The sequence below is a fragment of the Electrona antarctica genome, assembly GCF_951216825.1.
Source record: "Electrona antarctica genome assembly, chromosome: 17".
In the NCBI taxonomy this organism is placed as follows: Eukaryota; Metazoa; Chordata; class Actinopteri; order Myctophiformes; family Myctophidae; genus Electrona; species Electrona antarctica.
The window spans coordinates 13,370,241-13,442,329 of record NC_136798.1 but is presented as its reverse complement, the minus strand read 5'-3'; the positions used below and the strand labels follow the sequence as shown (position 1 = coordinate 13,442,329).

Here is a 72,089-nt window from a genome sequence, read left to right as displayed (position 1 = left end):
AGGCAAATTGGTGAAAAACTAAAACGCAACACATTTTCGGACGATATTGGTCCACTCTCCTTCTTTGCGTAAAAGGCGCACGGGACCTGAGATAATGGCTGCGTTGCAACGTCCTACACACATTTCTGCAGGGATCCCGCATGCAGGTAACAGGGGGTTTCCCCAACTTTTTGCGCCATGCACACTTGACGGTGAACCACACCGGACGTCTTCCCTTCTTTAGAACTGTTCATCATGGATGGTATATCATAGAAATCGCATTCGGCAAATTATGCATCGAGATATTAGCTATAAAAAGCGTTTCAGACGTTTCAGACTCCTACCTCGGAATGAAACTTTGGCGATTCTGTCCCCTTTTCCGCGAAGGTTGGCGACAGTCTTTAGATGAACCAACAGAGCCATCACAGAGTCCACTGGAAAGATTCAATATTTCTTTCCACACAATAAAACTTAAATCAGATTAAATGTAGCCTAATCTAACTAGTCTTTGTTTAATGGTCTTTTTCGGAAAGCCCATCAATGCGTCTTAATTCGTTCAAACATAAACGTCCTCCATTCTGCAGACAGTATCTAGGCTCATCTAGGCTACTTTTTCTTCCTGGCAGAAATGTTGAGTTATATTGATTGTGTCCTGTAGTGTTCTTTTATCCCTCTTTGTTCTTCTTAGCTGCTTCCATCGCTCATATCAGAGCCTTACTACTAGTACTAGAGCTAGTGTAGTGTGGCAAACAGCAGGGATTTATTTTGCTGTGATGGAGAAGGGGGGGGGGGGGGGCAGCGGGGGGGGCGGGGGGTTGGATGCGCTCTACAGCTCTGGGGAGGGGGTATGCTTTAACAGTCAGTGTTGGGCAGTGAATGAAAAAATCCCACAAAATATCAACACACTCTCACAAATAGGCATAATAGGCTATACACATGTTACTCAGTAACTGTTACTGTACATACTGTAAGATGGGCACCACTTTTCAACCTATTATATCTTCATATAATTGGTCCTCATTAATGTTCATGATAAAATAGCACTTTTTTTCTTCTCTGTGTCTCATAGGAGGGCTGTGGGCAGTTCAGAAACCCGTTCAGAAACATCATCGTTAGGGAGATGTTTTTTAGAATACAATATTTAGATTTGTGTTATCGCGAGAACGATGGCTTCCATTATAGCATGGTAACGTTTCAGAAATAGAAAGCCTGCAGTTTATATTAGCTGACATATGGAAATGACAGTGATACGGAACAAATGATCCATCTCTTTGCTATTGTGCTTGGCTATTGTAATACTCTGTTTTTGTCTCTTTTCTTTTCCTTTGTTAAGTGTTTTGTAATGATTGTACAGTTGGGACCCTCTCGAAAACGAGATACTATATCTCAATGGGGTATTCCTAAATACAGAATTTCAGATGGGTTTCTGAACAGCCCTCCTCCTGAGTAGAAAATAATTGTGCTATTTTATCATGAACATTTAGTGAGGACCGATTATGAAGATTGGTTGAAAAGTGGTGAAGTCGTCCTTTAATTGTCAAATGTTGGACATTCTCCAAATGCACGCACGCACACACACACACACACACACACACACACACACACACACACACACACACACACACACACACACACACACACACACACACACACACACACACACACACACAAAATAATTAGCCGATTTAACACTGTGCCCACTGTTACTTGGTGCCCCTCCTGTTAGCTGTGTGTGTGTGTGTGTGTGTGTGTGTGTGTGTGTGTGTGTGTGTGTGTGCGTGTGCGTGTGCGTGCGTGCGTGCGTGCGTGAGATTATTTTCATTCATACAAAGTGAAAAGTAAGGCCATATGACAGCCTATATCATTCACTCAGCTCTCTAGGCTATAGGATCAATAGGCTCAGCCAAAACACCCAAAAGTGTTGTCTTCCAGTTGAGCTGCTCGTATAACGGACACTGTTCGGGACAGTTGCCAGGCAACACTTTGTTGCCCCAGGGTGAGTTACATTGTTGGGTCAGTCAGTCCAAGACTCCAAGCTGTTCGTCGGATTCCTGCTGATCACGGCATGGCTCTCAGAGGACACGACAGCCTCAGGATCATAACGCATAATGCAACCTACACACCACCTGCTCTCATACCTGGGTGAGGCCTGGTCCATTATGCCCCATTTATGCAATGTTACACGACGGTGCCTAGCACCAAAGATAGCAGACCTACAAGCGCACCGCGGGTGCGACTTGTTGTGAGCTTGTAGGTCGGCTATTTCCTTTTTTTCGGCTAGTTTTTTACATTTGTTTACTATAGTTGTATCATATCATCTTGACTTAGGCAGTATGACCATGAAATTAGCTAACCTGTGTCCTATAATTTCAGGTACAGCGGCCATGTCCCGCACATCAAATTCCTGTCTGGAGAAACTTTTGGGAATGCAACCAACAGATATTTACAGGATTGCCGCAGGGGAATCGTGTTTGGCAGTAAGAATCTCTCTGGGAACATGGGAAGGTTCCCCTCCGTTAGCCATGACAACATAACCCCGCGGGCACACACTCACAACCTGGCCGTCAGCGGCGCGTACTGGGCCGGCCTCAATGTGGACTATGATCGTCAGATGGCGCTCGAAACATTCAGACAGGTTGGTTCTATACACCGCACAATGGAGAAAGGTTCCCAATATCAACTGGGAGACCCGCAAAGAAGAAATGCAGCAGTGGCGGAAATAAGTAACTAAGTAGCCTACATTTACTCAAGTACTACTTGCAGTGACATTTTGAGGTAGGCTAATAACCCATTTTGACCTGAGATCAGATTCTAAAAATGTCTTCTACATCCTGACAGTTTTCTGAAAAAGCTATGTTTCTATGTCAGTCGGTTTTTTTTCTTCGATTTTTCAAAAATAGCAGACCTACAAGCTCGTAGCGCGCCACTCGGTGGCGCGCTATGAGCTTGTAGATCTGCTATTTTTCAATAGCTAAATAGCTTGTGGATCTGCTATTTTTCAATAGCTAAAGCATAACATAATGCTAACACCAAAAGGGGTTCCCGCCCAAAATGGGATAAAGTTTAAATTTCCACTATCCAATACTTTATACTAGAACCTATACTCCACTACATTTATTTTACTAACTTTACTAACAATAACAAGTGACTTATTATTATAACAAAACAAACATAACCAAATAAGCCCTCTTTTAAACTTGGTGTTCTGGCCCCACAGTGGTGGAATGAACTCCCCACTGATGTTAGGACAGCAGAGTCACTGCCCATATTTCGCCGCAGGTTGAAAACCCACCTCTTCAGGAAACACTACCCTTCCTCTCTGCCTGACCTACTTGTTGTTAACTAGTTGTACGAACGTTTGTTTTCTATTGTTGTATTGTTTATTGGATCTTGTTTAGTCGATACACTTAATTGTTTTAGCTCATGCTCATTTGATTTAGCTATTTTGTCTCATCCGGTTAAGGAAATAGGTAGCTGATATATTGCACTTTTACCTTAGCGCTAGGTATACTCTTGGTTGCTTGTTTTTGCAGAAAATGCACTAAAGACTTCTGGTGATTAGTAGTTTTTGTTCCCTACCTATGTTGAATACACTTATTGTAAGTCGCTTTGGATAAAAGCGTCTGCTAAATGACTGTAATGTAATGTAATGTAATGTAATGTGGTGTCTTGGATCTGTGTACTTCTCCGACCACTGCAGTGCTATCAGAATGTGTACTGGGCAACTTGCTGATACGATAGGTGATCAGCCTCCTGGGCTCCTGGGCTGGAGCAAATGCACATGATGTGCATATTCAGCTTTAGTTAAATAAATGGTTCCAGGACTGATATGGAGGAATATACATTTGATTTGACCTATACCAGCTCAGTGGCCTTGTGGTTAGAGTGTCCGCCCTGAGACTGGGAGGTTGGGTTCAATCCCCGGCCGGGTCATACCAAAGACTCTAAAAATGGGACCCAATGCCTCCCTGCTTGACACTCAGCATCAAGGGTTGGATTGGGGGTAAGTCCCTGCGACATACTAGCGTCATGTCCAGGGGGTGTACTTGTACATCAAGCTGCCTCACGCTACAGAAACAGGAGATAGGCTCCTGCCCTATGGGCCTCATGGCTCGGCAAGGCTACTTACTTATATCAGGTCAAAGAACATCAAAATGTAGCTTCCTTGGAGGAATAACATATTTAGTTAATGCCTCCAAGGCTCATGTAACCACTCTCCAATGCTGACAGGAAAGATTAGAAGGCCAGTGAACAGTAGAAGCTCTAATCTAACCCGCCAAAGCTGATAAAATAACTGCTGTGCGCCAAAGGCAGATAGGAAGTACCGGTAATGATCGATAAGACAGTCCATATCATGCATCTTCTTGAGTCTTAGTAAATTGGAGTCCTCCAATGCTCATGTACTGTACTAGCCCCGGAGGCCGATACAAAATGCTTAGTTAGTAGTTCAAAGGCTGATTAGAAAGCCAGTGTACATTTCTGAACATAGCTCGGGGCATCAGTGTCTCAGGAGGTATAGAGCAGACGTTTTGGGACATTTTCTGCTTAGTTCACCAGTTCCTCCTCTTGGCTTCGTGTCGAAGTGTCCTCGAGCCTAACTGATGTGCAGGGTGGTTCCTTGCATGGTTGCCTTTCCTGTCGGTGTGTGAATTAGGGTTGTACAAGATTTCATTTCAGCATCGACTGTGGCTGGGCGACTGTGGCTCAGGAGGTAGAGCAGGTCGTCCAATGATCCATGGGTCGGCGGTTCGAATCCCGGCTCCTCCTGTCTACATGTCGAAGTGTCCTTGGGCAAGACACTGAACCCCAAATTGCTCCCGATGTGCTGGTTGGTATCTTGCATGGCTTCCGTCGCCATCGGTGTATGAATGTGTGTGTGAATGGGTGAATGTAATGCACAATCTATGTAAAGCGCCTTGGATAAAGGCGCTATATAAATGCACCATTTACCATTTAGCATCGACATTGCCATGTACAGTACAAGCAACAGTTAGCAGCGAGGTCTTGCATAGACATTCTGCACTCACAGAGGTGTTATGAGTATTAAACTGCCATATTTCCCTCTCTAATCGCCCTACTAATTGCTAGTGATAAATTATTTCAAATTGAGATATTGAAGTTCAGACCACACACACACACACACACACACACACACACACACTCACACACACACACACACACACACACACACACACACACGGTAAAATTATGTAATTCCAGATTTTCAATAGACCTATTGCAATAGGCCTCCAACATTCTGCAGCCCTAGTGTGACTGGATGAATGTAATACCATTATAAAGCACTTATAAAGGCTCTATAGAAATGCAGACCATTTTAGCTTGCTTGGAGAGAGTTGGTATTCAATATGAGCATGCCTCAGAGGCCGATAGAGTGCCCACCAAGGCTGTTAGGACGACCCAGGCGGGCGAAATGTGTTGTGGTGGGTTTGCGTTTATGCGATCTGGTTGGCTGGCCCCTTGGTGGGGGGGGGGGAGGGGGTGTACATAATGTTAGAGGCAAGCAAGGTTATGGTGCAAATACCAGACAACTGTACTTTCTTTGCAATTAAACTTTTATATACTGCAGTGATTGTATTTACCAAGATTTTTTACCACACAGAAGAGGGAGTTGTAGCAATTATTTTTTTAACTGAAAAGTCACAAAGGAGCAGATCTCCACGTCTATGTAAAACTGAGAGCAGGCCAACAGTAACACAGATTACTGTAGGTCCCACTGGTCGCTGTCCAAGGTGCTGAAAACATGGTTTTACAAGCTTTTAGCTCGTCCAACTACCTTCAACAGGGCAGATTTCCTGCCAATGTATGGGGAACCTTTCTCCACACGCATTCTAACCAGCATTTCAAAAACATGTACATTGTGAGAGTTTTGCACCATGTTGCTGTTCAGATGCAGTCAGTCACGGAACAACTTAACAAGTCTGTGTCTTTCTCCCCCCCAGCAGTCACAGAAACACAGGGAGAGATACAAGGACAGAACTGGGACCAAAGAGCTGGTCACTCACTTCATTATCCCAGTGAAAGAAAGAGACGAGTACCCACAGGAACAGCATCCACAGATGTAAGAGAGAGAGAGAGAGAGAGAGAGAGAGAGAGAGAGAGAGAGAGAGAGAGAGAGAGAGCATTTAGTTTAATATTTTATGTAGCTGCTGAACTATTTAGCAATGCTATGACATGTGTAATAGTTTCATTGTTGAACAGGCTCAAGAAAGATTGTGGATTAATTTACTGTCTGGTGGATAATATTGATGAAGTATATATGGATATTATATGTATAAATACAGTGACTTAATCAGTTATTTAGCTGCAAACAGATACAAATTGAAACCCAATGCAATAAAATTCCACGCCTAATAGTAGAATTATTACTTTCATTAACATTGCTGAGATACTTATACGCTCTGCTGCACATCCATTCCATCATCAAGATGGAATGGACCCATTGCCCTACTTGACAAGATCCCTCCTCGCTTGCTGACCAGGCAAATTAAAGCATGTCCTGCCACAAATAACCATAGGCATGTGTATAACAAGACATGACATCTTGTGCTGAACGTACTTAACTAGGTGAACCGAAACTTGAGGAGCAATTCAATCTTGTGTGTGAGTGTAGAAGACAATGCTATTTCACACACTTTTAGAGTTGCGACACCGTTTCTGCTGAATCATAATGTATTCACTGAGAAGCTGCTACTGTATGTGGGTAATTCCTTTTTGTTTGTTTTTTGTAAGATATTTGTGGGGCTTTTTTTTGCCTTTGACACCTTCCACCACTCACTCTAGGCCAACATGACAGGCCAAGAGTTTGTTGACAACGTCACGTATCTTGGAAGTAACATCTCAAGCACAGGAGACGTGGAGAAAGACGTCAATAACAGAATTGGCAAAGCTGCAGGATTGTGTTCCAACGGCTCCGCAACATTTGGTCGTCTAAAACCATCACTATACGGCCACCAAGCTACGCCTCTATATGTCAGTGGTCATCCCAACAGCGACCTACGCCTGTGAGACGTGGATGAAGACAGCCAACACCACCAACAAGTTGGATGTCTTCCACCGACGATGCCTCAGATCTATCCTGAGGATCTCATGGAGAGACCATATCACCAACGAGGAGGTGATGAGAAGGGCAGGGGTAGCACCACTGTCTGTCATCGTCGATGAAAGGAGAAGGAGAATGGCTGGGCACGTACTCCGACTGCCAAGAGAGAGACCGGCAAGTGTGGCAATGGACTGGATGCCAGAAGGTGGAAAGAGGAAGAGAGGGAGGCCAAAGAAGACATGGAGACAGACAGCCAAGGAAGACCTAAGCCAGATGGGTGTCAGCTGGCACGGAGCAAGAAGGGTCGCCAGAGACCGGAGTAAATGGAGAGGACTCTTCGCCCAATGTTCCAATAGGAACGGGAGGAACTAAGTCTAAGTAAGTAAGTTTTTTGCCTTTATTGATAGATACAGTAAGTTGACAGGAAATGGGGAGAGAGATGGGGGGAAGACCATAGAGTATATAAAAGGATAGAGACTGAACTGGCGCGAAGCTCCGACGCCCCAAGCTATTCATGTCAGTGGAAGTTGCTCAGTGGCGTTTTGAAGCACCCGGAAGACTGCCGGAAGTACCGTCTCAGAACGTCTACTTCCGCATTTGACCACCAAATTTTGGTGGTCAAATGCGGAAGTGCAACCGAGCGCTCAATGTTCAAGCCCAGCTGCACGGGGTTTCCCGGTCATGAATCCACGGGTCCGCCTGTAGTCCCTCCTCCTACCACTAGGGCCCAGAGCTTCAACGTTGAATAGCCTCACTGGCCCCTTGGGGAAGACACACAAAGTTTGGCGGGATCGGGAGTCGGGACTCGAACCCGCGACACACTGTCAGGCTGGATTACCAGCATAGGTGCCTGGACCGCTAGGCCGGCCCAGGCCGAATACGGGTAATTCTCTTCAGCATGAAAATCTTCAAAAGACTTTTATCAAGATATTTATTTTTTAAGCATTATTAACAAGATCTATATATTTGTAAATTAACATTTTTATATCTCTCATTACTGCTACACCTTTCATAATTTACAACCCGATCTTTTAGATATTTAATTGAAACCTGAAAATGATATGGCAATCCTGAAAGAACATTCTACACATTAATGTATTTAAAAACAAATTTCTATTTTTCTATGTATTAAAATAACATTAAATGAACACCTGTTGCGGTAATGATATGTATGTATATGCATGTATGTTTCGGAAATGAGGTTGCTGATTTTGGTAATGATAATAAGTATACTAAATCTGAGGTATGGTTAAAACATTATAACATGTGAGTTCTGATTTGTCATTATATTACCATGCTAACAAAAAACTGCTCACAATCGAGAATGTGCACACCATTTAAAGTAATAGGGCGACAGAAAAGGACACGCCGCCACGTCCATTAAGTGGCGCTCTGTTATATTGGGATTGGGAAAATAGCAATAGCAGATGTACCAGCACTCAACATATTTACAACCTCACAATGTGTTGAGGAGCTGCTATGTGTGTGCGTTTCTGCGTCACAGGAACAGAGATTGAGATGGCACAGAGTTGATGGAGCGGAGGTTATAAAAGCAGACAATATTAGACTCAATTACACCATTGCCCACTGAGAGCGCCTGAGGACATGGAGACGATAGCTGGCATATATCGATTTTGCGGTAATTACATTTTTACAGCCAAAAGAAAGATATTTATTTTGTAACCTCTTCTGAAAGAGACAATACCCTAAAGACTACTACCAGAATAAATGGTTTCTTGGCATTTCTGCTTTATTTCTGATAGTGACAATGAGAGAGAGACATGAAAGACAAGACAAAGATAGGATGACAAGAGCCTCAGGTCAGATTCAAACCCGGACCAGCTGTGGGCTGGGAAGGATTATAGCCTTATTTACAGTATGTGGTACAGTGTGGCCTCTTACCATGTGATCCACCACAGCCAGAGTACTTTTATATCGGACTATATAGTGAGGCTTTCCTAGCCCAACCTTTCCATTAAATCCAACTGATCCCAGAGGCCTCCATTTGGCCTAATGTACAAAATGTCAGTAGCTTCACAAATAGAGAGTATGCGCGTGACATCATCGTCAAACCAGGAAGTTATGCAGGAACGCCTACTGAGTGGCAAAAAACTACTTTCCTGGCCTTGACAGCCCATACATACAAACAGAAAAGTCATATCTGATTGCATTAAACAACGTTAAACAATGTTAAACTCACTTTGCATGTTGCTTTGCCACTCGATTTGCCACTCGATGTGCCATTCACTTTAAGCATGTGCATACCCTCTATAGTGCATCAGACACAGAGAGCACAACAAATTAGGGTTTCATTCCCAATTGTTGTGTTTATGAAGAATATCTGCGTGCATTGTATATTGCATATTTTGTATACTTTGTATTACCTTTTAGCAATTACTGCTGTATTGCAATTGTTTATTTCTTTATTTTTTTGTATGTATGTCTCATACAGTGATAAATAAAGACCTTATCTAATATCACTTCTTATCTCTATATTTAAGAATTGTAAATAGTTGACATGAAATGTTCCTATTACATTTCAGTATAATGCACCAACCTCACAGAGGCAATGTCCTTGTATGTGTAAACATATCTGCCAATAAATATCGTTTATTGAATCTGTCTCCTACATCCCTTTATTAACTTCACATGGATTTAATAGAAATCAATACAGGACCATAGTGGTCATTTGGTTGTATGCAGTGCATTTAAATGGTAAGAATATAGATGTAGGCTAGCCTCTAACCACTCAACTCACCTCTACAGCTTCCTGTCCCCTCTGAAAGAGAGACACGGCCACGGGGTCTCTGGCATCCGCCGCTTCCAGACACTGCCCTCTGGCATCAGAACCACTTTGGGCGACCGCATGATGAGGGACTTGTTCTTTCCACGCACATGAAGGTCCTGGCCTACAGGGGGAGACGTTGGCCTGTCTTCACTCTAAAGGAGACAAAGAGCAGCAATTTATGTTAGAATTAATCTAAAACTACAGCGAGGACATATCATTTTTTCAAATATTAACCCTGACTTTTTGGAGGGGTTCAGCATTACCCTGAAGAGGTTTGTTTCTCTATGAAGACCTCTCTGTACATGATCCTGCTTATTACACAGCTACCTACAAACAAAATCAACAAATTGACACTAAAATATTGATTTTAAAATGATTTTACAATTAGCTTACAAGCTTCCACTGTAAAAAATAAATAAATTGCCCACTAGATGCTTTGATTAGAACTGCATCCATGGTAACATAATAGTGGATTATAAGTAGATTTCTAAGTAGGCCTACTGTAGAAATCACACTTTAATCAGCATACGGTACTTAGGCTTACTGCATCATTGCTTCACCTATTCAGAATGGTCAGAAAGCAGAAAGAAATAGGAACTGTAAGCATTTGTCTGAAAAGATCAAAGATTTGTGATGCAGTATGCCTGTTGACTGGCTAATGTACTTGTGGAATTTAGTTTCAAGAAATACCCTATTGACACAATCCTATGGTACATCACAGAGCACCACTGAAGACATGTGGAAAAGTGTACAGTTCACCTCTTACATCAACATTTCACAATGCGTACACAGTCAAATCCTCTCAGTGTGTACAAATACAACAAAAAGGACCCAAATGTGGATTTTAATGCGTGGTTTATCTGGGATTGTGATCCCAGGCCCTGACTGCTCCAATGACAGAATAAATCAGATAAATATATACAGTAGTGAGAAGTGAGAGCGTGCTGCTGCCTGCCTGTGAATGCATTATCCACTACTGTTGATAGCATCTGTGTGCAGCAAGTGCAACTATGAATGCTATAGTCTCTGGTGTAAATTTTCAACATGTGCAATAATAATATATATATATTTCTATGCTGCTATTAAAGCTACTATATTATGTGCATTGCATATCGAATATACTTTCTAGCTATTTCTGCTCATCTTTATACTGTCTTAGTCAGTGAATATTTGAAAAATCTACCCTGCTTCCAGTGTAATGTACTGTACCAACCTACTCAAGAGAAATATCTCATGTGACATTAACATGTGTGTTGTGAACCTGGTAAAAAGTAACAAACATTGAGGTACAATAGCTACTTTGCCATACAATGGTCTATTCTGTTCTTGTGTGTGTGTGTGTGTGTGTGTGTGTGTGTGTGTGTGTGTGTGTGTGTGTGTGTGTGTGTGTGTGTGTGTGTGTGTGTGTGTGTGTGTGTGTGTGTGTGTGTGTTATAGCAGATCATCTTGACAGACGAGGAATGTAAGTATAGGCTATTTTGAGACTAGGCCTAGCCTACATTAAATAAATGTACCAGCAATGTAGCCTACTGTAACCACTCACTTTTAATAGAACTTGACTGTGCACTTGTGACCCAATTAAGTAGGAAATCCTAGTATGTTACGCCATCTTGTGGTTAAAATGTCTTAAATGTCTATAGGCTACTTTCTGACTTTTTTCCAGATTGTGACAGGACGTCCATGCACGCACGTGCACACGAGTAGTGACACATGCTATTATGACTGTATGCCATGGGCAATAAATACTAAATAGCCTTTGAGCCATTCTGAGATGCTCATATGCATCTGCTATGCATAGACAGACGGTTTTTATATCCTTTGCTCATTACAGGTGGGTCATTATTATTGCACTGATACGAAAAACGTTTTCTCTATCATGTTTAGCTGGATTATTATAGCCTAGGCCTAAACTCAGCTGTGATTAAATTAGAACATTACGTAGCACTACTAGCAGCCGGGCATCACCGAGGGGAATGCAAGACCTTCGCCAAGGGATCAATAAAATTATTTTAAACTCGGAGTAAAAGTCAAAAAGCAGATGTTACTTCAGACGTGCTTTGAAGTATATTTACGGCCGGCCGGGGTTTCCTCTTTCACCGAAAACAAGCCCGCCGCACGTCCACTGCCGCCAAATATTCAAAATATCCTGAATGTTGTTACAGGAAATCAGGATATGGATACACACCTCAAAATAACCTATTTTCCGCGAAATTGAGACGTAATTTATTTTAACTTGACACGCACACGCACAGGAAGCACGCGGGTGTTTTCACCCTTCAACGCCTTAATTACAGCACCTGCGAATGCGATTCTGCCACGGCGTTCCTTTCGCACCTGTTTTTGAAGCCAGCCTCATTTACCGGTACCTACATGGTTGCATGCTGGTGTGGTGAGTGGTGTTGTAGCCTACTTGTAGGCCTACGTGCAGTAAATATCAGCTCTACAAGCTTGTAGATCTGATATTTACTGAGCATGACACCGGCACCCAACTAAAGTTACTGAACTAACTTAAGTATAAATAAATTAGGCTTTAGTTTAGCGAGGCTGCGATGTTATATTATACGTAGTTCCTTTCTTACCCAGGAGAGGGAGCCACATATGAGGGGAAAGGGGCGCCATGCAACGGTGTGTGTTGTGTATGTGTCCCTAAAGTTCCCAGCCCTCTCCTCTCCTCTCCTCTCCCAGCCCCTCATCAATCCGTCTGGTCTGGTGCGTCGCACCACAGGAGCAGCGCATTATACACACTATGGCACACGCTGCAACGAGGACGCTCTTGGCTTTATTCGTCACCTTTTGCGCATCAGGGCGTGGATTGACGGGTAAGACCCTGTTATCTCATTCACAATTATTGAGCAGGTGCATGCCTCGCACTAATCTGTTGAATCGTGGCAACTGGCGGCAACACTTTCACTGTTTGGAAGAGAAAGGCATCGTTTCTTTCAGGCACAGTTCACCTAATTGGTAAAACTCGCTTACATTTTTTGTGAAAGAAAGAAAGAAAGACATTCTATTGTATTTTCTTTTTAAAAAATCAGCAAACGAGGGTTGTGGTAGTTTGTATATACTGTTATATTCGAATCATGCATACAATTAACTCCACCAAACTCAACTGAATGCATACTCTGTATGTAGACTGTTATACTGAGTGTGTGTTTATGTTGTGAAGAGCCTGTGCCTGCACGAGAAAGAAGAACCAATTTGTGCTGACATTGTGTCTTTTCAGCCGTTACTTTATGGAAGGAAAATATGATGATCATTTCCTCGAAGCAATCATGGAATATGCCGTTACATCATAGAGTAGGCACACCATGAATTAATTCACATTTCAGATATTACAATTACACAATTCGTTGTTTGATTTTGCGTCTGTTATCTTGACAATAATTGTTACCTAGTCTAGCAGTAGCCGCAAGTTGCAAATTGCGGCTAGTCTAGCAGCAGAGGCGGGGTGGTTACTCCCTCTTGTATAGTAGGCTACTGCTGATCGTTGCTTTTTATTGCATCTCAAGTCTTGCGCGCTCCCGTGCGTAATTACGCATGGCAGGTGGCATCAAATAGTTCCATTAAATGGTGTATTGTCCTCGTCCCGTTAACTAAACATTTGATGCTTTGATGTTGATAATTTTGACTTGTAATTGTTTTAAGAATGTAGAAGGCGCCTACATGAGGCTTCCGGTGTGTAATATTAAGTCCCATAAATTAATTTGACAAGAATGCTGGACGTCTGAGTGATAGCCTGCAGGTACTCAGGTTGTAAAGACTGTGACGAGTGTCACATTAAGCCTGCCTAAGCAGACTGATGTGTCAGTCAAATGGAGATAGCATCTTGAGCAGCCAGGCAGGCAGACTGAAACTGCCAGTGCAATCCAAAGTGCAGATGTTTTAACGTTTCTTGAGCGCATAGATTCTTCTGTTAGAGGAGCTCCTGCACTCCAGACAGAAAAGGCATCCAAAGTAAAATAGAGAAATAGAGAAATAAAGAAATACGTCACCTGCAATTATGAGCTCAGTGACCACATTATAATTTCCTTCTCATTTGTCTCCCTGCCTATCTGTTTTAAGCATGCAGTCTGCTTTATTTTCTCTCTCTCTCTCTCTCTCTCTCTCTCTCTCTCTCTCACTCTCTCTCTCTCTCTCTCTCTCTTTCTCTCTCTCTAGATATATAGATATATATATATATATCCACATCTTCCTATCCCCTCATTCTTTAAACCCTTGCCCTTCTCTCTATACTGTATATTGTTAGTCCCTGACTTATGATGTCATGGGGTTTCCTGACTGTATTCAGCAGATGTTTGTTGTGGTTCTCTTGTCTCCTTGGGGCAGCATGAGAACCCATTCACACCTGGAAGCAGCCTGAGACAATTCCATTCCTGTACTGCAAGCCAGTAGGCAGCACCGCTAGTCTGGAGTGGTTGTGACAAGATGATGGAGTGTTAACTGCTTTCTTTTCGTGCCAGTCTAGAGGGACTGCGTGCCACGGACAGTATTAGGGCCATCGTGGGTATCTGGACACTGGTTGGAAGCAGGCTAAATAACAGACAAAAAGCACACTGTCTTTGGATAATAAACAATGCCAACTTCTTCCACTGGACCACAATCCATCACTTGCTGGAATGTGAGACTGGAAAGAGAGAGGGTAACTGGTAGAGAGGAAAGAGGAAATCATGTCCTCGCAGGCCAGGCCAGGAATTTAATTTCTTCGCTCCACTTAATAAAGAGGAACTCTGATGGTGCGTGCGTGCGTGCGTGCGTGCGTGCGTGCGTGCGTGCGTGCGTGCGTGAGAAAATGAGATGAATCAAAGACAAAGAGAAAATGGATAATATTTTCCACCGCACAAGGAATGTCAGGAGTATTTGATTACTTGATTTACGTAGGTTGAACCCAGGCTCGCCTACCTGTCACTCATCTGTCAAGCCAGCAACTGCTGACTTATCTCATGCCATGATGTCATCTAGGCACCATGCCAATCAGATAAACAGGTAGCACCTGGTCCATGAGACCACCTGTCACGATACAGGGGCAGTCACAGCAGCAAGTTTGTTACACAGAGAAAATCGCATGACAATATATGTCCAACCAGGCTCACAGCATAATCCTGTGTTAATTTAACTCCAATTTAAATTAAATTAGCACACATGATTTTACAGTGTTTAGGAAAGGGAGTTTGAATCCCTGGACAAGCAAGTCATTTATAATATGGACAAAAAGTGAATGACACATGCTCGCCCTTCAAACAACACCTCATGTACCTATGAACACACCTAGCCTCGCGTAGCGATGCTAATATCACTGCGGATATTAGTCTCGTCCCTCTCACCATTGAGCAAGGCACTTTATCCCCAACTGTACATAACAGTACTTACTATTTGTGGATTGTGGGTGTCTGTGCACTCCTGTGCCTATGTTATATCTAAAGTTAACCTAGGGTGGATTACAATAACATTAAACTGACAGTCAGGTGATTAATGTGCTGGTGAAACTGACTGCAGTCAAAATACCAGGTGGTCTTGGTCATATTGTAGCTTCAGTCTGGTCTGTTTTCTTCATACTGTATGGTCTAGTAAGTTGAATACTGGTGAGACATTATGTCATGTTAAAGGGTTAGTTCCGCACCATTTTTGGTGTTTGTAGTTCTGGTCTGGTTTTGGACTTTTGGTGAATATTAAGTAGTTCTGGTCAGTGTAAGAAAATGTGGTGGTTGGTGTGTTACCAGGGGCCACTAGAGTTCTAGCTCTCCTGACAATATAATGCAGTATGACAGTGACACTGGGCTGGGCCCTTCAGCCGGAATAGTTAACCCTCAGGTTATTGATGCTTGTTGATGCGGAGGACAGTTATGAGGGGTTAATGGGAATTCAAATGGCGGTGACTGAGGGGTCGGTGTCTGTGATTTTGTGGTAGGTGAGGTGAGAAGATGCACTTGTAAAAGCAGAGTGCAGGTGTACGAACAGAAGCACTTTCTAGAAGCATTTAACAAGAGGCATTCAACCTATATATCATATGCTCCATGTACCGCTTAACACATGCATGTCTGTGCAGTGTGTGGTGCTAAAACATTAGCGCATGTGCACGCTCGCGCACACAGACACATATGCAAACACATAATTCCCTCAGTAAAGACACTGACATAATGACCCCTCATCAGGCCCTACCCTCATTCTTCACATAGTCAATCTTTTCCACTGTCAAATGTATATAGTCTGTCTATATCTCTCTACCGACCTGGACCTACCTACAATGCCTGCTTACCAATACCTACCTACATCAGGGCCCAGGTGCAATAAACCTGTACAAATAAAAACACATAACACATTCAACAGCATATGGTTCAGTATAGAAAATATTCTATTATTACCCTAGTTTCCCATGCCAACCCCTTTGAACTCAAGTCAAAGCCCCTAAATTATTATGTTGCGGCTGCTCAGTCGGTTAACTGCTTCACACAACTGTTTATTCTTGGATGGCGGCATTCTCGCATGTGCTGTGCTTTATAAAGAGCCTTGATTTAATCAGAAACCTCTGCTTTGCACTCGGAATCGTAAATCTCCCAACAGGCCAAATCACAGATTGATGTCTGGACAGGCGAGCGGATCCATTCCTACGTAATACACGGCCTTATTGGAAACAGTGGTTGGAACTGAATGAAGCGCGTCCAGGCTTGCATCAGTGCCGTCCGTCTCGAACAGCTGATGAAAACGACTCCCGCTGTAAGCCTCGATTAATGAGGAAATAATGAGAGAGAGAGAGATAGTGTTTTGTTTTCTGCTTTGATTAGAAAACACTCACACATTCCCATACACTGTACGCGCACACACACGCACACGCACACGCACACGCACACACACACTCACACTCACACTCACACTCACACTCACACTCACACACACACACACACACACACACACACACACACACACACACACACACACACACACACACACACACACACACACGACATGTGTCTCTCTTTCTGGGCTATGTGCCACCATTGTGGTATCTTTCAGTGAGCATGCAGGCACAGTGACGAGAAGAGCTTTCAGCACATACTAAAACTCAAAGCTAAAGAGAGACAACACTGCATGTCTCTAAGGAGCTGTATTCCTAGTGTGTAAACTTGAGGCTCAAATAGTTTGTGAACGTGGAAAGTAAAAGTGGAGATCACAGCTGGGCTCACACCTGCAGACAACAAGAATTTAGAGTGATAAAGTCATTTTGTGGCCATGCTAAACCAAAACTACCGCTGTAAACCCTTGGAGAGCACAGGGATATGGTGTAGAGTAGACTGTTAATGAGTTGGACATACTACAACCCCGCAACAGTAGTAGTTACATGTGACACCAGTGAATGACCAGAATGCCAACTATGTGCATGTTGTTTAATGTCTTATTTAACACCAGGTCTTTTTGTAATTAAGGTGTTTAGTGACATTTGATTAGCAAGGGCTAAGGTGAATTTACTATAGTTTTCAGGAGAAATTGTTTATTCAGACTGAATAAACTAAACTAAGTGCTTCTTTGCATTGAGTGAGTTAAATGACCTCATGCAAGGCAAGTGCACATTTCAACAAGGCAATTCAAAGTGCTTTATATAAAACATTAAGCATTAAGACATTAAGACACAGAGCATTAAGAGAGCACAATAAAAAAAGAATAAAAAGTAAAACACAAATAAGAATAATACAATTACAGTGCAGCAGGAATGAAAGAAAGGAAAAATAAGTTGAGAGTTGTAGCAGACCTGCAGTTTTCTGGGTTTGTTCCAGATAAAATGCAGTGCATAAAGAAACCTGAACGCTCCACGTTTAGTTGTGATTATGGGAGCAGAAAGCAGACCTGTCTCAGATTACCTGAAAGGTCTGGATGGTCCATGATATAGCGCAAGATCGTGAATATACTTTGGCCCATGCATGCATTCTATGCTATACAGGATTCTATTGGAGTGACATTTTAAGTACCAAGACATTTCGAGTACCAATTTTCCCACCATTATCCTGATTTTGGACACATGGCAAACCTTGGCAGAAGATTCAGCCAATATCTGCTGTTTGTATACAGTACCTGATGGTCTACTCTAAACAGACTCATCCTGGGCATCTTAGCTACACTGTAAATTCCTCAGTGTTTATTTTTCACTCTGGAGAGTGTACTATTGTAACCAAATATCAGGTTCATTTGGTTTTGTACACCCGAGTGACTAAATTGATACAATTACAGTAGGCTCATTTAGTGCACTCTGCTCCAATTTTTGTCTAGGGTCTTTCAATGGCTGTCCTCACACACAAGCTATAATGGTACTGTTTAGGGATGGGAATTATCGATTGATTCATTCATTGATAAGTGATACGTTTTGATAACCTTAGCGATCGATTAACCGGTTAGTTGATAAGCGGCGTAAAAAAAAGAGAGAATCCTAATTTCCCTCAACGTCTAATCTACAAAATCTACATTTTGCTGATATACAGAAATAATACAAAAGGCATATTATATTCATTAATCAAATATTTATTGGATGCAGGGCCAGGCAATGGCATCTTTGTATGAGGAATAGAATTAAATGAATAGTGCACTGTCTTGTCAAATCACATACAAAAGCAGAGACATTTCTGTGGCTACCAAGGTGGGGGATAATTTTTTTTTTAACCGGCCCACATGTGCGTTCCTTGGCCACGAGCGCGCAGACAGCATTACAACCGCATCATTTTCGATGAATTGTTAACTGTTAAGTTACGTTTTCTTAACAGAGATTAATCGATTAGCGATTAACTGTTAACATCCCTAGTACTGTTATGTTGATGTTTTAATATGCTAGTAAATGCTTTATTGCGTTAGTTGAGTGTTATCAATGCCAGCCTGCGGGGGAATCTTGTCCTCACCACTACAGTGTGCCATAGTCCCGCACGCAACTCAAAGGAAGATGGAGCGTGTCTGTGTCTGTTAATACTCAGGAGTGTTTGTTGCTGTTTTGTTGCTTTGTTATGGATGAAGAGGGGAAAAGAGGAGTCCTTTTTTCCTGCATTCTTACATGCAGACAGATCCTCATTTGTTTACTATCAAGTTGTTTTGTAGTTTTCCGGGCAGCCTTACATGCAGAATTCCTTTAATTGCCAAGTACAATTACTATAATCTACAGGGAAATGTCTTGATATTGATGCAAACACATGTGAACAGCTTGCAGCTTATAATGCACACTAACACACATGGAACACACACACACACACACACACACACACACACACACACACACACACACACACACACACACACACACACACACACACACACACACACACACACACACACACACACACACACACACACACACACACACACACACACACACACACACACACACACACACAGAGAGAGAGCCCATAGCTGAAGTTCAGGAGCAGGACCACACCTCCCACACAGCTACTGTACCTCCACCTCCTATCAAGCCACCTCCAATCAGGTCACCTCCACCTGTATATAAAAGCCCATCCAACCCACGGTTCTCCCTATGTTCTCGCACCCGTTTTGACTGTTATCAATCGACAAGACTGCAGTGATCACTTCGGATCAGTACGATTGTTTTCGATGAGTATGGCCATGCTCTGCCGATTGATAAAACGAAAACCCGGAAAACGACAGGATTAAGGTTGGCGAACATGCGTTAATATTGGAACCGCGCTGCGACATGCTTGCGGTTATGTTTAGGTGAGGGTATGAGGTGGCTTGGAATTTTCAGATCGGCTAGATAAGATCGGCGTAATAAGTAACCTACTGGGAATTATCGGTTGAATTTCGGTCGAAACGGCTCGTTCTCGCTTTCGTCATCCCTCCCCCCACCCTAATTCGTCATCCTACTCCCTCTAACATCTCCTTTAACAGGAGATGTTAGAGGGGGGTTCGTTGTGCCCGGGAGCACGTCGGCCGATCCCCGAAGCCTCCCCACCTCGGCTTAAATTACCTGATGTCCAGCTGGATGGCCAGATGACCCGTCGTGGGTCATCTTCGTTCAATATTCGTTTCCTTCTTCGTTAATAAAATCTGTTAAACGTCCTCATTTGGTGGTGTGGTCCTTGATAGTGAATAAGTGGTTAAACATTCATGCAGGCTTGTGTGCACAGAGACAGTGTAGGCCCAGTTAACGCCCTTGTCTTTACGTCACACTTGTGACGTAATCCCCTGTTGACTCAGAGCCGGTCAGAGATGTCTTTCATTTGCCTGCCCTGTCCATCTCAAATTTCTAACTCTAAGACATTTTTAGTTCAAATGGATGCAGCCTATTGGTATAATCACCCAAATCCAAATGTGTTTGTGTTGCAGCTGAAAAACCTCTGCGGCCACGCAATGTGAAACTGACCTCCGTGGACAAGGGCCTGGAGGTGAGCTGGGAGCCTCCCGTCCAGCTGGATGGAAGACCTGTGGACGGATACAGCATCGGCTACGGCAAGTCCATGAGGTCACTCCGCATCATTAAAGTGGGCAAGGACAGCCGCTCCCAGCTACTGGAGGATGTAGGTAAGAGACAGGTGGAAGGAAAACATTGTGTGAGAGACACGATTGTGAGAGGGAGGAAGGAGCGTGCGTTAAAAAGAGTGAGTGGCATGTATGCATGTGTGCATGAGAAAAAGGCCCTGAGGAGATGCTGGTACAGTAGCAGGGTTGGACAAGAAAGTCATCCAAGTCAAGAGAAATGGAGGGAAAGGAGGAAAAAAAGAGGTTTGGCTTAAACTTCGGAGTGTGTTTTCAGAGCCGGGAGTTCTGCACTTTCTCAAGATGAGTGCCGAGAACGAGGAGGGGATGAGCAAACCCGTGTACAGAGCAGAGACGCCTGGAGGTGAGGTGTGCGTGTGTGTATGTGGGAGTGGGACTCATTTCTATCTGCAATTGAGTTCGCTGTTGCGGTGCATTTGCCAGAATTGGAGCGTTCTCAAGGCCACCACGGTGTGACTTGTCACTTACAACCTGGTCCAGTGATTTCAGACTAAAGCCTGATTCATTCAAAAGTGCACGTTCGGCATTGCACGCCAAAAACAGCCGACCTACAAGGTCCCAACACGCCCACGGCGTGGCTGCGACACGTTGTGAGCTTGTAGGTCGCTATGTTTGGCGCCATGCCGTCGTGCGACGGAGCATAAATTAGGCTTTAAAATCCGGGGACATTTATTTTGAGCTCTTTACAGCCTTTACTGGCAGTTCTTAATCTCACCTTGTAAAAACACCAGTCAAGGCCTTATGTTTCTATAAATGTACAGTTTGCAGTGTTGGAGGAGCACAGTCTGCATTTGTCATTATTCCATTTTCCTCTGTGCTTGGCATCATGGGGCCATACTTCATCAGCAGCTCTAAAGCCTGCAGCCAACCCTTGTTTTCCACATCCAAACCAAGCCCCGCTCCTTTAACCCCGTCTCTTGTGTTGTGGTCACTCACTCTGTTTGCGCGTGCGTGACTGAGTATTTGTTTGGTGAGTAAGTAGGGGTGTGACTGGTGTTGCAGCCTCTCACTGTCGTCCATTGTCTGTATGTGTGCGTGTGTGTATGCGACTATGCGTGTGTGCGTGCGTGCAAACTGTGCATGTGCAATGTGTGTTTCTTCTCTCATTTTCTTCTCTCGTTGCCTTTATCTTTGTAGACATACGTGTCTGCCTTTATGAGTGTGTGTATGTGTGTATGTATGTATGTATGTATATGTGTGTGTGTGTGTGTGTGTGTCACAGTGTGCGTGTGTGCGTGCGTGCGTGCGTGCGTGCGTGCGTGCGTGCGTGCGTGCGTGCGTGCGTGCGTGCGTGCGTGCACACAGTCGTGTACTGTATGCGTGTGTGTGCGTGCGTGCGTCTGTCTTGTTGTGTGCCTCTGTGCGTGCCGCCGGCGGGCGGCCCTATAGCGGTTGCTCCAGCTCCGTCACAGTGTGCCATAAATCTGCGTAAAGTCAGTGTTCCCGTTTCCCAACATTCCTTGCAGATCGATCTATGTTGTTCCCTCAGCAGCATGCGTCTCCATAAATAACAGCCCGCTGCTTTCCTCCACATCATTACTTTGTCTGGCGAGTCTCTGCTAGAACAACATAGCGATAAGGATGACTTATAGCCCTGGTATACTGTGTTGTGCATGCTGAGCTTGTAGATCAGCTGTTTTCGGCACGCGAGGGTGTTTGATCCAGAGAAAGAGACAAAGGAAAAAGAGTGATGGATATTTAGAGAGAGCTAGTAATAGATAAAGTTATGGAGTCTTTTATCACAGATGATGGGCAACACATTTAAAACTATATATTCAAAATGTTATAGCTGGCCCCTGCAAATAAGATTAGCACAGACAGACGCAACAACTGCTTTTCTTAAATTGATTGTTTTGATGCAAAAACAACTTTTTTTTTGCGAGGGCCTATCTCAACTGTCGATCATTTTGTGCCAGCGGTCTCATTGCGTGTGTCTTCCCCCAGGTGGTCCTGACTGGGGTAAACTGGATGGTTTTGCTGTAGTCGGTGGAGCACCTGTCAACTCCTCATCAGCAGGTAAGACAGACCTCAACACAAACCCTTAACTAATATACCATTACATTCAACAGGTGGGAGTAATGCTTCCCAGCTTATAGCTGTGCTCGTATCATTATCTCATCTGTGCCTGTAGAAATGATTTGCTGTCATCACACGTAAGTGGACTCCCCTCGTCTAATGTGGTGATTAATCTCAATGGTTTGGGGAAGCTTTGAAACAAAATACTTTCTTAATACTTCTTTCTGCACACAAAGTTTCCACTATTGTGTGCCTTCTGTCATAGTAGAATAGTTTGTTTAATATACAATATTTAATTTTCCTAAATAGATACAGCATATGCATAATAGAGGTATAGATATTTGCCACCTATTTTTTTTAAGTGTATGACTTTTGTTAGCCTGATCATGATGTTAGCCAGGTTGATGTTTACAGATTAGGCTATATCCACAATAGTCGCTCTGGATTAAGAGCGTCTGCTAAATGCCTAAAAGACACTAAAAACCTGTTAACTGCCCCCAAAGGGAGCAAATGTTGACAAAAGGTGGGCATCATGAAATCTTCCGATTCAAATTTGACATCTTTTAAGGTAACTTGCGAAGATGACAATTTGGCCTGAGGGTGGGGTGGGGTCACTCAATAGGCAATCTGCCTATTAGATTCTGAGCTAACCTAACAAGCTAAAGAAAATATCACTACTCGGTCACCACATTCAGTAGTTGACATCCTTTGGGAAGCATAAATGTGCTAAAGCACTTTCAGGTCAATCTTCCCTTTTTGAGATATCTTGTGTGCAAGTGGAAATCTTGGTCTAATGGTGTCAATTACAGGATATGACATTAGGTCACCAAAATCAGTATGGGTGATTTTCTGGGAATTCCAAGGCAATCCAGTGGCGATATCCTGTTTTGGAATAAAATGTGTACTAGTGGGAATGTTGGCCTAATGGTGGCTTGACACTAGAGAAAATGTCACAAAGTCTCCAAAATCAATATGTTGTTTGTGACCAAAGTGGTGAACAAGTGGACAGATGGACCGACATCACCACAGAAAATGGGGTAACTTACTCCTCGCCTTTGAGTCTCAGTCAGTCGTTGAGGTAGGTCTCCACCGGAGCAGCTGGTATGTGTCTCTGGCCATCTGCCTCATAGCACCTCGGACCATCGAAGTTCCAGGAAAGACCGCAGTGGTTTGGCAGTCGTAGGACACCGGGAGCCACTGCTTTAGTGGTCCGCGGTGTAAAGACCCTGGGCCAAGCTATGCACATGACACGTTTTCCAGAGAGAAAGAGAAAGGAGAAAATAAGGTGCAAGAGAACCTGGCTGATTTGAACCAAATGGGGAGTACTGTGCATCCATCTTTCATCAGCAGCTTGTTCCTGTGGAGACGGTAGAAAACAGAGAGAACCCATTAAAAAACACACGCACGCACATACACACGCACGCACGCACGCACGCACGCACACACGCACACACGCACACACGCACACACACACACACACACACACACACACACACACACACACACACACACACACACACACACACACTCACACTCTAGAAATCCAATAACCTAAAACTCAAATTTAGAGTCTGCACAATGTGCACATGTTATGAGATTAGTGATTTGTTGTACACGTATCTCTCAGTTCGGCAAGTTGGAATGTCCTTGTCCTTTTCAACCCAAACCGTAATAATCTCTTTGGGACATGCTACTGATCATTCCCATTTCCAACGTCTCCTGAAAATCTGGGTGTCTGTTCTCCAGTTTGCTCACAGACACACAGACAGGGGCGATTACAATGCCATGCCATGCCACACATAGCTGCGGACAGGGTAATACGGCAGGTTTCAGTTATAGAGTACACTGGGTTTGCACCAGACATGCATCGGTGTTAAATATTCATGACACAATTGGTCAAAGATATCCAGCAGCATTATCGTCAAAACAAGCTGGAATTGGATGGATTTTCTTTATAAACACTTTTGTAGTCAGAGCATATTAGGTTTCATCTGGTTTAAATCTTCTATTAAAATCTTATTTTTATTACCTCTGACAACTGAATTGGACAGGGGTTGTTATGTCTTCATGCACCCCATTCTGTTTGTTTGTCTGTTAGCAAAATAACGAAAGAATGGATGGACAGTTTTTCCATGAAACTTGGAGAGAATGATCTGTCCGGGTGGTCCTGAAATGATGACTAACTTTTCGGTTGAAAACTGAAACTGAAAACTGTGACCACAATCAAGGTCACAGTAATTGAGAGACTTTGGAAGATGAAATGTGTTGTGTTGGATTCCTCATGCAAAATTAGATCAATTTATATCTATCTAATAACCTTTTGATGTCCAGGGTTATGCTGTGCCATGTCATTATTCACGTCCCATTATTCAGACATCCCGTTGAAAACTACTACTGTGCTATTATCATAATATAAGTGCTGTTTTACAGTAAAACCTTTGTTGGCACACTGCTAGAACTACCCAGTCTCACAGAAATACCTAAATATGTTCCGTACATACACGCCTAGAAAACCCAAAAATCCCCAACAACACTGAAATCCTCCCCATAGACGGAGGGGCGCCGCAACGCTCGACACGGCAACTCGCGGCCCCTTTAGGGCCGCTCGGTGGTGTCTCCCGTGGCTCAAGTTCGGTAGAGACGACTCAGCCCCGTCTGAGTTGTAACCCGATATGGACAGAATAGTAAATAATGTCAAACCCGAACTCACCCAGCCACGGTGAAATAACACTTACTAGTGAAAGCCATGCCTCCGTCGCGGTCAAAACAGTAGTCGTAATATGTACGGATCTTTGGTTTTGTTTTCTAGGCATGCATTTATGTACCGGTATTTCTGTGAGATTGGGTTGGCTAGAAAGATATGCTACTAGAGAGACAGATGGTGGAGTTAAAAGAAAAGATGTGAACACAGGAGATGCTGAGAGGAAACCTCAGATCTGGAGACGGACAGAGAAGCTGGCACATCACTCAGCAATCATCAATGAAAGTAGCTAACCGTAAGGGAAGCTATCAAACCATTATCTTAAGATCCAGTGGGAAAAATAAACCACCCAGCTGTGCTGGCAGAGAGAGAGAGAGTGTGAGTGAGTGAGTGAGTGAGTGCATGCGTGCGTGCGTGCGTGCGTGCGTGCGTGCGATTTTAGTCAATGCGATTTTAGTCAACTAAATCTACAGTTTATTTTGTCGACAAAAATTTGGTTTTTTTGTTTTGTTTTTGGTACACTTGGTTGCATGCTTAAAATAATTAGCCGATCTACAAGCTCGCATTGTGAGCTTGTACAGTAGATTGCTATTTTCAAAGCACCCGAGTGGCAGTGCAACCATAAAATGACCATAAAAGTCTCATAAAATGATAAATGATGATAAAATGTATTTTAGTTCTACTGGATCTCTTCTCCACTAGTCCCTCCCTAACATTTTGTCTTTTAGTTCTACTGGATCTCTTCTCCACTAATCCCTCCCTAACATTTTAGTCTAGTTTTTATCTGTTGACGATTACATCTCGACACTGGCCTGGGAACACCTCGGGATCCCCCAGGAGGAAGTTGCTAATGTCATGTGCGTGCGTGCGTGCGTGCGTGCGTGCGTGTCGCAAAAACAATATCTGTCTTAATTAGAATGTTCTCCAAATCCCCCTCAAGAAAAACCTGCCTTCCAGCTCCTGGATTGATGAACTATCTCAAATTCCGCCCTCAAGTGTATTCAAAACGTCAGTCTCAGGTTCCTTAATATACTACCATGTAAGCAAACAATCACAGCAGTGTTAATAGTTCTGGCCAGAGTGGAAAGGCTCCCAAAACAACATTTAGACCATGTGCTACTAAAATTCTGACTCTCACTTAACCCATTGATGCCTGATGCAACGTATACGTTGTTCTACCCTTGATGCCGGCGCGCTCTCTGCGTCTCATCAGCTATTGCTATACATGTAGCAACATAACTATTTAAAAAAATTATAATCAGAATTTGAAGGTTTTTAGAAACCTTAGGTCAGGCCCTAGAAGGCGTTCCCAGATTCGGCCTCAGGCATCAATGGGTAAAACTAAGTAAATTGGTTAGGAGGTGTGGCAGCATGATGGGAGACTGTGATTCACAGCATGTTGACCTTTACTGTTTTGAATAAAATTCCAATTAGTTTTATTCATATCTTAGTCATCTGAAATGTTTTAGTTCGAGTTTAGTTTTAGTCGACTAAATATCATGCGATTTTAGTCAACTAAATCTACAGTTTATTTTGTCGACAAAAATATCGTTTTTTTGTTTTGTTTTTGGTACACTTGGTTGCATGCTTAAAATAATTAGCCGATCTACAAGCTCGCATTGTGAGCTTGTACAGTAGATTGCTATTTTCAAAGCACCCGAGTGGCAGTGCAACCATAAAATGACCATAAAAGTCTCATAAAAATGATAAATGATGATAAAATGTATTTTAGTTCTACTGGATCTCTTCTCCACTAGTCCCTCCCTAACATTTGGTCTTTTAGTTCTACTGGATCTCTTCTCCACTACTCCTTCCCTAACAATTTTTGTTTTTACCTCTGGCAGCATCACCTCATTTTAGAAACAGGAACTCGGTTTGGTTCCTCCCCTTTCTTAATCCACTTCCTCCCGGGTGCTTCTGTGTTTATTCCTACGAAAAAGAACATTATTTACATGTTTAGGGCAGTGGTGCCGAGAGAATCGAGAGATTAGGTGAAAATAAACAGCTGCTGGTCTGGGCCGTGGCTCAGCGGTCCAGGCACCTTGGCCGGTGGTCCAGTCTGGCAGTGTGCCACGGGTTCGACTCCCGATCCCGACGGCCTTTTACTGCATGTCACTCCCCCATCTCTCTCCCCCATTTCCTGTCAGCCTACTGTCTGTCCCTCTATTAAAAATAAAAATAAACAGCTGCTGACTCCATGTGTATCAGAGGAGATATGTGGTTGTCTCTACACCCTCCCCATAATTTTAGTCTAGTTTTTATCTGTTGACGATTACATCTCGACACTGGCCTGGGAACACCTCAGGATCCCCCAGGAGGAAGTTGCTAATGTCACGGTTGACATTGGGATGGGATGGATGGACACAATTGTCAATATATTTTATCTTAGTTTAATTTAGTTTTCGTCAGTGAAAAAGGGTAGGTCCGAACCTTTTTCATCATAGTTTTAGTGAACACCGCTTCAGCCACATGCATCCATTTACTTAAGTGAGTCGACTTGCTTAAGCTGTGTGTACAGTGTACAGTCAGCCTGATGGGAATGCAGGCAGACCCCTCTCATCTGACAGTGATTCTGTGTGTACACTGTACAGTCAGCCTGATGGGAAAGCAGGCAGACCCCCCTCATCTGACAGTGATTCTGTGTGTACACTAGAGTCAGCCTGATGGGAATGCAGGCAGACCCCCCTCATCTGACAGTGATTCTGTGTGTACACTGTACAGTCAGCCTGATGGGAAAGCAGGCAGACCCCCCTCATCTGACAGTGATTCTGTGTGTACACTAGAGTCAGCCTGATGGGAATGCAGGCAGACCCCCCTCATCTGACAGTGATTCTGTGTGTACACTAGAGTCAGCCTGATGGGAATGCAGGCAGACCCCTCTCATCTGACAGTGATTCTGTGTCTACACTGTACAGTCAGCAGGCAGACCCCTCTCATCTGACAGTGATTCTGTGTGTACACTGTACAGTCAGCCTGATGGGAAAGCAGGCAGACCCCTCTCATCTGACAGTGATTCTGTGTCTACACTGTACAGTCAGCCTGATTGGAAAGCAGGCAGACCCCTCTCATCTGACAGTGATTATGAGAAAGCAACAGAGAGGAGAGGAAAGAGGAGGAGAGACCGAGGTGTTTTTCTCAAGTTGTCAATGCTATCGCTCAGCACGGCCGCCAGAACGACGACGCATGAGGGCTGAATGTCTGGCTGTCTGTGTCTGCATCCAAGATGGAGTCCCACTGAGGAAACATTAGGCTACAACAGGAAGCAGGGGAATAGCAGAATTAGGAGCGGATGACAGTGGGAAGCCATCCCATCATGTGTCGCGATTGTGACAGGGGGGGGCCATGTTTTCAATTATTACTGGCTGAATGAGAATGAGATGTGGGATCATGTGTTTATCGGTGGATGGCTGCGGTTTTGCACAATGGGGACTGTCACTGATGTATTTGTTTTCCATGGTAATATTCAGTGTCAATGTTAAACTCTCAATAGTGACCCCATCTGCAAGGCGTGATTACAAATCACACAAACGATCTCTCGATGTGTAGCTTCAGTGCTCTCTGTCTCCTCTATCTGCCAGCAGCAGTGTCAACCCGGTCTAGAGCAGCAGCAGCAGCAGCACCCAGAGCCGAGCCTCCCGTGCAGGCTGTGGCCGCCGTGGACAGAAACAGCCAGCCCTCTGCAGGTGTTTCCGTTGCCAGGACACACAGGAGGCCACCGCAGTCTTCATCCGGCCCTCCGCAACCAGAGAGCAGAGCTCTGGCAGGAACTCCGCTAGTGAACAGGAGGCCCCATCGCTACGCCAAGCCTCAGTCTGACCAGAGGAACCGCAACGCAGCCTCTCAACTAGGTGAGAGAGAGGCCCCCGCAACACACTCTGTTTTTAGAGAAATATCATTGACTGCTACAAGTTATAGCAAGTTAAAATATTAGGATGTCAGAGTTAAATTAACATTTTACTGTGTACAATTGTGACTCTGTAAAATTGTGATCAGTATATTCTTGTAATTTAGTTTAATTTACAAAAAGTTAGATAAATAAATGTTTGTGTATCACCAGTGTCAATTGTGTCCATTTCACTAGTGACCACGCTAGTGTCCATTATGTTACTACTAGTGTCCATAGTGTAAACCCGGGCCGTGCCTGGTATCCCTTTCTGTTCATAGCATCTGAGTCCGTTCATGTGGTGTCACTGCAGGCACAGAGAGCACTGGGCCGGAGCGCACCCGTCAACAGAGCCGCCATAACCAAAAAAGCTACACCAGGTACAAATGAGCAGCACCAATGCAATGCAAATTGGGCCAAATAATAACCAAGTGTCATGGTCGATAATAACTTTGATTAATGTTAATCATGTTACGTGTGTGTGTGCGCGTGTGCGCGCGCGTGTGTGTGTGTGTTTCCAGAGCCTGAGGAGTATGAGGCCAAGGACATCAGTGTGCGGGTCATGTCCCCTCAGTCTGTTCTCATCTCTTGGGTTGATCCCGCTGTAGAGATGGGGAAGGTCACCGCAGGAGCATCCAGGTAGGACACTGTGAAGAAAGAAGGACAGAGAGAGAGAGCATACAGTACTACATACCGTATGTAAACTCAAAAGACCTTTATGCCCATTTTCAACCTACAGTATCTTCATGTACAGTAATTGGTCCTAATGCATTATTATGCATTGCAAAAGCAGATTGAAGGCTGGCTACGCAAGGCTATCTCAGGAGGGCTTTGGAATGTTAAGAAACGTGCCTTTCCTACTAGTGACATCATCGGTAGGCAGGTTTGGTCATTTCAAACAAGATCACAGCGCGTCATCATGCAACTAGTTGTGAGATTGTAGATCTGTTATTCTTACAATTTGTGCAATTTCTTCTTTTTTTACAATTTACAATTTAGGCATTTAGCAGACACTCTTAATCCAGAGCGAAGAACAAAAAATCACACCCGTGTGAACTGAGTGGTGTAAGGTCTTATATAGCCTGTCTGACGTAATGAAATCATGTCTGACAAGCATTTATCATGAGGGTCCAACTTTTGGTTACCGTCCACAAACTTCTTAAACGTCTTAAACAAATATTAAATTCCCATTGACAATGAATGGAGAATAGTATCCGAGCAAATAGGCATCGTGTTTATTTTACGTCATGGTGATGTACGATCATAAGAGCGCCCCTCACTTCACACAGGTGTGATTTTGTTCTAAAGTTCAATGCAGAAATGCTTGACCGTGTCAACCTTGTAGTTCCCCCATGGCCATCTTTATCTGTCCTCTTTCTTTATCTTCTGAAGAGATAAAAGGTTCCTGGTCTGAACTACAACTGCCTTATCCCCTCATCCAGATCCTACACAGTGAAGTACAGAGAGAAGGGGGAGTCGGCACGCTGGGAATACAAGGAGAGCACCCAGAGAAGAGTACTTATAGACACTCTGTCAGCAGACGGCATGTACGAATTCTCGCTCAGAATCTCGCAGGGAGACAAGCATGGCAAGTGGACTGCCTCAGTCTTCCAGAGGACCCCTGAAGCAGGTAGGCGTTTGCCTGTACTGACCATGTTTTGTTTTGGCAGTGCAGTGATTATTGTAATAAAGTGACAATAATTCATCTAATACATTATTGCATTAAGTAAGTCAGTGGGGGCCTGGGCCGTGGCTCAGCGGTCCAGGCACCTTGGCTGGTAATCCAGTCTGGCATAAAAAAAAATAAAAAAAGTAAGTCAGTCGGAGAGGCTTATTGTCAGTATCAGCTGAGAACACGGGATTCCGTTACAATGCGCTAGACCCCTGAGATTGCTGAGGTGGAGCACCACACCTACCACCAGCCCCCAGTACTAGACCCCTGAGATTGCTGAGGTGGAGCACCACACCTACCACCAGCTCCCTGAGGTGGAGCACCACACCTACCACCAGCTCCCTGAGGTGGAGCACCACACCTACCACCAGCTCCCTGAGGTGGAGCACCACACCTACCACCAGCTCCCTGAGGTGGAGTACCACACCTACCACCAGCTCCCTGAGGTGGAGTACCACACCTACCACCAGCTCCCTGAGGTGGAGCACCACACCTACCACCAGCTCCCTGAGGTGGAGTACCACACCTACCACCAGCTCCCAGTACTTGCCCCACCCATGCCGTGCTACTTATATGCTGAGTTAGCAGTGCCCGGGATCGAACCCATGACCTTGTGGTCCAAAGACGAGAGCTTTACCAACTGAGTTACCTGGACACAATATTATAGTAGATATTAAACATTATTAAAAAGCGGGTAAACTGTGTTTAGGAAAGATACCCGCAATGGAAACTCCAAGTCCATTGTATAGGAATTTAAAAGCGAAGTTCTATAACTGATTCAAGCCCAGGTCATCTGAAGTTGGGGTTCTGGACAGTATCTTTCCTCATCATTTTTGATTGTCCCATAATTCACCCTGTCTCTGTATTTTTCTGTTTAAATAGTATACGTTTTTACGTATGTACCTCATGTCACACCTTGACACATTTGACATCTAGTCCTCATTCTTGAGACGTGATACCGGCATTTGGCCTGGGTTCTGACATGAATGTAGCATTTCATACTGACTCATGGGACCTCCTGAGCACAGGTTCATTGGGATGTCAGCATTTACTGCCTGGCTCAATGCTCAGATCTCCATCTGCAGTTCCATAGACGATCTCCAGGGAGACTGGAAACGTATAGCATCAGTTTTCCCCTACAGTTTAAGTCTAGGCTATACTGGCAAGGACCTCGTCACTGTGTTACATGCTTAAGTAGCTCTTTTCCTTATTCTGTTCCGTCTCTTTTTGCTGCTTCTTGTTCCTCATGTCCCGCTAGTGCCCCGCCGTCTTTCCATTCATTATTTATCCTCTCCTCCACTTTCTAGCACCAGCCGGTCCGCCAGAGAACTTTGAGGTCAAGCCCCTGAGAGGAAAGGGAACTGCTGTCACGGCAACCTGGGACCCACCCGACGAGCCCAACGGGAGGATACGAGGTCAGACATGGAGTATTAATGGCTGTCCAAACCAAGCACTATAACAATACTATTCACTATTGTTATTGTTATAGTTGTGGTGTGAACTCTTTTTATAATCTAATAAGTAAAATGGAAATACTATATAGGAATCTTTAGGCAGGAGTGGCCTAAAGGTTGTGGCTGAAAGATTGCTGGTTTGATCCGGACTGGCAGGAAGAATCTGGGAAGGAGGTGTATGTGCAACACTCACCTCCCTTGATTCATCATTAAAGTGATCTCGAGCAGGGCAATTATACACTAACTGCTCCAGTAGCGCAGTAACTCAGTGGCCAGCAACATTGTATAAGACTGTGGTTGTACTGGGCAATATGTGTAAAGGTCCCTGCAACTGCTGCGTTTTTCTTTTTTTTTCAATTTACGTTTTATTGAATTTTAATCAAACATACATGAAAACGAAACGACTGACAATTGACAATACATACAACCGAAAACAAAACAAGACACTGCTGCATTTTTCAATTTCTTTGCTGCGTTTTTCTGAAAAAGGCCAGCAGTCTGCACAGACCGTAACTGTATGAGTGTACTGTAAAGCAGGTAATTACTGAAAAAGAACATTTGTGCTCAGTGAACCTACCTGGGATAAATAAAGGTTAAATAATAATCGATTTCTTTGCTTTTCGGCAATGCTCTTTTAATACAGTTGGGCTTGAAGACCCTCAATCATTTTCTCAACCCACAGAAAGCCAGGTTAATTAAAGTAAAGTATCTTCCCACCACCATGGAGACTATATAGGGTTCAAGTCTTCCACAGTATTACTGGCTTGGCCAGATGCTCCAGTGAGCTATGTTCAAGGGGAGGGTGTTTTTGTTGCTACGCTAGTGAGTCCTACTCATGTTGGTCAGAGCACCTGTTCAGCATGCACGACACTGAACTGGGAGGCATAGCGTGATCCTTTGCATACAGTTGGAGGCCATCGATATTGTCCTTTTCTTTTTGCTGAGGTTTGCGTGATCTGCGCAAAAGGACAGTTAACCCATTTTGGGCGGGAACCCCTTTTGGTGTTTTAAACATTATAATTTAGCTATTGAAAAATAGCAGATCTACAAGCTCATAGCGCGCCACCGAGTGGCGCGCTACGAGCTTTGTAGGTCTGCTATTTTTTAAAAATCGTGAAAATATTTATTTCAGAAAACTGGAGGATTTAGAAGGATTTTTTTAAATTTTGAGGTCAGGCCTAAATGGGTCAAATGATAAGGGACAATATCGGTGGCACCCAACTGTACGTTATGCCTTCCAAGTGAAACTCCTGACCGTCAGGTGAAAATCAATCTGGGAACCCATTCTGTATTTTTTCCCCTTTTGTTTTTACCTCTGGCAGCATCACCTCATTTTAGAAACAGGAACTCGGTTTGGTTCCTCCCCTTTCTTAATCCACTTCCTCCCGGGTGCTTCTGTGTTTATTCCTACGAAAAAGAACATTACATGTTTAGGGCAGTGGTGCCGAGAGAATCGAGAGATTAGGTGAAAATAAACAGCTGCTGGCCTGGGTGGTCCAGGCACCTTGGCCGGTAGTCCAGTCTGGCAGTGTGCCGCGGGTTCGACTCCCGATCCCGACGGCCTTGTCACTGCATGTCACCCCCCCATCTCTCTCCCCCATTTCCTGTCAGCCTACTGTCTGTCCCTCTATAAAAAATAAAAATAAAGGTTAAAGCCAAAAAAAAGAAAATAAACAGATGCTGACTCCATGTGTATCAGAGGAGATATGTGGTTGTCTCTACACCCTCCCCAGACCAACAGTAAGGGACACATGGGGGAATTGGCATAAAGACTAGAGAATTGTGGAGAAAAACTACCGGAGTATCCCCTTAAGTACAAATATGAAAATAGCCACACTCGGAGCTATGAGGTTTTCCCTCCAGTATAAATACTGACTGATAGTCTCTCCTCATTTTCAGTTGAGTGAGTTATACTCTCCTTCCACAATAGAGTACATCATGTCTTACGCTCCTGCTATGAAGCCCTTTGGGATGAAAAGTGTGACGTATCGTGGCAGCACCACCACAACCACCATAGAAGGTCTCACGCCTGGGGACCGCTACATCTTCAAGATCAGAGCCACCAACAGGAAAGGACAGGGACCGCAGAGCAAAGCCTTCACTGTTGTCATGCCAGGTAGTAGTACATTTGTGTCTGTGTTTGTGGGCGGGCACTTGTGTGTATGTGTGTAGTTTTAATAATTTACTATTTTTCACAGCCTCTTTGATATCCAGCCAGTCGGACGGACTCAGAACATTTGCTGAATGTTTTCCCACTACTCTCTCTGTGTGTCCCATTTCTCTCCACTCTCAATAAAGGCTAAAAAAAACAATTGTGGGTAAGGGTATTACAGTGTGCCAGCATGAACTATAGGCGCTGTTCATGCTGGCACACAGTAACGCCTACTTAAACACACACACACACACACACACACACACACACACACACACACACACACACACACACACACACACACACACACACACACACACACACACACACACACACACACACACAATTAATGTTATTTCCTTCAGGTGAGTTTACCCGTCAAAATATCTGCTCTGAAAAGTTCAACATTTCCATCATGTTAACATAATTTCTCTCTTGTCAGCCAGCAGTGCTGCCTCGTCTTCCTCGAAAAACCTGGACAGACGGCGGTCAAGCCACATCCCCTCCAAGCAGGATAGCCACGATGAGAAAACCGACCTCCAATCAACGGAGGTGACAGAGGAACCGACCACACCCGATCAGACGACCCAGGCTCCGCCTACCATCAGGCGGACACGCCCACTCACTCAGACGCGGTCCTATCACAGCATCTTTTCCTCGGTGAGGGGCTCGGTCAGGAACGGGGTGAAACGGAGAGAAGAAGAAAGGGAAGAAAAGGTGGAACAGGTGGAGGAAAAGAGTCCCACCACGCCTCCACCAGTACAAGAGGAGACGGCCGATGAGACTGTGGAGGAGCAGAAAAACACAGACAACGACGTTGTTCATCCAGAAAACGATGTTGTTCAGGAGCCGCCGACTCCTGAAACCCCCAGCCTCAAAGTTGTAACTCCCTCCCCGACTAAACCTAAGCCGCCCAAACCACCCAGAAGGCCGGTCAAGATCAGGGTCCATCAGAAACCAGGATCTTCAGGATCTTCATCTTCCACATCATCATCATCATCATCTTCTTCTTCCTCCCTCCCTGACTCCTCACGTACTCAGGAGTCAGCAGCAACTAGAAAGGACCACACAGCTCTCACTTACCCAGAGAGTAAAGACGCTTATGCCCAGCCCAGCGTAATAAACACGAAACCCTCCACTCCTGCTCCAAAGCACCCCACCTCACAGCCCCAGACAGATGCACCACCTGTGGGTAGAGGTTCCGCGACAGGTGGGCGCTCCAGTGGGTCAAGGTTCGGTTCTGGCCGTAGGCATCCTGGGGTTCTCTCAAGAGGGAATCCCACCCGGGTTTTGAACGGTTACAAACCCTCGACTGCCAGCTCTCAGGCCAGTTTACCAACCAGATCGCAGAACCAAGCTGCATCAAACTCGCACGAGTCAGCCCCGTCGCAGTCCACTTTGCCAAGTGGCTCTCAGCACCACGAGTCATCAAGCAGCAATCCAGCAGCATCTGGGTCAGCTTCAAGAACTGGGTCACAGAGCCATGCAACTTCAAACACGTACAATCCAGCATCATCTGGGTCAGCTTCAAGAACCGGGTCACAGAGCCATGAAACACCAAACACATATAACCCAGCATCATCTGGGTCAGCATCACGGACTGGGTCACAGAGCCATGCAACACCAAACACATATAACCCAGCAGCATCTGGGTCAGCATCACGGACTGGGTCACAGAGCCATGCAACACCAAACACATATAACCCAGCAGCATCTGGGTCAGCATCACGGACTGGGTCACAGAGCCATGCAACACCAAACACAGATAACCCAGCATCATCTGGGTCAGCATCACGGACTGGGTCACAGAGCCATGCAGCATCTGGGTCAGCTTCACGGACTGGGTCACAGAGCCATGCAGCATCTGGGTCAGCTTCACGGACTGGGTTACAGAGCCATGCAACACCAAACACAGATAACCCAGCATCATCTGGGTCAGCTTCACGGACTGGGTCACAGAGCCATGCAACACCAAACACAGATAACCCAGCATCATCTGGGTCAGCTTCACGGACTGGGTCACAGAGCCATGCAACACCAAACACAGATAACCCAGCATCATCTGGGTCAGCATCACGGACTGGGTCACAGAGCCATGCAGCATCTGGGTCAGCATCACGGACTGGGTCACAGAGCCATGCAACACCAAACACAGATAACCCAGCATCATCTGGGTCAGCTTCACGGACTGGGTCACAGAGCCATGCAACACCAAACACAGATAACCCAGCATCATCTGGGTCAGCTTCACGGACTGGGTCACAGAGCCATGCAGCATCTGGGTCAGCTTCACGGACTGGGTCACAGAGCCATGCAACACCAAACACAGATAACCCAGCATCATCTGGGTCAGCATCACGGACTGGGTCACAGAGCCATGCAGCATCTGGGTCAGCATCACGGACTGGGTCACAGAGCCATGCAACACCAAACACATATAACCCAGCATCATCTGGGTCAGCATCACGGACTGGGTCACGGGGACGCGCAACATCGAACACTCACAACTCTAGACAACACAGCCCATCGACCTCACATACACGATATCCACCCACCGACTCATTCACTTCACATAGCGGGTCACAGAACCCCTCATCCTCAGACGCACACAACCCAGGCAGCTCTCCGTCCACGTCACACAGAGGGTCTCACAACCCTGTCATTTCACGCAACACACACAACTCACAGCACACTTCTCATGCACCAACTCAACAAGACACAATGTATAGAGAGGGAAATTACCACAGCAAGTACCACACAGAAACCGGGGAGGAGGTCACTGAAGATGGAACCCCGAACAGCCGGTCCACAACATCATCTAATACACACACACAACCCACGGAGGAGAAGAGAGAGGAGGACGAAAGAAGGGAGGGAAACGGTTATGAAAAGCCTCTCTCTTCTCCTTCGAGAACTCAACCTTCGATTGTTGCACGATTCCCCTCACTCGCTAGTCGTTACCCCGACAGGTTTGGTTCGGCGCCGAGGGGCGGCGGGGCGGAGGGTCGACCGGACGGTAGGCTCCCCTGGAGCAGAGCATCATCCTCTGTGGGGGCAGGCCGACCCATTTTGAGGGGCACTCCCACAAGGGTCTCGGGGGCGGCAGGTGCTGCAGGCGTGGCAACAATCCAGGAGACCAGTGACGACCCGATAAAGAATGCGATGGGGACGGGGTCACTTAAACCATCTTTGACCAATAGGAACACAATGCAAGGTGGATCTAGGCACCCTACCCGCTCATCTTCTCCCTCATCTTCTTCAAACGCCAATTCCCATGTATCCTCTATTGGACACAGAGACTCCAGGAAGCCCATTCATACAGGAACATCTAACGATAATATTGATGATAATAATGATCATGATGAGGATTATCTAGATGAAGGGAGTAAAGAAATGTATGAGAAAACTGAAGTGTCAGATTCCACAGTGGCCCCCAAAAGGACAGCTTTAACATTAAATGACCCTGACGGAACCTTGGAGAGCAACGAGAGTGAGGATACAGGAGAGGTTTCACCTACCAGGACCAGGACGGGGTCATTTTCCGCCCTCCCACCATTTCAGAGACGTCCTGCTCTAGGACCCAATGGAAGGGTACGCTCTCCTCTGCTGGCAAACAGGCAGTTGGGGGGCCAGAGGTTCCCCCTCAAAGTGCAACCAGCGCAGAACACCAGGTTAGGGTCTTCCACTTCAGATTCCTTTGCTTCATCATTGGATTCTTCCTCTTCATCCTCCAGTAGACTGGGCTCAAATCATAGGGTTGGCATAGGTACGAGTCCCGATGCGACAGACGGGTCATCTGGAGAGACCTCCCGTTCTTCATCATCCAGGGATACCACTGGGGGCCAAGGTACAAGGACCCGTAACCCTGGCCAGAGAGGGAAGCCCATCAACGGTGGTGGACTCAAACCTGCCTATGGAAATGGTAACGCATGTTTTGTGTGTCCCCTATTGTACTCCAGTGTCTGGCTCCCCCAGAGTTAGTGTCGAAGTGTCCTTGAGCAAGACACTGAACCCCAAATTGTCCTCCTGATGTGCAGGTTGGTGCCTTGCATGGTTTCCGCCGCCATCAGTGTATGAATGGGTGAATGTAATGCAAAATCTATGTAAAGCGCCTTGGATAAAGGCACTATATAAATGCACCATTTACCATTTTATTGTAGCACCTTAATGTAGATATATCAAATATATTACAGTCCTCAGTAATGCTAAGTAACTCTACTTTAACTTATACCTTCCAATCATTAAGGTAAAAACGGTCGTCCCAACCTGACGACGACACACGACAAAGAGTCCTCCTCATCCAATGACAACAGCAACGCCAATGGTCGCAGGTCCATTACTGGCCCTGATGGAAAGAAATGGGTTTGTATTTATTTATATTTCATAAAATATGATGAGAAATGTGCTAGGATATAGCACTTTGCTGAGACTTATTGTATGATATTATTTATTCCTGTTGAGCCAATAACCAATTGTAAAAGGTCTAATATATCAATTCAGGACAATAGAGGCTATGCGCCTGCATAAAGTGAGTGGCAAATCGAGTGAGTTTAACGTGTAATGCAATCAGATAGGACTTTTCTGTTTGGATGTATGGTCTGTCAAGGCCAGAAAGTCGTTTTTGCCACTCAGTAGGCGTTCCTGCATAACTTCCGGGTATAATGATGATGCCGCGTGCATGCCCTCTATAACATCTACTTATTTCCAGAGTGGTCTTGTAGACTTGGCTAGAAGGCAGGCAGGAATAGGGTGTAACATGTAAGCTACTCATAGCACATTATAAAATCAACAAATATTCCACAGATTACACATTGTAAAAACGAATTTATGCGTTCTCTGGTATTGTACTCGGGAGCCCTTTTTTTCTCTTTTAAAACTACTCACAGTATGAACAGATCTGAAGATGTGTTGTTCGAAGCATAAGAAGAAATATTATACAATGCTTTATTACTCAATGCTTCCACTTATCTCTTAATTCTTTCAGTATGGCATTTTAATGCTGCAAATAAATTGCTCTGTGCATCTGCTTGTTGAATAAGCCTGTTGTTGTAACGAGACCAAGAATTGGCTCTATGCACACGCAGAATAACTCTTCCTACTTCCGGGCCCCTTCCCTACTTCCTTCACAGGTGTTACAGATGATACTAATGAAGGCTCTGTTCCAGAGCCTCTTGAAACAAGTCAGCGGGCTGCTATTGTATGTTGGCTCACTGGAAACACTGCTACACCAGTGGGTTTCGAAGTGTCCTTGAGTGGGTTCCAAATGGCCCTGTAGTACGCTCTCACAGTTATGGGGGTCCTTGAAATAGAAAAATGTTGAGAACCACTGTATACTAAATGGAACAGAGCCTTAATTAGTATCATCAGTAACACCTTGTGTTCATTCCGGACTGTCCAGGTGGTGGACTTGGACCGGGGGGTTCTAATGAACGAGGAGGGGAGGATTCTTCAGGACTCTCAGGGGAACCCCAGAAGGGTTGTGCTTGGAGAGGATGGACGCACCATCTTTGGTGAGACACAACACGCACTCTTGGAATGATTATTAGGGTCAATGTCAATGACAGCAGTTCTCACTAAAAGGATAATACTGGGGCTTCAGTTGTAGAAAGACATATTTTCAACTGACGTCTCACAGAGATAAACAATGAATTTTCACTATTTAGATATATGACTTTTTGGTTTGGTAACAAGTGCCAGATTTGTGACGATATATGATTCGTTGTTTAGTATTTATTTACTTAATTTTTTATCCCACGATTTTGTAACCCATTTTTCACCCCTGTGTCAATTATCTAATGTGATCCTGGGCTCTACACACCCTCCGCCAACCTAGTCCCCATATATGGGGGACATGGGGAGAGCAACGGACTTGAACTCATGCTTCCTTCATGCCTGAGTGTCCAAGTTGCTCCTGGTTGGACGTAGCGCGTGGAAGGAACACGTTATTCCAACCAGTTCCTTTCCCCTCCATCAGGCGCCCCGGCTGGCCAAGGGGGAGGCAGTTTAGAGACCAGTATTACTGCATGTTTTTTGTGAGGGTACCTACCCTAGGGGACACGGGGAGAACATGCAAACTCCACACAGAAAGGCCCTTTCGCCAACCCCGCCTCGGGTATGGGCACTGTTTAGTATTCATAATGTGATTCAACATGCCGGTTCCGGTGCACGGTCAGCCTCATTAAATTCCCATCGTCCCTTTTTATTCCTCTTCACCAATCCACTCCCAGACAACCAAGGCAGTCCACTGGTGAACCAGGACGGCATGGCTCTTTTCGGTAATGGCCGGGACGGCCGACCAGTAGTCAATCCCAAAGACAAGCTCCTCACTGTAGGTGGTAAACCTATCATTGGGCTGGACCGGCCTAATCTCAGGATCACCACCACTACCACAACTGCACCCACCACAATACTCACCACCACAGAGTGGAGCTCAGAGGATTACAGTCAAGAGCCTTTTCCAACCTGTCCACCAGGAACCTACTCTAAGATGGATGAATATGGGTACCCAGAACTGGATCCAGATGGTATTCTGGACTGTTATCCTGAAGGTGAGTCTTTGTGAAAGAGAAAATAACTGATACTGATGTCAGTAGCATTTGGACTAGTTGACAAGATCATTAAAGTAAAAAATACGTTATATTTGAAGCAGCCGCCGCACCAGATTGGGCACTAGATGCGCCACCATTTTATTATAGCTTGAACATCTTTGCGCTTAGGAGAGGCATAAAACCTACGAATTGTAAGAAAATTCCAAAATTCAGCAATTCATTTGAGGTCTACAATAGTAGAGGCAAATAATGTATGACTTCACTATACATCTCTCAGTTGTATTGTTTGTCAAAGCCAATCCATCTAAGTGTTTCCTGTCTGTGCCCACAGAGTCCTATAACAGTGTGTGATCCGGTCAGAGTGTGTGTAGACGTGTGTGTCTATGTGAGACCACTGTAACCACATGTGAGACTCCACATCTGGAGCCTGGCTGTGGTCAGACTAATACTGGTTTAAAAACACTCCCTGGACCGTCACTGCCATTAGCATTTACCACACTAGGCTTGAAGCATGGACACACACGCATGCACGCACACAAAAATTACAAGTGACAAAACATTCTAAGTGTAACAGATGATACATGCATGGATGATAGATAGAAGGTAGAAAATAGATGGATAGATCCGTATATACTGTATGTATAAAAAATGTCACACAAAAACAAAACAAAAGTGAGTTCAAACTAAAAGGAAACTGAACTAAAACAACGAATCAGAATTGTAAATACAATCAAGATGTAAGACAGATGGCCAAAAGCTGCATTTGTACAACATACAATAGACCTAGTGTATATTGTCTATACAAATGTTATTAGTCCAACAGGGGCCCTAACAAGCACAAACACATCCAAACATAGACATATTCAGACAGCTACAAAGATCTTTCCTTGTAAAGTCTAAACAGGGAAAATCTGAAACAGTACACTGTAAAATCTTTAGTGGTAATTTACAGTAAAGCGTGTTCATTTTACACACACTGTGGTTTTTACACTTTGGGCCCTGTCTTGCGATATTTTTTTAATGGTTCAACTAGCCAATCTACATCGACACGTTGTGAGCTTGTAGACTATTTGAACTATTTTAAAAGGTTTTTCTAAATAGTAAAAAATGGCAAATACGTTTAGGGATAAGGGGTAAGGGGTGGCGCAAGATATAGCCCTTTGACTTTGATTTTTGAAACGGCAACGCCCAGTGCAAATGCAATAAAAACTCATCTCACACCTGTGTGTACTGTATATACTATACAGTACTATATATATAGTATACATACGCATATATATCGTATGGTACTGTATATATGTGTACCATATGTGCACATGTACGCAGCTTTTTTATTATGTGAAGCTGTGCGTGCGAGTGTGCGTGCATGTGTGCGTGCATGAGCTACCTCGTGTGCGTTTGGCTGTCAGAAAATGTATACATATTAATGTGAGAGTGACACCACAGCCTGTCTTGCTTCTCTGACAGAGGAATCCTCAGGGATGGATATGGACTCTACGGTTACAGTGGCCATGGTGCCTGATGCTTTAGCTCTAGACCAAGGTATTGGCTGAGTATGTATGGCTACCGACCGATCAACCAACCACCGGGCCGGGTTGACCTGCACTGTTTGTTGATTGATTGTTGAATGTTTAGCTTTGGTTTCGTCCGTTTGTTTGCTCTGCTTCTCACTTTCCTGAATTTACATGGCCTGCAGACTTTGCGTTTGAGTTTCTGTTCGTGTGTGTTGGATTTCTCAGTTGTATTGTTTGCTCTGCTTCTCACTTTCCTGAATTTACATCGCCTGCGGACTTTGCGTTTGAGTTTCTGTTCGTGTGTGTTGGATTTCTGGTCCTTGGATTGGGTTTGGTTAAGCGTTTGGGTTTTCTCTATTGCTGGGTTTTGGGTTTTCTCTATTGCTGGCTGTTTTTAATCTCCCTCATCCCCTCCAAACTGGACCCGCACGCTGCCTGTGAACTCCATTACTAACCCAGAGAGAATGCCTTGGCTTGTGATCTGGTGTGATGTATTTGCTGGTCTTCATGTTGTGTCGTTACATAATGCATGGACCCCGAGTTCAGTTGAACACTAACGGAATGGAAATGTGCACCTTGACGATTAGTCGATGAAAGCTTATGTCCGTTGTAGTTTTGCTGCAACATTGGACTAAACTGTTTTGTTGTTTTGCTTGAAAGTTGTGACATGAAGCATTACAATTTTCTTTGCATGGCAAGCATTAGTTTTGCCATAGTTTGAAGCTGTGTGCATGTGTGTGGACCATGATGTAATGCCATGGTCCATTGGCACCACACAGGAAAGAAATGGTGAAGAAAGAGGAAGGAACTCATTGAATTTCACCCAGTGTATTCCTACACATTTCTCAGGCTTTCAGATGGACCTTTCGGCAATCTGTTGCGGAACGTCATGGTCTTCATGGCCCCCCTCACGTGGAAAATATTGGTAGCATAACATTACACAAGAATAAGTGTTGGCTTTCAAAGGAAAATAGGCAGGTTTGCGATGAGGTCACACCATTGCCCACAATCAATTAAACCACTATGACTCATTACACTAATTACGCAGAGATTGAGGAAACAATTAGTGATTACCGAAAAATGGCAGCAGTGTGTTATTGTCGAATTATGCATTGTAATAAAGCATGTAATTCTTTTGCGCCATTACCTCACTGACGGCTTTGATGTTGCTAGATGAGGTCTTTGTCCAGACCACCCTACAGCCAACAACCGCCATCACCACCACCACTACAACCACCACCACCGCCACCACCACAGAGGTCCCCACCCCAGAACCAGACACCAGGCCCTTCAACAACAGCCCCTCGTCAGAGATTGACCTTGCGGGGAGGAAACGGTTCACAGGTACTGTATGTTTTTTCACTGCCTGTGTGTGTGTGTGTGTGTGTGTGTGTGTGTGTGTGTGTGTGTGTGTGTGTGTGTGTGTGTGTGTGTGTGTGTGTGTGTGTGTGCGTGCGTGTGCGCGTGCGTGTGCGCGTGCGTGTGCGCGTGCGTGCTTGTCATGTTCAATTACTTCCTTAAGCCTACTGTAGTTCAGACCAAAGACTAGGATCTATACTTTGTTGCATGACAAAAACAGCCAATCTATAAGCTCACAACGCATAGATAGATCTGATATTTCCGCCACGGGATACGATCGTATAATGCACTAAGTAAGTAGTACAAAGTTGCGGAGAAAAATCGCAGCAGTCTGAATTAACCCTTAGAGCCGAGCATGTGTAGCATTATTGAGTGGTGTAAACCACTCCTACAACTGGCTTTGTTAGTTTACGTGTCTGTTCGTACCAAAAAAAAAAATCACACCCGTGTGAACTGAGTGGTGTAAGGTTTTATATAGCATGATCAGCTGTGGTCTGACGTAATGTCTGACGTTAAAGATCTTTGGCTAGGTAGACTCGTCTTCTGATGTGATGATTTGTGACCATGAAGTTGATTCAGCTGGAGTTTTTGTCCGATGTGAGGTATTATATAAGGTAAGGTATTATATAGCCTGATCAGCTCTGATCTGACGTAATGAAATCACACCTGGATGTGATTTCACAACTGGCTTTTTTTGTGCAGAGAAAATGACCATGGTTGCTACGGTCATCCAGTTCACCCGGGTGTGATTTAATTACGTCAGAAATTATTTTGAACATAGCAACCATGGTCATTTTTTTCTGCACACAAAAGCCAGTTGTAGGAGTGGTTTACACCACTCAAAAATGTACCCGTGTCTGTTCGTACCAAAAAATGAGCATGGTTGCTATGGTCACCCAGTTCACACAGGTGTGATTTAATTACGTCAGACATTACGTCAGACCACAGCTGATCAGTCTATATAAGACCTTACACCACTCAGTTCACACGGGTGTGATTATTTGTGTTACTTCCAGGTTAAGCCCATTATCTGTGATGGATGTCTTTGAAGAGGCATTATTTAAACTCCCGATAGTAAGTCGTGATTCAACTTATATTAAAAATCTCTCTTCTCCCTCCGTAGTTAATACATTTTTGGTGGAAACCCTCTTTAAGATTTAGTACCAAATATAAGGAGGAGGGGGGTAAGAGGTAGGGGTTATGTGAGAAAATGAGAGACAGAAGTTATCTCACCATTCAGATAACATGGATATACATAAATCTCTTGCGTTTAATGTCTATGTCCAGGGTATTATACAGTACATACTGTATATGTACGTATGTGCGTGCCGTGCACGTGCACATGTAAGTGTGCCTCAGCATCATAAATAATATACCGCCTGCTGACGTGTGCTCTGTTTTCTTTCACGGAGCGGAGGAGAGGAAAAATTAATTCTGGCTCGCTCATCTTGGCTCACTCAGCTGCACTTCATAAATACATTCACAGAACTTGACTGCCTCATATAATTTACATGCATAATAGTAAAGCCAAGAGAAACCACCGCGAGGTGACGGAAATACCATCATTGTATTGGTCTATGTGGCATTCAATAGGATTAACGCTGTGATCGCAACAGGGCCACTCATGAATGACAATATATGACACACACTACCACTGCCTGTGTTTCAGAATCGGAGTCAGTGCATTTTGCCAAGCACAATAACTGTGCAGATCTACTGACAGCTTACATAGTATTTTTTAAGTGTGATCTTTCTGACTGGAGGGTGCGTGTTATTACATCCACACAAGTCACGAGCCATGAGCCCATATAAAACTAACTTCAACAAAGCATTCCGCTCGGACAGAAGGCACACATACAGTTGGAGGCCATCGATATTGTCCTTTTCTTTTTGCTGAGGTTTGCGTGATCTGCGCAAAAGGACAGTTAACCCATTTTGGGCGGGAACCCCTTTTGGTGTTTTAAACATGTTATAATTTAGCTATTGAAAAATAGCAGATCTACAAGCTCATAGCGCGCCACCGAGTGGCGCGCTACGAGCTTGTAGGTCTGCTATTTTTGAAAAATCGTGAAAATATTTATTTCAGAAAACTGGAGGATTTAGAAGGATTTTTGAAAATGTTGAGGTCAGGCCTAAATGGGTCAAATGATAAGGGACAATATCGGTGGCACCCAACTGTAATGGAAGACAACTCAGCACTCTGGTACCTGTGGGGGGTAAAGTGGGGGTGGATATGTGTCCATATAAAAGCTGTACGCAAATATGGCTGATTCCACTTCATTTGCCAAAAATAGAGTAATTACAAAAATTAAAAACCCATCAAGTTCATTATTGAACATTAGTTTGAATGGCTTCCGCCCACTGACATGGTACAGTAGCAGAGAGCTAAATAGGAGACATAGCATCCAGTCGTTCTTAGCAGTGAACCAAAGACTACTGCTGTGCTGTGTCTTGTAACTAAGGCTTTAATGTGCTTGCTTTGGCCCCTACTCTCCTCTATCACCTCATCTGGATGCATGAGCCAACCTGAAAATGAACCTCTTGAGATAATAATTTAAAAAGAATCACACTTGTGTGAAGTGAGGGCCGCCTTTTATCAAAGCCAGGCGTTGGAGCGGCTAGCGCCCCTCAAAAATAACACCTACAAGCCCCCCCCCCCCCCCCCTCTTTAAACCTACAAGCTACAACTAATAATGTCTCTAGTCTGTAGTAGATTTCTAACTGATGAGGCTTATTCCTAGCATATATAGTTACACGCCATTGGGGGAGAATCTGCCAAATTGGATGCTTCACTCGGAGTTTGTAAAATCCTAGTTTCATTTTCTTGATTACAATAGTGATTCTTGTCAGTGTCATTTACATAAAAGTTTGGTAAAAGTATTTTAAACATGGTTAGGCTACTTGGAGCTGTATCCCTATCAAGTGCCATTATCGTTACTACTATCATCAGCACTATCTGCGCCAGTAGCAACAGTGGAAAAACGACAGCTTTTACTCTGGCCGGCATCCATCTTGGTAAACAGTAACTGTCTGATCATTAGAAAGTGCCAGCTGAACTCATCTGAAACCTATTACGGTACATCTCCACATCCATAACCTTTTGGTGGAACAAACAAGGATAGCCTAGCCTTAACAATAAAAAGTTAAAGGGTGCTGATCTCAGCGGGGGGGGGGGAGAGAGAGAGAGAGAGAGAGAGAGAGAGAGAAGATGCCATGTTGGCTCAATGTGGAGACATCCTCTGTCCTTTTTATGAGTTGAAAGTTTCAGATCCAGCTTAGCAGCTCTGACATGCTCTGTGTTAAAGGAACACTTCACCTTGTTTCAACCTTATCTTTATATAAGTCCCCACTAATGCATTGCTCACTATAGCAACCTACTACTCTGGGACCCCAATCTAAGAATTGTTTTTATTATTAGACGTATGTATATGTATGTATGTATGTATGTATGTATGTATGTATGTATGTATGTATGTATGTATGTATGTATGTATGTATGTATGTATGTATGTATGTATGTATGTATGTATGTATGTATGTATGTATGTATGTATGTATGTATGTCGCCATGTCTGTTTGAGTACGGACAGCTGCAGTATCGTTGGGTGACCTACCTTCAAATGGCGCTGTTGAGCTTCACACTGAAAATAAACAATAAACCTGTTTCCTGTACAGGTGTAAAGTGTAAACCAGGTGTAACAGCCCAACGTACCCCCTGGCCAAACTATACCAGGTGTAACAGCACATTGGGGTATGTTCTGGGTTAGTCCACTTCATATAAAACAGGCTAGCCCAAAATATAGCCTTCTAGCCCTTTCCATTTTGTATTGTTTTAGTAATGCATTATTAAGTAACATCTCTCTAGTCCAGATTATACCCAATAGACATTTAAAAACATAGATGCCTCATTGGCCAATGCTGTTCGTTGGAGCCATGTGTGTGCAAGAGGGGGTGGGAGTGCACAGGAAGAGTGCTGAAGGCACGCTGCGTCGCTGCCCAAGTGACGTCACTCATGCGACTCCTCTTGCTGCCACTCAAGTAAATATAGCCTACTATCAAGTAATAACACTCCAGTCCAGAGGGTTATACTTGACTGTAAATCCATTATATTATTGAGTCCAGTTACTGTACCTTATTTATAAGGTACAGTACGGTACCTTATTTATAAGGTACAGTAACAAAAATAAGAGGGGTTATAATTAACTCTAAATTCAGTATTATTGATTCCATTACTTTACCTTATCTTATATTAAAATTGGCAACAACCCAGGACTACAGTTAAGCACAGAGCCTAAAACCCAGTCTTTTTGTCTCCACCAGGCCGAAGGCATGGGGAGAGAGTATGTTTTGCACTCCGTCCGTGTGTGTGTCCGTCCTTCCGTCCTTCCGTCCGTCTGTGAACAGCTAATCTCCGGCACCGCTAACCTGGTCGATGCCAAACTTTGCACACACACTCCCTGGATGCCAACGATGAACCTCTGCCCCACATTTTCCAGAACGGCCTGTTATAGCGCCACCATGAGGCAGCTTTTCACATTTTTTACCTAAAACTGCACCGATCTGCCCAGGCGGTGGCGTAACCGTCTGGGCACCCGACTGGTAATCCAGTCGCAGTGTGACGCGGGTTCGACTCCCGAGCCCGACACGGCCTTTACTGCATGTCTTCCCCCATCTCTCTCCCGTTTCCTGTCAGCCTACTGTCTGTCCCTTCAAAAACCAATAAAAGGCGTAAGCCGCAAAAAAATATCTTTAAAAAAAAAGAGAAAACTGCACCGATCTGCGTGAAACGTTCCATGCACACTCCCTAGAGGCCAAGGATAAACCTTTGACCTGCATTTTCCGCATCTGCCTTTTATAGCGCCACCAGGAGGCCGACTTTTGTAAAACACATTTATTTATATTACGCCTCCAGATTCTGTCCAAAAATCTCACAAATTGTTACACAGTATCTCTATGGTCATGTGCTCAAGTCGGATCTGTCCGATATTTCATATTCCATCCTAATTGGCTATAATTGGCTTTCACAGTTTGCCCCGTTTTGAACAAAAGCCTCAAATCATGAACGCAGCATGCAATTTACGTGAAATCTTTCACACATTTTCTTACTAGGCTGAGGAATATATCCCACCCTTTTTTATTGGCCTGTTATAACGCCACCAACAGGTTGATTTTTGCAAAACACATTTTTGGAACAAAATGCCTCAAATCATCCAATTGCCATCAAAGGCGTATGAAGAAATGGCACCCTTTTCACATTGGCCTATTATAGCGCCACCAGGAGGCCACAACCTGACCTGCCCTGGTGGAGACCTGTGCCCCGAGGGGCACTTTTTCTAGTTTTCCTTCTTTTTTCCCCCTGGAAAGGCAGTAGTTTCCATTAGCTTCTGGATATGACTGACTACTCTCTTTCTTTATCCATCTTCACTCAGCCACGAAAAGCCAAATGTTTGCAAATCATGTCGTTTATTTTCAAGTCTTGCTCAGTCAGGGCTTTTCTTTTTATTAAATAAAGTGATTTTGACACACTGGGCATTTCAAACAAATCATACTGTGGCAATCGTGCATCCTTGTTTCAGAAAGGAAATGAGTTTGTTATCCGATCTGAGCGTATCATCCAAAGCTGGCAGTGTACTAAGACACACTGTGGATGTGGATGGCAGCATTTTAAAAAAAATCAAAGAGGCAGAATCCATGCACAAGCCACACATGTGGTGCTTCCAAGACTGAGGGCTCATCATAAAACCATATATCTAGCCATAAATCCACAAAGATCACGGTCAAGCACACATGGATGTGTGAATACAATAGGACACAGACATGCAGATATATACAGTCTGGACAGACGTGTGCGTAAATCCCCACAGCATGCAGACAGATGTACTTCATCACATGACTGGAGGAGGGAATCCCTGTGTATATAACTATATACAGCACATACAGTAGTTGTGGGTAACGTACCAGACAAACAGAGCATGCGCGATTGCGCGTCAATGTGTAGACAGTGACACGTGTTGTTGTTAGCCTGTTGGCCCGTGCCGAGGGACAGATTTTCAGGTAGACGGGCGCACTTCCAGACCCCTGCGCTTCCCCTCCAAATCCCAGTTAGCCTGGGAATTGTGGGATATCTGGGAAGTATTCGCAGCTGTAGAATCCAGCTGGCCTTCCCAAGGACATGGGGAACAAATGGCAAGAAGAGATGAGACAGCAGGGAAAAGAGGAGAAAAAGGGAGAAGGCAGAAGAAGACAGGATACTGACATGTATGATGTATGAGCAAAATGGCCATCACGTCAATATGGTCAATATGAACCAACACCAGCAGTTGCCCTGATTCACAGCTTTCATTAAAAGAATTGATTCACACTAGACCGGCAATAACTTCTGAATCACATCCTTCGTTTTTTTAGTATGCAAGTATGGTAATATGACTCACAATAGACCAGCAATAACTTCCACATGAATGGAAAATGGGAATTCATTTCTTGGCCTCGATATTGAGAAAAAGGAAACGGTCTTTGCCACAGAAAAAATAATCTAGATTTATTGTGTTGAGGTCAAGGATCTGAATAAGTAATTATATATAGTATTCAAAGAATGTGATATTCTAACATTGACATTTAACATTTTGACATGTATTGGAAACGGAGGTGCTGCTGGAATTCTGATCCCATGAAATATAAAACCGGGCAGAAGGAGCGGTCTGGATCACACGTTTAATAGGAAAAAGTTTTAATATCTGCAAGTAATTATTGCAATCAGGGGCAGACTGGGAACAAAAAGCAGCCTTAAATTACAGGGCCCCCTATGAGTTAAAATGAACATGAGTAAGCACACCCATAGACATAAAAAGGTAGACACCTCTTCCGGCTCTGGGGCGCATGTCAAAATGGAAGGCACAATTTTCCAGAGACTCCTTGCAAAGCATGAGCGGAAGCTTGTCAAGCGTGCGTAACATAAGTCCTGGAAAAGACTTGCTGTGATTGGCCAGTAGTCACTTGAGTGACAGCGAGAGGAGTCGCATGATGAGTAACGTCACTTGGGCAGCGACGCAGCGTGCCTTCAGCAAATGCATTCAGCACTCCCACTTGGCAGCGGCCAAAGAGGCATCTATTTTTTTTAAGCACACCACCAATGAAAGAATTACAAACTAAATGGGTCCAACAGGATATTTAATTGGACCAGTTACCTACAGTACTGTGTGTTTTGGACTAAATACAGTCGTGTACTGCACAGGCTTATGAAAAATCTCATTTTGTCACTACTTGCAGTTTGATCCTCTTTGGAAGGAAGCAGTTGACAAAATGGTAAAAGATAAGTATGTTTATGTTACAGAAAAAAGTGACAACATTAATTAAGTAGGCCTAATAAAGTAAGTGCACAATGTGAAATAACTTAACTCTAAAGCTGTGCAATAATTCTTCTGTGCAATAAATAGTGCTTTTATCCTTTAATAGGATGAAAGAATGTATAACATAACCTTAATTGAGCTTTTACATTATTTCTATGACACCTGGTAGCAATGTTACACTTACTTTGGCTACCTCAAAGCCCAATCCATCACAGTGACTAATGAATAAAGGTAAAAGGATCACTCAGCATTTGCCGTTGCCTGAGGCAATCCAATTGAGGTCCTGCAGGGAGAGATGCACAATGAAACATACACATGAAACAATGAAACATACCAGCTCAGTGGCCTTGTGGTTAGAGTGTCCGCCCTGAAACTGGGAGGTCAGGGTTTGATCACTGGCCGTGTCATGCCAATCACACCTGTGTGGTTTTTATTGTTATAGGTACTGTACTGAACTCCTGTACTATAGTGCCACCCCAGGTCACAGAGTGCTACTGCAGCTGTCCGTGCTGAAATGGACATACAGTATACTTTCATAGGTGGACACACACACACACTTAGCTGCGTATTGGAGTGGCTAGGCACCGCTCAAAAATGGGACCCAATGCCTCCCTGCTTGGCACTCAGCATCAAGGGTTGGATTGGGGGGTTAGATCAACTACAAAGGATGGGCATTTGACCCATGAGATGGGTCAAATGCGGTGAACAAATTTCGCATACAGTAATGTATGTGACAAATAGTAGGACTTTAACTTTAATACACAACCCTGTACAGTCTCAACCCAGGGTCCATAATGGGACATTTCCAACATTTCACTCATAAGGTCTGCCTCGGTACCTGATGCACAGGTTGACTTTCAACATGTGTTCTCTCCCTCTGTGAACTATAGCTCCCTATTTGAACTACATCCAGAAGGATCCAGGTGCTCCCTGCTCCCTGACGGAGGCTCTGGAATACCTTCAGGTCGACATCTTGGAGAACCTCATGGAGAAGGACAGCAACCAGAACTCGCCGCCCAAGAACAAGCCCCATAACATCACTGTGGTCGCCATGGAGGGCTGCCACTCCTTTGTCATCCTGGACTGGGCCATTCCACTGAAGGATGATATGGTGTCAGGTAAGGGACGCCACAGTATTTTACAGCAGTGGTTGTGAAAGTGGGGTCTGGGTACCCCCAGGAGTCCAGGGGGCCTGGGTACCCCCAGGAGTCCAGGGGGTCTGGGTACCCCCAGGAGTCCAGGGGGCCCGCAGCAATATAGTATTGAAATCAGTTCAACCACTTTAACCCTATTAAAGTTGAAAACAGGTTTACTATTAGATGGGGGACAGCGTCCTTGACATCAAAACATTTGAGAACCACAGTTCTACAGTATTTCTAAATCAATTTAAGGACTTCATGCTGTTGTTATCAACTTTCCATAGCCTCCTAATCGATCAATGTCGCAGCTCAACGCATAAACCTGGAACATGTCGTCTGAATCTCCCTCGAGTCCGATTTTAGGAACACACTCCAATAGTCTAATAGTCTAATAGTACTGCATATAAATCATGACAAAAGATAGAATGCCAAGAGGACATGACCCGAATGGGTCATAATGCCTCCTCAGAGGCTCCCAGTAAACATAACAGACCTCCACTGACCCAGAACGACCCAGAGAGGTACAGTGAAGGGGGGGCAGAAGATAATGGTGTAATGCACGGCGTGGTGGACTATCAGACAGTGGTCTAGGCAGTTAGAGAGAGAGGCATGTTGTCTTTGGCGTGACAGCATAGGCTCCCGGTTGCGCTCTGCTCTGATGTCTAAAACAGATAGATGGCCTAATCCTCTACTCTGTCACAGGCCTTTTTCTCCAGCTCTCTCTTTCCATCTGCTCTCTTCTGCCTTGGGCATTTATCTGCCTCTCACACTTTCTGTTAAATTGTTGTTGCATTCTTTACATAAACTGTCATTTCTTCACATTTTGTCAGGATTGTCAGGGTTGACTGTGTTAAAATGGTTCCATTACAAATGGATAAATAGACTGTTGAGGACCTACAGTACGAGTCCATTGTTATGATATGACAAAACCCCACCTAACCAAACTAAGAATTCATTTATCGCCATCATTGTTGGTTCATGCTTACTTTGTCTGTTTGTCACAGCGGTAACTTGTACAGTTTTATAAATTAGAGTCGGGGGTAGGGTAAGGACCTAAGCCATTGATTTATTTTCTTCGACTTCACTTCCCCTGTCAAAAAAAGAAATGACACGTTATGGCTTCTCTCCCCTGAACATGGCCAGTTGAGTCAGGCACTCAGCCAATCTGCCGGCACCGTGGTAAATCTAAACCCCTGCCGGATGCAAAACAAAACAACTTGACCAGTGTGCCACCCAAGTGCCATGAAAATAAGGTCTGTCTTCCATGTAGTGAGCCAATAAAGTGATCTAAGTAGGAGTCATGTCTTCAGTAATGGTTTGCGTGATGTCATACTATTTGCAATTTAAGCATGTAGCAGATGCTCTTATCCAGAGTGAAAGTGCAAGATCAGAATAAGTGGTTGAAACCGTAGTCAAAAAATCACACCCGTGTGAACTGAGTGGTGTAAGGTCTTATATAGACTGATCAGCTGTGGTCTGACGTAATGTCTGACGTAATGAAATCACACCCGTGTGAACTGGGTGACCATAGCAACCGTGCTCATTTTTTGAGCACAGACAGACAGACTAACAAAGCCAGTTGTAGGAGTGGTTTACACCACTCAAAAACAAGTAAATAGAGTGCAAAGCACACATTTTAGTGCTACAAAGTAACTAGGATCTGTCTAATCAACATACCATTTACTGTAAATATGAAATAACATTCTTAGAATTTGTGGACAAGCATACCGTACTGTAGGCCTATATGTCTATCTAAATAATAGAGAGAAATATCAATTAATTAATTTAGACCTAAATTTATTTGATCCTGTTGGGGAAATTGAGAGAGGAGAGGTTAGGGGTTAAGGGACACATCGCTGGGGCTGGGAATCTAACCTGGTGCCATCAAACCTATATGAACAAGTAACCAACACATCTGCATAATATTGCATCTATTGAAAATAGGCAGCAAGAAGTGATACAAGGAATGCAGGGAAACAGGAATGCAAGGAGTGCAGGGACTTGAAAAATACTAGCTCCGCCTCAGAAAGCTGGAATGTCTTCAGCAGGTGACTCTTGAGCGCGTGCCTATCTCACAGAATTTCCCTGCCCCCCTTAATACGCCCCCTTTCGGGGTTAGTGGTGATAGCGGTGATAACTCCATAGACGCTACATGTTAACAGAGGTAATTTAAGAAGTCTACAACTTTTGTTTTCTCAAGGTAAGGTTTGTTCTATCTGTTCGAGCTGATTTACCATCTTGTTTGCTTCATAATAATATTGGTCTGTCACATTTTTACATTAGAAAATGTACTTAGATTCTCCAGAGAAAAACACGTGTAAATGCCAATGTTAAAGACACCACTATTTACCGGAAGTGGGCGTGGAAAGCGGGCTGTGAGATAGGCCTTAGCCGCCCGTGGAGGAGAAACAATTAAACTCTCCACTCTCAGTGCTGTCGTACTTCCGAGGGCCGAGACTACATGATAGTACTTAGCAACGTCGTCGGTAATGCCCCGCAACGCGAACTGAGCTTCTGTCTGTGCGAACCATGTTGCTGGAGAAGCTTCCCAAAACTCCGGTAATTTGATCGGAGCGTTCGTCGCCATGGTTACGTTCAGGTTACGTCAGGGTCACCAATGTAGGAATAGCAAGTAAGACGAATGGCTATTTCTATCTTTGAATCAGAATGTGCGGAACGGCACGTCTGTTTATTTCACACACTTCAATCATACTGACAACACAACACGCACACCCCAACTTCCTTGTTTACCCCGAAATCCCCGCCCACTCTCTTAGGGTGAATTATGTCCCTAGAAAGTCACTACAATAGCCTATTGGTAATCCAACACAATTCAAACATCCATGACTAATTAACAACGCAATTCTTTTTAGCAAACTAACAATAATAATAATAATACATTTTAAAAAGCCATGTCACAATGTCAAATGTATGAATGATATATGGCTGAAGCTGAATTAGGCTGCTGACCATTATCCAAAGCCACTGTATTCTGTTAATTTCAATGATAGGAAAATCAACCTGCAGTTTCAGGTAAAGGTTGCATTTTGTTGTCCCTGTTATATTGTTGTTTGTTGTTCCATGTAATGCATTTTAAGGTGCAGATTGAAAAGTCTATAGCTGAATGTGAAAAAGGTCCCTAGAGCAAAAGATGATGTACAAACAAGATTCAAACGTGCATTTCTAATTAACTGTGCAGGTATGTTAACCAACATTATTCAGTTATTAATTTAAGCTCAGGAAAGTTTGAATGACTTTGGAGTAAAAAAGTAAACATGTGAACAGACGATGATGTGAATTGACAGCAGAACAGTCCTTTAAGACGAGTCCTCTGAAGTCTTATGTGCTGAGTGCTGACCAAAAGACCACATGCTTATTTACACTGGCTGGCATTATTGACTGGTATTTTATCCATGTCTCATCTCTACATTTCTAGTCCAGGATGCTTGGAGCGTTGGCCAGGGTAGTATAGGGGAGGGGGGGACAGATGTCCTGTGTTAGCTTGTCTAAGGAAGGGAGGGGGGTGTCCTTGATTGCCTTGTAGGTCTTCAGCAGTGTTTTAAAATGAACGCAGGCAGCGGAAGCCAGTGAGGGGAACACAGAGAGGAGAGAGGAAGATGTAAACATTTAGGGACATTTGAAGGCTGGGCGTGCCGCATCATTCTGGATCAGTTGTATCAGAGATCACTGCTCATCCCAGTGATTACTTTGGCTGCAGTTGTTTTTGAATGAACAGAGCCAGAGCTTTCCAACAGTCCAGCAAAATGGCAATAATATAAATGAAATAAATGGTGGAGACAAATGCATGGACCAGTTTCTGAGAGACTGAAACTTCATTCTTTAACCATATGAACCCTATCATCCCTAATCTGGGCACGTCACAGCCACAGGTGAACATTCGGCGAAGATTGCATTCTACAAGCTTGCAACTTGTGGATCAGCTATTTTCAGGAGATAGTAGTTGCGAACGCAGTGAGCATTTACTATGAGACCCAGCAGATCATGTCTGTCTGTGTGTCTGTGTGTGTGTCACGCTGTAACACCACCCGCCCACCACCAGAGGGCGCAGCTGTATCACACACAAAAACACACACACACATGCACGCACACACACACACACACACACACACACACACACACACACACACACACACACACACACACACACACACACACACACACAAAACTTAACTTAAAAAACTTAACTTAAAAAAAAACTTAACTTAAAAAAAAAACTTAAGGAAAAACTTTAATAGGAAAAACTTACAAAAAACTTAACTTAAAAAAAAACTTAACTTAATTTTTTTTTAAAAACACAAAAAAAAGAGAACTTAAAAAAACCCTTAAAAAATTACGTAATTTATTCTAATTGTTGTTTTTGCAATTTACGAGCTGCGTTCGCTTCCCGCGTTCGCGCGTCTTACTTGTATATAGGGTTTAAGTGGATAAGTGATTTTGGAGACTTTTAAAATGATAAAGCTGTCCTAGTAATGTTACCAATATGATTTGAAGATCATTCAGAATCCATAATTACACCCAGATTTTTTTACCTGCTCACTGGGTTTCAGAGACCGTGAAACCAAATACTAATAGATTTCCTGCCTACTGAAAGAATGACCTTTTTCTGTAATCCCTCTCTCTTATTTTCTCTCTCCATCTGTGTCATTTCTCATCGTCTATCTATGCGGTTTTCCAGATGTTGAAGTTATCTCTCTCTGCAGCCCAATGTCTACTCTGTGTTTGTTGTGAACAACTGGCCAAAGTATTAAGTAGAGGCAAGAGGCATCACTTCTATGTAGCCAGCAATGATCAGTGGCTGGATAGATGATGGGTGTGGCCGCCATTGGACGGATGGATGGTTGGATGACTGGACGGACGGATGGACAGACTAGACTAGACCAATGAATAGGCAGACAGACAGGCAGACAAAAATATACAATTGAATAGAAAGTGAACAAGAGGCATACAGCTAAAACCAGTAGCTAAGAAACTGCAGCAGTTCCCCTCAAAATGTCAGCAGCAGGGAAGGAATGAAAAACAAAGAGAGAGAGAGAGAGAGAGAGAGAGAGAGAGAGAGAGAGAGAGAGAGAGAAGAGAGAGAGAGAGAGGGAGAGAGAGAGAGTAAACGAGAAAAGTGTCTACACTACTATTTCCCTTGTCTCTTTCCTGCAGCCAGCTGTGTTGGCATGGCTCCAGCAAAAATAGGAGAACCTTAACTGTCCAATGAGAACGATTTGATATAGTTTGGCGTGTGGCAGCGCTGGCTGCCATTGGCTGAGAGGAATGATCGAAGGCTGCCATGACCTCATGACACACACAGGCGTCTGAGGATTAGCCAGAGGCAGGGAAAACAGGAGGTGAAGGACAGCAATCTGGACACGTTGTAGAAGACTCTGCGTGACCTATAGAAAATAACCAGGGCTGCAATATTACTCTACACTGTTAACTGAAAATTACCCTCATTCCTTCACATCTCCTGGCAGACAATTCCTCATTTCCATAACCTTTCCCTCACAATTCTAGTTCTATTATTTTCTCTTTGCTCTTTGTCTTTCTAATCAGCCGCAATGTGTTTAATTGAAGAGATTTGATCCAAAATGGAATAGCTGCTATTAGGAAAGAATCACGCATACACCGTCATAATGATTGATGACACCAGCTTTAAAATAAAAATGGGCCCTTTGACAAAATAATACAAAACACCTTTACGGATGTTGATGTTTTGTTTAGGTAACTGACATTGGGTCTTGGTCATGGAATGGAAATTCAACTTCCATTTAAGGATATACAGTACTGTAGGTTAACATTGTCATTTACACACTGTTTTGCATGACAAAAGAAACACTACTCACTTCCATTTAAGAACAAATTCTGTACTTTAAGTCCTAAATACAGGCAGAGATGATGAGATCTGAGTTAATTGTTATTATTGATTGATTGATAGTTTCTATTGAAAGTGTTAAACTTTGACCTTTTGCCCTGCATTGCGTCCTACAGGCTACGTGGTCTACAGTGCTTCATATGATGATGTCCTCAACAACAGATGGTCCACCGGACCGTCTTCTGGGACACACCAGGCTGTGGAGAACCTCAAGCCCAACTCCAGGTAATTTGTGTGTGCGTATGCATGCGTGCGTGCGTGCGTGCGTGGTCTTCTATTGCAGTTCCTCACCTTCATATCCCAATACACTAAATAACTTGATTTGCTTGATTTATCTAAGTTGTATCTTACATGATTTATATAGGGTAAATAAAAACGTTGATACTAAAGCCAGGATGATACTACAAACAAAGATGGCTGCTAATATAAAGTACATTTTGCCGCTTGGCAGTCTGCTTGTGCTGACCATGGCAGCAATGATGTATTGTATATACCATATTGTTGCCTGTGTGTGTCCTGTGTGAAAGTGGCTGGGTGTTGCATGTTGTAGTGAGGGTTAAAGTTAGGATTAGGGGTTTGGAAATGAATGCAGTCAGTGGAAATGAGTGGAAGGTCCTCTGGAAATATAACGCTATAAACTTGTATAGGCTATATGCTTTTGTCCAAATCTGTGTGTGTATTGCCATGTGTTGTGCATACGCACACATAGGATGTGAATTTGTGAATCTGTGCGCAAGTTAACTTTGTACACTACATTCAGCAGAAAGTTGCCTGCTGCCTGCATGCAAGCACATACCGGACACATAAAGAACAATAACAATAATTCACAACAGAAAAAGAGGTTGGATGCTTGTTTACAAGATGTTTTACACATGTGTAATGTCTATGGTGGGTGTGTCTGTCTGTACTGCAGGTGCTAGCCTGTGTGGCTTGTGGATTGTTTATTTGTGCTTGTGAATGTTTATACCATTATCGCTTCATCCTATTAGTTGCGGAACATGCAATTGTGTATGTGTGATGTGCATGCTTGTCTGCATGTGTGTTTAAAAGCATGTATAATGTGTGTGTGTGTGTGTGTGTGTGTGTGTGTGTGTGTGTGTGTGTGTGTGTGTGTGTGTGTGTGTGTGTGTGTGTGTGTGTGTGTGTGTGTGTGTGTGTGTGTGTGTGTTTCTGTTTAGTGCTGGTATCAGGGTAGACTGATGTTAATCAGGGCTGAGCTGGATGCAGACAAGGCTAGGCTTATATAAGAGTATGGAAAGCCAGCAGAGTGCAGTAAATCAGCCCTGGTTAAATGGAGGCAGGTTAAGAAACAGACGCAATCCGACCCAAAATGTCACTCGCTGAGAAGTGCCGTTGAGATCCTGGCTACGCACAAGGAGCATTAAAGAAAATACTGCTGACCTGTTTTGATGCGTGCGCGCACAACACACACACACACACACACACACACACACACACACACACACACACACACACACACACACACACACACACACACACACACACACACACACACACACACACACACACACACACACACACACACACACACACACACACACACACACACACACACACACACACACACACACACACACACAAGCTGCTTCAGTAAACACTCCAAAACCACGTCTCAGGAGTTGCGGGTCATATCTTTCAAAACAAGTGTATGGAAACAGCTCAAGAGGACCCAAGAGAAAACTGGAAATGTTATGAGTTTGTAGCTGGTTCCAACGTCATGTTATGTTTACCGCTTTTCAAATGCCTTTTGTTTGAGACCTGGGAGTACAAATAGAGAGACTCATTTATGATGCTATATTATGCCAATTGGTGTCAGGCTCAGTTATTATGCTATATTATGCTAATTGGTGTGCTATTAGACCGTATATAGACAAATACAATCCTTGATCAACAAAGGATTTGAGAATACTCATCTCTTAGCATACTATGGTGATTCTGAGATTATTCAAAGTTACCCCATGCTACCCATTATGTAGGCTATGTACGCTGTGTGTGCTGACGCATTAGCATGCATGTTGGTCACCTACTTTACATACCGGTAAGTACTTTGTAGGTACCAGGCCATCTTATGATAGTACGTGAATCAAAGCCTTGGGATTAATGCAAGTGCATACGTACTGTAGTTAGAATAATGTGGCTCTATCCAAATACAGTAAATGTCAATGCATCAAAAATACACAGAACACCACTATGTTCGTCTGACATCCCATAACTCTTTCTGTGCAAAAATAATTAATGTTACACATTGGAATCATTCTCACCATGTAGACAAAATGGGAGACAGACAGACAACGAAAAACGGACCAACCGTTTCCGAGAACTGTGCGTTCTCAGAGGAGAGAACACAAAGTATCTGTGTGTTCAGGAGATTGTAAGCATCAGCTTCCCTGATTGGTCTACACAAACCGCCGGCTTCACAAACCTGTGCCGCTATAAGTCCCTGATTGGCTAACCCGACTCACCAGCTTAACTGATTGGCTGACCATTTCGTAACGTTTGTGCCGAAATATGAATGGAACAACTTGCATCATTCCCGACATGCATGGCCACAAGTAGGCCCAGCCACCCAGGCGCTGTCATAGTAGTATAGCATTTAGCATTTTAGGACGACCGAAAAGGTATAGGTTGAAATGAATAGCTTATAAGTACCTAACCTTTGTACTACTTCTTACTATTTAACAAAAAGCAGTTTTGAATAACGTAAATGAATGAAAGCATAGTGATGTCATGTGAGTCAAAATACATCATCATCAAGTAGCGAGCTACTAGGCCCCACACCGTTTCTCCAGGAATAGTATTTTTTATTTTTTTTAGATCTGTTATGAAATTCTATCAATCATGTGGCATCATATCACAACTGCAAAATGGTGCATTTATATAGCGCCTTTATCCAAGGCTCTTTACATAGATTGTGCATTACATTCACCCATTCACACACACATTCATACACCGATTGCGGCGGAAGCCATGCACGGTACCAACCAGCACATCGGGAGCAATTTGGGGTTCAGTGTCTTGCCCAAGGACACTTCGACATGTAGACAGGAGGAGCAGGGATTCGAACCGCCGACCCATGGATCATTGGACGACCTGCTCTACCTCTTGAGCCACAGTCACCCCATGCATGCATTGCGTGACAGCACAATTACCATGGTAGCAGCAGCAGTATGCAAGACACGTCAGGCGTATGCAACACTGACACTTTACTGCATGGCTGCCATGAACCCCAGCAAGCTTTAACTACAAACAGAAGTGCAACTGCAGATGTACACAAAGTGCAAGGAACTATTTGCATACTGTAATATCTGCCTCCAGGCTGCTGTTTTATCAACTGAAACCTGTTAACTTGGTGCAGATGTGCAGGCACTGCAGGCTCCATCCAAAAACAATCAACTGTGTTTGTGTCAGCCGTGGACATATGGGTCAGTCTGAGCTATTATGATAGGTGAGTTAATTGTCGTATCTATGACTGCAGGAAACAAACACAAACAGTAGAGGTCTGACATGTCAGTGTGTGTTGGGGACGAGGGCGAGATGTGTCTGATTGTTTGAAGTGTCTGAAAAGGTTTCCCTCCGTGGCAGCCGATTCTAGTCCAAGCTAGCGTGTCGCTCCTGGTTACGGTTGAGCGTGGTTTATGGGGCCGTCCAGACATTTCCCTCAGATGATGGAGGGTCCTTCTGGCTTCTGGCGTCCAGATCCTGCGAGATCCATAACTTTTCACGGCTGAAACACAACCTGCAGTACAATGCACGTGTTCCATCTGACCATGTGACTTTTGTATTTTGGTACGCGCTTGCACACATATCCATTCCTGCACATTTACCCACATCAGTATCATGAAAATGTAAAGATGAAGTGCCATGATTTTTGTACCTTTTCTGTTTTGTATGTGTCTATGGAGTTGACATTGCTCTAATAGACCCCCAGGTGTGGTTAGAATATTGAAATATGTCTTCCCTGTGTATTTTTGGTTTCTTCCTGAAAGCTGAAAGCCTTTCGAAGGCCCAATCGAAATACACCACGTTAGTGACATCACAATATCAACCCCTCCCCTAACCCCTGCCCCTTTATCATACAGCAACAGCTGTGGGTGCGGCTTCAGTTCAGGTGGATCACCGCCCACCTGAAAAGCAGGCATACTTTATGAACTGGTGGGTGTGGCCACATAAAAACATAATGTTAACACTTTTTAGAAAATTGGTACCTGATGATAATGTTTAGGGGAGGGATCACGGCATTCCATCTTACAATAAATGCACCACGTCTTTGTTTGTACGTCTGTAATCCACGTAACTCGAGAACCCTTCGCCAAATTTGACACACGCATTGCCAACTTGCATCGTTCCCAAGTATGCCGGTGGCCGACGGGCACAGGTCTAGTCTTTAACTTATGGACTCTCTTCTTGTTTTGTGGACTTACAGTAACTGTGTTGGTTCGGCTGCTTGTGCCTAATTGAAGACATGTATACTTTTCAGTCTTTCCGCATGTGGGGAATCGTACACCTCCAGGCTATCCATTTGTCTTCCCTGATGACTCCATGGTGAAACACTACTGAAGGCCATGTAATCCAGCCAAGCTGGGCTTGGGTGGAAGCGCTGCAGTTAACCTACAGTGTGTAGAGTAGTGTGTACAGTTACTGTATACAGTAGCTTTTCGCTCAAAGGGGAGATATTGAAGATTAGTTTTATGTTATTGTTTTTGGTTTAAGTGACATAGACTGGAGTAGTTTTATCATCTCTGGTTCATGATTGATTGAATACTTCATTAGTCCGAAATGTAAACAGAACGAGGTACAGTCAGACATAAAAGGCTAAAAGGACAACAAAAAAAGTCCTGGGAATTATTTCCATTGTGGCCAAGTGTATTAAATTCATCAACCTAGTAGAAAAAAACCCAATAATACATCATTCAACAAATACAAAGCAGTGAATGACGCATCCTTTCTATGGGAATTTGCGTTTACCTCCCCTTGTGGTCTCCTGATAGATGATGCCTCCTGGGTTTTTTCCCATCCACATTCTCACCCCATTTGGTCTTCAGACTTCTCTTAGTGCCAATGCTCTCTTTCTCTCTTCCTCTGATGATTTATATATTTTGGTCAGGGGTTAACATGGCTACAGTGTTTGGATCCAGGTCTGGTTTGGGTAAAAATTAACAAACCATGAACTCACTGTATGTGACCCCACAGAGCACAGGACACGCACGCACGCACGCACGCACGCACGCACGCACGCACGCACGCACACACGCTGGAAGGTCCCCGGTTCTATCCTGGGCTCCTCCCGGATGAGTGTTGGAAGTTTCCTTTAGAAAGACACTGAACCCTGAGCAGGTTAGTGTTTGTTGTGTGTGTAGTGTATACAACAGTGTTCTGTCTTTGCTGTGTGTGTGTGTGTGTGTGTGTGTGTGTGTGTGTGTGTGTGTGTGTGTGTGTGTGTGTGTGTGTGTAGTGTATACAACAGTGTTCTGTCTTTGCTGTGTGTGTGTGTGTGTGTGTGTGTGTGTGTGTGTGTGTGTGTGTGTGTGTGTGTGTGTGTGTGTGTGTGTGTGTGTGTGTGTGTGTGTGTGTGTGTGTGTGTGTGTGCGCATCAAAACAGGTATGCAGTATTTTCTTTAATGCTCCTTGTGCGTAGCCAGGATCTCAACGGCACTTCTCAGCGAGTGACATTTTGGGTCGGATTGCGTCTGTTTCTTAACCTGCCTCCATTTAACGACTAAAAGCGTTACAAACATGTACAGTACACACATTTTATGTACATTTTTTATGTATGCGCGCACTCCGCACACACGCACGAGGAAGCCACTGTGGAAAAGTTTGCAAAGTCTTTGTGTCGTCACTGCTGGTGTTGTTTTTAATCTGATGGGATTTTATGATTCCACCGCAGTGTTTCACTGAGACAAAGTGAGCTCACTGCCAGACTGCTCTGCTCTGCAGCTAGGAGAGTAAAGCCTTCGGTGTGAAGTTCCTACCTCATGTCTAACACCCTTACGCACACACACACACACACACACACACACTCTCTTCTGTCTTTCGTTTTCATCCCCCTTCCTATCTTTTAATCTCCCCTGGCTTCGCAAGATGTCTCTTTTTCCGTCGTCCCTCTACTTTCACTCCCAACAACTAGCTTCAACATGTGCCAAATGACCATTTTATTGCACTTTGCTCACTTTGTGTTCATGAGGACATCATGGCAGACTTGTCTTAAATCAACCAGACTTAAAAGTATGTCCTGTCATCTGCTATGGTCATTAACATTTTGCTCACCGGCTGACCCAGTCACAACAAAACTGGCAGAATGACACTTTAACAGCTAAATGTCTCATTAAAATATTTAATGACATGCTTTGTTTTTTACACAGGTACTACTTCAAAGTGCAGGCCAAGAATGTATTCGGTTTGGGCCCAGTCAGCGACACACTCACCTATGTCACTGAATCAGGTGTGTATACAGTACCATTGCAAAACGTAACTGCAAACGTAAAGCTGCAGTCACAACACGTCAACAGTTTATACCAGGGTGTTTATACAGGTCCTTTTTTATGTTAATCAATTAAGTCACCTTTATTTCAGACTTTTATATTTTATACACGAATGTTGAGTACTGGTGTTGTCCTGTATCTGTTCTGTAATTGTTGTCATGTATCTGTTGTCTGTCCTGTCTCATGTGCAAACTTCAATAAAAATACTTGAATAATTAAGTCACCTTAATTCAAGTGTCAGATGCCAAAAAGAGTTGTTTTTATATTTAAATTATATATATTTTTAGGGGCATGTCATGTGGTCTACCTGCACAGCCTTTCTTTGTGATCTGGTAGATCTACCTTATGGGTACCCCTGCTTTATACAATCCTCTCTGTCTTGCTTTCAGATGATCCACTGCTCATTGAGAGACCACCTGGTAAGCACAGTACATGCAGTACTCTCTCAACATCATCTCTCATTTAAGGTCAACATGCCTTTTGCTTACTAATGCCAAGCTGGGATTATGAAGAGTCAACCATGAAATATTACACGTGGAAGGTTTCTGTGGCTAAAACAAACTTCTAGCTGTGCCACAGTAGAATTGAGCTATTAACACAGTAAAATCCTCAGTATTATGCGTGTCTTAAGTACCAGGTCTTATTACTTATTACTCAGAATAGCCAAATGGCATTGACCACGCCTCCAGGTCTAAAGTTAAGTCATAAGACCTGGTACTTAAGACACGCATAATACTGCCCTCAGTGTTAGTTCAACACTGAGTATTTTACAGTGTACTGTGTTTTTAGAGCTCTGGTGAGTATTTGAGAATGAGGTATGGAATTATGGATGTGGGAAAAATTCTCTGTCTCGTTTCTCGCAGCCATCTTTAGCAGCCCTTGGGGCGCTCCGGTGCATGAACAGTGTATTTAGGTGATTTACTGCATGGCTGGGGAGGAGCATCTCCCTGGATATGTTAGGTTGCATGCATCATTGAGTGCCATTCACAAGGCCTATCATTGTACTAACAGTGCCGCAGGAGAGAGTAATTTGTAACATGCTGTGAATGTTATCCATTCGGCTCGCCATGCTTGGTAGCATTACGAAAGCATTACTTTCTCACCATTCAACTATGTTGACGCTTGAAACAGTGTAATTGTCAACATGGGTAGTTTCATGGCAGGCTATAGCAAAAATACAAAATAAATGTAGTTTCCTTTTCTCCTTCACTGGGTTTTGTTTTTCTTTATAACCTGGCACAGATGTCGGAGGAAAAACAGAGCCACCCTCCACTTTAAGCACTTTGAGTTGCATTTATGTATGAAAGGTGCTATACGTTAGTGGGAGGGGCCTATGTAAGCGACTGTGGCAACCACACTGAAATTGCGACCTTTCTAGTTATTATTATTATTATTATTATTATCAACCCTCAGCACCCACTCACCTACACTTATCTTCCCACTACTGCAAAACAAGGACCATCACTCAACCTCGCCACAGTGTGCTGCTTATTGGCACGAATATTTATTAAAAAAGGAGAATAATCAAACTTAATCCCAGAGATGCCGAGATTCAGTTCTTTCCCCTGGACTGTTTAAACAGCATGGCCTTGAGTTAAATCATAGAAACAAATGCATATGCGTCACCTTGGCACATACTAAACTAGCACTTAGTTTTTTCACATTCCATTTCCTGTCTAATCAGTGTTTCAGGAGAGTATTTGGGAAACTGCTCTATTTGGGAAACAAAAAGAACAAACATAAAAGCATGTCTTAAACTACGTGTGAAGGTTTCATGTGGCTGGTCTCTTGCACCGATGTCCACCCTCCTTCATCGGCCCCGCTCTGCAGGACTGGGACTTCTCCATCTTTCCATTCCAACACTGTATGCACGCCTTTTAACTCAACAGTCAATGCTGTTATAAGGTTCATTTTCACCATTTCCATTTACTGTAGTAAATCCATTCAACACAGAGGAAATCTTACCATACGTCTCAATGTCTGGTACATAAAATATAATGGAATATGTATGGTAATATAATATAATGGGATAATATTCCATTATTTTATATTACCATATCATTATATGGTAATATAATATAAATGGAAAGGGACACAGGATCTCTGCCCACTACAGTCAATGCCAAGTGTGTTGCAAAGCCACTGAATCCCTACCTGCTCTCTCCTTGCTGGACTAAAATGTCAAAACGTGTTCTCTTTGACTTGCGCCCTCCACAGGTGGAGAGCCAATCTGGATCCCCTTCACCTTCAAGTTCAACAACGCTCACAGTGCCTGTAAAGGCAGCCAGTACGTGAAGCGCACCTGGTACAGGAAGTTTGTGGGAGTGGTTCTGTGCAACTCGCTCCGATACAAGATTTTCATGGGAGACAGTCTTAGGGGTAACCTACTGTACCTTGATCACTTTACATACCTACAATGCCCAGTTTTACATTTGGTAGAGATTGCTCATGACCCTCCCTCTCTCCTACAGATCCCTTCTACAGCATAGGAGACACATTTGGCCAGGGAGAAGACCACTGTCAGTTCGTAGACTCCTATCTGGATGGAAGGACAGACCCCGTCTACCTCTCAAATAATCTGCCCACAGCACAAGGTAAATATAATACACTTCAGTACATTAGCTAGTTGTTTCTATCTAGGTAATGTACATTTCTACCATTTCGTTTGTTATTCTGACAAGGGTAGCCCACAGAAAGTAACTCAGAATCTGAGAAAATAACTTTTCTACTGATAAATGACATGCAGTGTCACACAGTGAGTGCTCACATTTGTGAAATGACCCACAGCTGTGAATGGATGGATGTCAACTTTGGTGCGTTTCATTCTCTAGGATTTCACCGCTCATACAGACAGGAGCCAGTGATATTTGGAACTATCGGCAGACGCACGCCCCATCCTTTTGTGGGCTGGTACGAGTGCGGGGTTCCCATCCCTGGGAAGTGGTAACACACGGGGAAGAGGAGGGGTTGTTACCGCGGGCAACCAACTACATCCTGCTGCAGGGCCTTGATGCAGTCGATGGTCCCCACCCCTAGAAACGGACTGTTGCTAACCACAACAATAGCCACAACAACAGTTAACAACACGCGAATGGCTTCAGAGGCAGAGAATATAGTACTTCTAAACCACACTAATAACTCAATGTAATTCATCACAACGCACTTTTTACATAAAGCTGTCTGTATATGAGGGGAAAAATTGAAGCATGTGTGCTTAGTTTAAAGCCTGAGTTATACTTGGTTGTGCACTGCGTCATGCATTTAAAAAAAATCCAGATCTACAAGCTCACAACACCTCGTGCTGCGACATGTTGTGAGCTTGTAGATCAGCTATTTTCAGTGTATGACAACGGCACGCATTATAAATCATCCTTAACTCTTGCCTCCCGGATGTAAAGTGTCCATACATTGAATTCCCACGTATTCCAGAGAGTTGTCCCAGAACCAGCATTATTTATCTCTTCAAAATGCACCTGCAGTCAACTGGCAGCATTGGACCAAAGCACAAACTGAAAAACAAATCCGTTCGCAAGGAAATCTAAGATGTGTACAAGTGTGTTAAGTATTGATCAAGAGATTTGTTTTTAATCTTAATGTAATGTAATGGCTTTTGACAATTACTTTTTCTGTTGTTTTATTTGTGTACATGAACATATTTTTGGTTTTGTTTTTTGTATCCTTGGTATTTACGAGATCCTATTAAAAGTTATGTTGTATGTATACGAAGAATTAAAAAAACTAACTATTTGCTCAGGAACTGCTGGAGAATTGAATAAAGGTTTGCTATGGAAACTACAGGAATCGTAAAACATGAATCGTATGATATTCATCCAGCCACATTGCTTTCTGCATTGACCTTCAATATTTAGCTCAAACCAATGGGGAAAAAAAGTCATGATGCAGGAACGAGAGAAAGAGAAAACATGAGAAGATATTCTCAAACAAACAACCCTACCATCCCTATTCTAGTTCAAAACGCATCGTGTTGTTACATGTAGATATGCTGTTTTTGCAATGTGACGTACAACATGTTAATAGGGTTTAGTGGTTAATCAAATTGTTCTAAAATGGTGACCTTGTAGATCAGTTATTTTCGAATAGCCAAATTATAAAATTGGGCTCAACAAAGCAACCATAACTAAATGTAGAGGAGTACTGTAGAAGTATAAAAATAATAGTAACAGCAGAACAAGTCACTGCATCCACCGCTATTGTGTTGGGTTTCACAAGATTATCACTTCATGGCTGTAGGCTAAGCATTGCATTACAATACAAGTCCAGAATCCAGCATCTTTTTTTTTTTTTTTTTTTGGGGGGAGAATTATTAGCAATTTATTTTCCACACTGTTCAATGAGTATTTAATCATTCATGAAGAATTGATTTTCATTCTAATACTGGTGGCCAACTGCACAGATCATGTTAATTTAATTTGTTCCACCAAGAATTAAGATTGGCTACAGCTACGGGCTTTTGTTAAATAACAAATTATTCAAAGGTTATGAAATATCTACGGTATCATTGGCCAATGGGAAAAGAGAAGGTGGGGATAGACATACACACAAAGCCACATGTTGGAGCGGTTAGCAACGCTCCAAAAAGCTCACCACAACACGCAATGCGAGGTTGTAGATATGCTATTTGTTAAGACAACTAGGGCCAATAGTGTCATTTAGGGATGTTAATAGCTAATCGTTAAATCGGAAAATGATGTGGTTCTATCATTGGGTGGTTTTCTGTGAATGTAATGCTGTCTGCGCACGCGTGGCCGAGGAACGCACATGTGGGCCGGTTAAAACAAAAAAAAGTCTCCCCCACCTTGGTAGCCACAGAAACGTCTCTGCTTTTGCATGTGATGTGACAGACAAGACAGTGCACTTTTCATTTCATTTTATTCCTCATACAAAAGGTGCGATTGCCTGGCCCTGTATCTCAAATGGTCAAATAAATAATTTGATTAAGGAATATATGCCTTGTATTCTTTCTGTATATCAGCAAAATGTAGATTATTATGTTAGACATTGAGGGAAATTAAGATTCTCAGATAAAAAATGTAATCAACTAACCGGTCGATAAGGTTAGGCCTATATATTAGTTTTTATTGGATTTGTTTTAACTAGACAAGACAAACAAGACTGACACAAGACATAACTAGAAAAAGTGCCCTTCTGGGCACAGGTCTCCACCAGGAGACATATATGTGTGAGATGTTTGGCAAAATGTTTAGGAGTAATATAAACATGTTTGCCTTTGATGGCAATTGGATGACTTGAGGCATTTTGTTCCAAAAATGTGTTTTGCAAAAATCAACCTGTTGGTGGCGCTATAACAGGCCAATGTGAAAATGGTGGGATATATTCCTCAGCCTAGTAAGAAAATGTGTGAAAGATTTCACGTAAATTGCATGCTGCGTTCATGATTTGAGGCTTTTGTTCAAAACGGGGCAATCTTGCAAACTGTGAAAGCCAATTATAGCCAATTAGGATGGAATATGAAATATCGGACAGATCCGACTTGAGCACATGACCATAGAGATACTGTGTAACGATTTGTGAAATTTTTGGACAGAATCTGGAGGAGTAATATCAAAAAATGTGTTTTACAAAAGTTGGCCTCCTGGTGGCGCTATAAAAGGCAGATGCGGAAAATGCAGGTCAAAGGTTTGTCCTTGGCCTCTAGGGAGTGTGTATGCAACGTTTCACGCAGATCGGTGCAGTTTTAGGTAAAAATTGTGAAAAGCTGCCTCATGGTGGCGCTATAACAGGCCGTTCTGGAAAATGCGGGGCAGAGGTTCATCGTTGGCATCCAGGGAGTGTGTGTGCAAAGTTTGGCATCGACCGGGTTAACGGTGCCGGAGATTAGCTGGTAACAGACGGACGGAAGGAAGGAAGGACGGACGGAAGGACGGACGGACGCACACACACACACACGGACGGAGTGCAAAACATACTCTCTCCCCATGCCTTCGGCCTGGTGGAGACAACAATACAAACACCAGACTATAATGCTTAGTAGAGTAACAGACCTATCATGATGCAAATAAAACAGTATAAATACAACAGTTTTGAAACATTAACAAAAAGTTACCCTGATAAAGTTATCAATTAATAAATTCATCGATAATTCCCATCCCTAGTGTCAATTCATTGAAAAAATTTAATACTATGCTTCTCGATTATTTGGTTAATTTATCTATAATTGCACCATATCTCTGTACGTTCTTTGGGTTATGGGGTCACCAACATAACTAGGGTCATAGGGTTCATCTTCTGTAGAACATCAAGGTGCAATTCTAATTCCATGACAATGCAGAAACTGCTGCCAGTAATGTTTGAGATATGTTGTTTGTACTGGCTGTCCGACCGACCATAGCCATCCTTAGCAATGCTAGATATTTTACTGATAGTTTATTTTGTCACTGTTAAAGGAGAATTCCATGTTAGAATTTCTTACCTATATTTGTAGTTGTTACGTCCCCACCAAAGAGGTCCATGTGTTATTTTGTGCAAAGCGCATTATTGGCTATTTCCCCTACCATAAGCCCTAAAATGAATTGAATTGAATTGCATTGAATTGAATGTGGCATTGGGGTGTTGTGCTAATTCGCTTATTTCCATCGCTCAAAAATCTATCTCTTCATAATGTAAATAGTATCCCAAGCGGCACACTTTACTACTTATTTCGATGGAAATAAGTGAATTAGCACAAAAACCCAACCCCCATTGAGGGCTTATATTAGGGGAAATAGCCAATAATGCACTTTTGCACAAAATAACACCTGGACCTCTTTGGTGGGGACGTAACAACTACAAATAAAGGTAAGAAAGCCTTCTAGCATGGAATTCTCCTTTAACCAGGTAAACAACAAACACTCAACATGGAGATTCCTTCATCTTTTGGTTCATACTAGATTAACCAGTACAGTACTCTCTATATAATTAGTTGACCGGAGTCTCCAAAGGATCTACTGTATAGGCCACCTCCTGTTTTCCATCTGCACAAAATATCTTCACCAAAAATAGACATGAACAATTGATCAACTTACAGTCTCGGGTCAGGATGCTGTCCACTAAGCCACTCTATATCAAGAGTAAACGTGTAAAGAGCCACGGTATCAAGTTCTAACATCTACTATAAAACTCCCCAGTGGAGCCAATAATCACTTATCAGTGTTATTAATCCATGTCATTCCTCTGGGGCTGAAATGAGATTGCCATGATATGTAAGAAGAACAGAGAACGGACTATATTATGCCATATCCATCACTGGGACATTTACTGTAAGTCTCTATCTGGCCCAATGCTGTCATAGGAAATTTGAAACAGTCACTCACAATATCAGAAGCGGGAAAAGTGCTGACAACTAGTAAAAATACTCCTCAGTTCAGCAACTACAGTACTCAAGTCTAGAATACGACAAAAAATAATAATTAAAAAACAAGGTACAAACTGGTAAAATGTATATTACTGAATAATTGCTGGAGCATGTGTTTACTTTGTAAGAAATATTATAGGGGCAAGCCATCTGTAGACCCTTGCATTTAATGTGTCATTATGAAGTGGTGGTTTGGGGCAAACTTCAAAAGGCTACCCCCCACACCACAAAATAATCTAC

At 43.6% G+C, this 72,089-nt stretch overlaps 3 protein-coding genes across 5 annotated transcripts in view; 2 read left to right on the top strand and 1 right to left on the bottom strand.

Annotated features, from left to right (window-relative positions):
- otofa (otoferlin a) overlaps positions 1-9,835 on the bottom strand; it is a 115,547-nt gene extending 105,712 nt beyond the window's left edge. Inside the window, exon 1 of the mRNA XM_079526867.1 lies at positions 9,798-9,835. The gene's annotated coding sequence lies outside the window, so the exon portion shown is untranslated. The remainder of the gene's footprint in view (positions 1-9,797) is intronic.
- Positions 2,045-6,062, top strand: cimip2c (ciliary microtubule inner protein 2C; the record flags this gene model as incomplete). The annotated part of the gene is made up of 3 exons (XM_079525762.1): positions 2,045-2,121; positions 2,353-2,614; positions 5,943-6,062. The coding sequence occupies 3 exons, from the start codon at positions 2,045-2,047 to the stop codon at positions 6,060-6,062; spliced, it is 459 nt and encodes a 152-aa protein (XP_079381888.1).
- Positions 9,836-12,530: 2,695 nt separating the features above from the next.
- On the top strand, positions 12,531-68,226 carry fndc1 (fibronectin type III domain containing 1). Of its 3 annotated transcripts, none has more exons than XM_079526865.1 (23): positions 12,531-12,646; positions 20,139-20,333; positions 20,566-20,652; positions 22,254-22,325; positions 28,608-28,874; positions 29,191-29,289; positions 29,431-29,548; positions 30,352-30,539; positions 31,889-31,996; positions 33,966-34,151; positions 34,630-38,109; positions 38,434-38,549; positions 39,586-39,697; positions 40,415-40,735; positions 42,203-42,277; positions 43,423-43,593; positions 51,845-52,072; positions 58,091-58,199; positions 64,358-64,437; positions 64,867-64,896; positions 66,695-66,856; positions 66,949-67,071; positions 67,309-68,226. In XM_079526865.1, exons 1-23 carry the CDS (start codon positions 12,574-12,576, stop codon positions 67,422-67,424), a joined length of 6,516 nt encoding a protein of 2,171 aa, XP_079382991.1. In that variant the 5' UTR covers positions 12,531-12,573; the 3' UTR covers positions 67,425-68,226. The 3 variants fall into 3 exon arrangements, with proteins under 3 accessions (XP_079382991.1, XP_079382990.1, XP_079382992.1); XM_079526864.1 differs by having other exon boundaries at positions 33,966-34,154; XM_079526866.1 differs by lacking the exon at positions 42,203-42,277 and having other exon boundaries at positions 33,966-34,154.
- The last annotated feature ends 3,863 nt before the right edge of the window (positions 68,227-72,089 follow it).

Bases quoted from the DNA above. Each gene is read 5' to 3' on its own strand.
- fndc1 (XM_079526864.1), top strand. From the start codon at position 12,574: ATGGCACACGCTGCAACGAGGACGCTCTTGGCTTTATTCGTCACCTTT. The intron at 43,594-51,844 runs GTACTGTATGTT...TGTGAACTATAG, and splicing joins GGGGAGGAAACGGTTCACAG to CTCCCTATTTGAACTACATC. The intron at 64,897-66,694 runs GTAAGCACAGTA...CGCCCTCCACAG, and splicing joins GCTCATTGAGAGACCACCTG to GTGGAGAGCCAATCTGGATC.